Genomic DNA, 72,089 nt, shown 5'->3' on the forward strand with positions numbered 1-72,089 from the left:
GCAACTTATCAGACCTACATGTTCACAGCTCCATCATTCTTGTGAATAAAGTATTGGTTTGTGCTTTTGATTTTTGGACACTAGTTTATTAGAACACTGCCTGGCACCTGTAAGTGATCAATAAGGGAATAAATGAATGGGTCGCAAGAGAGAAGATGTAAATAGTCTGCAAGGGGAGGCTGTGTGACACCAGCTGGCCTCAGGCAACCTGAGCCCGAATCTGGCTGGCAGATCATCTGGTCCCTTGCCAGAGGGTGTGGGCCATGGCAAGTGTGTAGAAGTGGCCCACCACGGCGGGGTGTGGGAAGTTAAAGCTGGTCTTGTCTTTTGCCTGGAGGTGAGGCTGGAGCTGCTGCGAAGCAGCTGCTTGGTGGGAAGAGGGGAGCCTGAGTGCAAAGCTGGAGCCGGCCAGCAAGGGTGAGACTACTGAGGTGAAACTGGACCATCCACACACCAATCCACTGGCCCCTGCGCTCAATGAAAAGGAAAGCGAGCCAGAAAATGAAAATGAGGTGCCTCCTGGCCTCTAACACCTCGCAGCATCCTTGAGCACTCTCTATTGGCAAAGACTCGCATTGCCGCAGCGGGCAAAGATGTTTACAGGGTCCGGACCACAGAACAGAGCAAAGAAGGGTGATTTGGAGATGAAGCATTAAATGATGAATATAAAGATAAAACATTAAACAGTCCACCCCTTTTTCTACTCAGCTTCCATATTTATCCTTCTACATACATTTGAATTCAAGCAACTAAAAACAACTCTACGTTTCCATCTAATAAGATGCTGCTCTCCTATATACAAAGATATCATCCTCTCCCCAAAGTGAGACACATATTCCCAAGAGTCATTGTATCCACAGTCATTGATTACCACATACCACACATTATTTTTAATAGCTGTCTTAGATTAACAGAAAAATTGGGAAGATAATACAAAATTTCCATATGCCCTACACCCTGGTTTCCACCTGATTAACTTTACATTAATTGGTATGGGCCACTTGTTATAATTAATACACTAATAATTATACATTATTGTCTCCTGGTTTATTCAGATTTCCTTAGTTTTCCTATTATTCTGTTCCTGTTCCAGGATCCCATACAGAAAACCACATTAACTGTCATGTCTCCTAAGGCTCCTCACAGATGTGACAGATTTTCCTTGTTTTTGATACTTTTGACAGTTTTGAAAATTATTAGTCAGGTATTTGCAGGACATCCCTCTATTGAAAATTGTCTGATGTTTCTCTCATGAATGGACTGAGGTCATGAGTTTGGAGGAGGAAGACCACAGAGATAAAGAAAGCCACAAATGGTAAAGGTAAGTCATTTTTCATCGTTCATATCAAAGGTACATATTTTCAACGTGATTTATCCTTATATTCTTCTGCACAGATTTGTCTATTGTCCCCAGGTATTTACTTATTCAATCATTAATTTAAATCAGCATGGACTCATGGATGTTTACTTTTACACTTAAGTTACAGTCCAACACAACTTGTTGCTTAAATTGTGCCAGCTTTATCCATTGAAAGCTCTTTCACTTGGCCCCTGTGCACTATTGACATACACCCATTAATATTTTGAACATGAGATATATTTCCATTTCATTAGATCTTTAGTTTCTTTCAACAATGTATTGTTTTCACGTACCACTCTTGCATTTCCTTATATTCCTATTTTATTATTTTGAGGTGCTATTGTGAATGGAATTGTGTCCTTAATTTCACGTTCAGATTCTTCATTTCTAGTGTTTAGAAATGCAGTTGATTTTTTTGTATATTGGTTTTGTATGCTGAAACCTTGAACTCATTTATTACTTCCAACAGTTGTTATGACTGGATTCATTATAATTTTCTAGATATAAGATTATGTCATTTGTGGAAACGATAGCTTGATTTCTTCCTTTACAGTCTGGATGCCTTTTAATTCTTTTTCTTGCCTAATTGCCCTTACTAAAGCCTCCTATACAATTTGAGGCAAAGTGGTGAAAACAGACAGCCTGTCTTGTTCCTGATCTTTAGGGGAAAGTATTCAGTTGCATGCCATCGAGTATGTTAGCTGCATGTTTTCCTAGATGCCTTGATCAGATTTAAGAGATACCTGTCTGCATACATTAGAAACCCCACAAAACAATGTTGACTTGTTTGTGTTTTAAACATGTTTATTATAAAGAACTTAAGTTGAAAAAGTCCAAAATATTTATTTTTACCAATTACTTACCATCTGGAGGGCTCTCCTTCCTTTCGGAGCATCCACGTTCCTATTTAGGAGCACTTTTCTTCTGCCTGAAGAACTTCCTTTTGCATCTCTGGTAGTGCATATGTGTCGACCACAAATTTTCTTAAATACCTTTTATCTAAAAACGTCTTCATTTTTGCCCCCATTCTTGAAGGACATTTTTTCCACAGATAGAATTCCATTGACTTTTTTCCCTTTCAGCACTTTAAAGATATTATCCTCCCTCTCCGGTCTCCATAAAGGCAGATGTTAACCAACTCATTGTTCCTATGTATGGAGTACTTCTTTTCTCTTTCTCCTTTTAAGATTTAGTGTTTTTGTGTGTTTTGTTTTGTTGGTTTTTCACTTTCAAGAGTTTGACTATGGTTTGCATAAGCATAACTGTCTTCCATATTTTCCTGCTTGAGTTATTTTCCCGAATCATCAGTCAATAAAGTTAAGCTTTTTGGCAAATTTGTGGCTTTTCCAGTCATTATTTCCTTAGACTCTTCTTTCTTCTAATACCAAAAGATGCTATCTATCATTTTACAGGTCCACAATACTCTGTTCAGTTCTTTTACAAAATTTTCCCTTTCTTCTCTTCAGACATTAGGTAATTTCCACCAATCTATTTTCAAGATAACTGTTGTCACCTTCATTCTGATGTTCTCTCCAGTGAATTTTTCCAAATACTTTATTTCTCCAAATTTTTTAAAATGTTTTCAGCTCTCCAGTTTCTATATGCTCCTTTTGTAATGTTTCTATCTTTATGCATCTTTTTATTTATAGCAAGCCTATTTTCTCTTATATCATCGAGAATAGTTATAATAAATGCTTTAAAATCCTTACCTCCTGAATCTAATCATCTAAGATATCTCAAAGGTTGGTCTCCCCTGACTGTTCTTTCTTTAGAGTGGGGTTGACAAATTGTAGCTTCCTAGCCAAATCCAGACCCCTGCCTGTTTTTGTGTGGCCCACAAGCTAAGAATGGTTCCTCGCATTTTTGAAGGGTCAAAAAAAATATTCTACTACAGACCCTATGTGACCCACAATGCTTAAAATATTTCCTATCAGCCCTTTTATAATAAAAGTTAGCCAACCCATGCTTTAGAGAAAGAATCAGAGTTTCTTGGTTCTCCGTCAGATAGACTAGGACTGTGATCTGAATATCATAACATATTGTTATTAAAATACTAGATTCTCTTATTTTTTTTTGCAATGAATGTTGCTTCTTTTGTTTTAGCAGGCTGTGAGCTGGGCTAGACTGCGAACTCTGATTCTCCTGTTACAGGTGCAGTCTCAGGCCAGTGTGTTTGCTCACTCTAACTGCTTTGTGTCTGCTGCATGCATGTGAACACGCTCAGGGCTCAACCAGAGCTGTTGAGAAATTGGGCAAACAGGAACTGGGATCCCCTCTCTAGGGTTTTCCTTTCCAGGTTCACCTTCCTTCCCCCAGTCCCTGACAGTTACAGTTGGCCCAGCCATCAGCCCTGTGGTTTCCTATGCCTGAAACATGGCAGTTCCCCTGCCACCCAGCGCCACACACACAGCTGAGCCTTCACAGTGAAAACCAGGAACTCCAAACTACTTCCCTCTGGTGAATACTGACTCCTCACCAGAACCTTCCTACTTTGGTTCATTTGCTGGAGCCTTTAGGCAGCTGCTTTTTGAAGGTTACCCTAGTAACCTTCTGGAGGAGAATTGGCTTGGCAGGATCTTACTCAGCTAGTACTGATGGTGGAAGGCACATATTTGGAATGTTTGAGTTCAGAAAATTCTTATCCCAAGAGTTTGATTACCACATACCAGTGTCTGATTGGGAACCAAAAATTTTGTTTTGGTCCTTATAGAAAACCCACAGTACAATACAATTTCCTTTACATGTGAGTAAGATATCATATGAAGAAGGCATTTTTAGAGATATGCTCTAGGAGCTTTCCCTCCCCTAAACCAAAGGTATATGCCCAGGCAAAATATAAAATTACATTAACTTCTTGACAACAAAACAAGAAATTAAGCTGATACCAAGTTTAGGGTGGGCACAACCACCAGATCTTTCCACCCAAAGGTATAAACCAAGAGCAGTAATAAGACAAATACTTGTTTTACTGAGGTGAAATTCATATAACATGAAACAACCATTTTTAAGTGGCCAGTTCAGGGGCATTTCTTATATTCACAATGTTGTACAACTATCACCTCTACCTCCAAAATATTTTCCTCACCGCAAGATAAAATCTTATACCCACTACTGCCCATTCCTTCCTCTCCCATTCCTAACCGCTGGCAACCACTACTCTGCTCTGTGGATTTATTTATTCTGGATATTTCATATAAATGGAATATGTGACCTTTTATGTTTGGCTTTTTATACTTAGCATAATTTTTTGAAAGTTCATACACATTATACCATGTATCAGTACTTCATTCCTTTATATGGCTGAATAATATTCCACTGTATGTATGTACCACAATCTGTTTATCCATTCATCTGTTAATGCACATGTTGGCTATTACCATCATTTGGCTATTGTAAATGGTGCTGCAATGAGTATCAAAATTTTTTTTTTTTTACTGTGGCAAAATACACGTAACACAAAATTTACCATTTTAACACTTTAAAGTATACAATTCAGTGCATTAAGTACATTCAGTGTTGTGCAAGTATCACTGTTATCCCTCTCCAGAAGTATTTCATTATCCCAAATAGAAGTACTGTGCCCATTAAAACATAACTTCCCATTCCTCCCAACCCCCAGTACCTGGTAATCACCATTTTACTTTCTACCTCCATGAATTTAACAAGTCGAATACTTCAAATAAGTAAAAACCAGACAACAGATGTCCTTTTGTGTCTGGCTATTTCAGTTAGCATAATGTTTCCAAGGTGGACATCAAATTTTTTATAAAATTAAAAATACACATTTTACATGTAAAAACTATGAAAGTTTAATCAAACAGCAACCATATCATCAACAACATGCACAAAGCACATTTTGCTGACATCACTTTGTTCATTCCTCACAACTGCCCCACAAGATGGACTTTACCAGTGAAGGAGTAAGGCTCACAGAAGGTAACTGGCTTGCCCAAGGACATGCAGCTTATAAATCCAACATGCATAGTCAGGTCTTCCAACTCCATTCCCTGCACTCTGACATACACCACCACATTTATGAGGATGGGCAGGGTGGGGAGAGAGCAGAAGGGAGAGTCAAATAAGGCTCCAAGGACAAGAACCTAACAAACTAGCTTTTGGCAGGAACAGAGGCACAGAAAGGGCATTCTAGGCAGACAACCATAAGTCACCTGGATGCACAGATGAACTTGGTGGATACTAGGCAAGGAGAAAAGAAGCAAGATATGGGTAGGGACAGCATGTATCCTAACCAGTTTTACAAAGAACTTAGAACACTTTCTTTCATTTCCATTTATAATGAACTATCTTAAACAAGGACCTTTGTTCTTTTTCTTTTTGCCCTGTTTAACCAGAGTACACAGATAAAAAGAATTCAACCAAAAGCTACATGTGCCCCTAGACCCTCCCAGCTGGCATCTGCTGCATCTGTCTTTCGCCACTGCATCCTGGATGGGAGCAGGATGTGGAAGGGACAACTATCACTTAAAACACATTACAGCCAAAAATCCTGATAAAAATCAAGTAAGCACTAAAGTGAATTTGGTTCATTTATCTGATAATCTATGCCATAGGCTACCTGTGAATTTAAGATTAATCTCCATAGACCAGAAAATAATAAAAACAAAAATAGCTTCAGTTATTAATGCTACTTGAATTATAATTTTCTAGAATTTGTTCCATTTTTTCCAAAAAACATGTTTATTTTTATTTTATAGAGGAACCCATCTGCAAGAAGAAAACTTATGATCTTTGCTCACTATTTAGGGCAACAATGCTGAAGACATAAAGGCATTTAGTTAACTATTACTTCTAGCAAAAGAAACAAACAACAAAAAAAAACCCAGATTGTTTATTTAAAAAACAAGAAGAAAAATTGACAGGAGTGAAGAATATGCATTTTCAATCTGTGGATATCAACCACTCTTAAGCAGAAGAATCATAATTTGATATTAATGAAAAGTTTTGGTCTGCTAAGATTTGACAAAGACAAATGACAAAGACTTTTTAGACAACTCTGCATATCAGCTGATAATATATCAAAACTGTACTAACAGATGAATTCTGGAAAAAGAAAAAGTTAAAATATCTTAGCCTAAGCACTGGAAATCCAGAAAGTTCATGTATTTGAAAACCAATCACACCAAGGCTCATCTCCTTAAAATAATCTTTCTTTGTCAAATATCAAATTTATTTTTAATCAAATATCAAATTTCTTAATTTATTAAGAGAAATTTACTAATCTTTAACCCCCTATAATTGAAAACTGGAGAAAAATATTTTAGTACACATTTAATTTTCTTTTTTAAATAAATACATTCAGAAAGAAAATTTAGAATATAAGTAGCCTGGCACTTTTAGAACTTGAACACAGAAAGTTCACATCTCAATCCTAAGCTACTTATTATAAATACCTACATAAGGAGAAGAAACAAAACTTTCATATCATTTTGCCCAGTAAGATTAAATACACAGCCAAGGCTATTATTTACACCAGACAGAAATTAGGCCCTTGATCCAGCAGAAACTATAACAATCAGAAAGTACACCTAAAAAAATAAAATAGGCCTCCCTAAAATTTTTATTTTAAGAATGTCCTGTTTTGCTTTTTCCTTGCTTAAGATAGTTGTATTCATTTGTTACAGGGTCAAAGGTATGTTACAAAGAATCATGGCTACAAAACATACAGAAATGAAACCAGAAAATAACATTAGTCCCTAATTTCAGTTTCTAACCGATAACCCTGACATCCAGCTCCCATCGAAAAAAAAAAGGCAGGAATTTTTCAAAAAAAGATTAAGAGTTGGTGGATCTTAAAGAAAATGTCACCCTTGATACTATCTTAAGTACTAAAAATGAAATCACAGCACAAGGGAACAAGAACAAAGCAGTACTTTGATATTGTGGTGCCACCCATTGGCTAGAAGTCCTCATAGCAAATGGGAGACCCAACAGGAAAACAGAATTTACTGGAATAGGTAGGAAAATAACACTGATTATTCCAATTCATTACAGCATCAGGAACTTCTAACAAAAGAGAACCACCATAGTATTTATTACTACAAAGAAAGAGAATAACTTAAATATATTCATAAGGGTGAATTTTATTAATTTTGAAATGCAGGCCTGTAATTTCCAAAGGCTAGGACTTAAATCTTACAGTCAAAACAATTAACATATAAAATGCCATTGCAGCTCTGTAGCTGAATATATAAAGTCTTAAGCAGACATTGCACACTTGCATTTCATTGTTAAAAAATTATAATATTCATAATATATTTAAATGTTAATGAAATGGAGTTGGCCTCACTTTCACCCTTACCTGAGAAGTAACAAAATATACAGAATACTCAAAAATGTAGCTTCTCAAAAGTCCTAAGAAAGACCATTAGATAAAAAAAAGTAGTAAAAAATTTAAAAAGTAATTTTTTCTTTGAAGTACCATAGCACCTTTTACATTCCAAAATACATTTACTTAATACAATCTCCATTTTGTCCTATTGACATCTTTGCTGTTTTTCCAAATAGTTCGTCATGAAATGCTAACATTCTTAAAATCTCAGTGTAAAAAATATTTGAGAGTCATTTCTCCACAAGTACAACCTTCCCTTGATACATAAGAGCTTGACATTAGTTCATAGTCTATAGGACCCTGTTGAATGTTGATCTCCAAAGAACCAGACTTCAAAATCCATCTATAGACATGGTCTGGTCATCCAAATTAGAATTCATGAATATACTCCAGGCAGTCAGTACAGGCTTTAAGTTGCTTTGGCTTGATGATAATTATCACCTATTTGCAAAGCCAAGGTCTTTGCTTGCTCATAGATGGTTGATTGCAGATAAGAATATAATGAGAAAAGTCACATTCCCACAGACATAAACTGCTAACACCACCTTTTTAAAAGCATGACCCTGAAAGAAGAAATTGAGATATGAAAGAAACTACTATCATTAAATTTATGTCAATAAATAAGAAAAGGAGGACTTACTTGTGTTTCAGCTACAGTAAATGACTGAAGGATCTGAACTCTATCATCATCCAGTATCTCAACTGTCAAGAACAATAATGTAAGTTTGTAAGTCCAGTGAGTATACAGGTAACTGACTCAAAAAAAAAGCCCTGATTTGTAGCATTCTGATTTTCACTGGTACGTATTCTCCCATTTCAAGCAACCAAATGTTGTAAACTTCCTTAATATTTAAGACTCTCACAAATTTGGACAAGATAGCATGGCACACAATCATCAAGGGACTTAAAATATGTCTCTTCTCCTAGTCAATAGATACCATATCAAAGTCCTAACAAACCAAATTTTAAGTACATATGTTCTTCAAACAGCAAGCCATAAACCAGTGGTTCCCCAAAAGCCCCATCTATGTGACCCTAACAAGAACAAAAAAATAAAAGGGTATTTATCACTCTATTAAAAGCTGCCCAAGCTCCTAGATTCACAGCATGTACACTAGACAACAAAGTGGTTTTGTTTTTAGAAGGCCACCTTTACTTATCATTTGGGGCATTGAAAACCAGATAAGGCACAAAGAACATGGCCCAGAATCCAAGCTAGTTTAAAATGTCACCCATTCTCTAGTAATCTCTCCCCCCTAATGGCTATAGGTCTCTTGACCCTGTCTAAGGCTCATTTGGCACTAAGATCAAAACAGACTTGGCCTCTGGAGAGCTCGAGCAAAGAAGTCCTTCCTATCTGGGCCAAGTTAGCTAGCTAGATATGATCTATACAGCCACCTAAGTAATAGCACACAGAGAGTTTGTCCAATAGGTAAAATCGGTCTGCAGTTGTGCCCTGTGTTAGCTTGGAGCGTCTCCTCTTCTTCCACCTCAGAGTTCTCAGCTCCCTGCTTTCGGGTTTCTCAGCTAGCAGTGGCTCCAGGACAGACTAGCATGCAAAGTCAAAACGAAGACTTCTTCCCGCAAACCTAAAATCTTCCCCTTATATTTTCGCACAAATTCTAATACTAATGAATATAAAAAACAAAGGCAAAAAAATTTCTACAAGTTCTACGGCTGACTGAGTCACCACGAAAATTTTTAGTGAGCTACCATGTAATAGTCAACCATAGTACTATTAGGAAACTAATTATATTCTTATAGTTTGTATAAAAGTAATTCTATGTAACATGGCATTTTGAGGAAATCACCTTTCCGAGAGAGTCGGTAAGTATGTATCTCCAGAAGAATCTCAGTCCCAACATGCCAAGCTACAAATCCAATCATTGCATAGGTTTTCCATGGGCCAGGAAGACACAGTCCTGGTAAATCCATTCCCAGGAACATTGCTGCCACTATATTTATAAGACAGAAATATATATTCAAATGTAGTTACTACCAAGAGAGGTAACTGTGAGTGTGTGTAGGTGTGCATCACATCGAACATCCTAAAAGAGTTTATAAGATGAATTAGATTAATATTTAAGACCAAATAGTTAGGTTAGCTTTTTTTAATTATAAGACTTGAAAAATTCAGATGAAAAAATAATTATGATCTACCAATTGTTAAAAAAGAGGCATCCAAACTTTCCAAAAAGTTTTAAGTGTACAACATAGGCAACCATTGCTAACTATACCTACCCTCCCATGAAGAACCCCCACAGACTACAACACTGTGAGAGTAAGAGGTGTTAGCATAGGTATTTACTATGTAGAGCCTTGAAATATATTGGACAGCCATACTTAACTTTTTAAAACCACCCTTCTCTGGAAGGTACCATCCCCATGGAAAGGACCCAGAGACAGAGAGCTGGGACACCCACCTCCACCCACTCCTCCACCCCAGACCACCTCAGCCCAACTCGTGAATGACCCTCAACTTGAACTGCTTACATATTTGTCCATTAGCATAACTTATTCTGCTGGCACAAGTGAATACTTGAAAAAAAAGTCTTAACAGGGAGTTTTTAAAAGTCATTTTTAAAACCTTAAGCTTCAAACTAAAATAATGACTTAAATGGTTACCTCTAGAAATTACTTCCTGGATTTCAATGTTTAAGGCTGATTTCTCCTCAACAAGCAATTACTCCAATTACTAATGCATCTAAAAATCATTTAAGCCAAATTACAACTTGCAGTATAAACAGCCAGCAATTATATATGAATAAGTGGCATCACAATTACTTACCTGCTATTATTCTAGCAGCTGTTCCCATACTCCAGTGAGTCCAGTTAAACATTTGCCTTCTACCAAATAAAGAACCAGTCAGTGTTTTTAAAAGTGATGGAACTGCAATTAATTCCCCAAAGAATAAAGAGCATGCAATTTCCCTTATTGCCTAGGAATTGGATATCTGAAACACATTTTAAAACCTCTTAAAGTAAATATAATCTATCACTGTATTTTATGAAATGCAAAATGTTTCAACTTGAAAAGAACTTAGTTTACCAACTAACAATATCCCACATTACGAGCATTCTTATATAAAAGCTGTAAGTACCTTGGGTCATATACAGGTGGCCGGAAGGCTGCCAAAAGAGGCTGAAGAACTGCTAAAATCATCACAACACAACCAAGATACGGGTGATAACCTGCATACTGAACAAAGTTGTATCATTTTAATGGTCTCGATCTCATCTATCAATTTAAATCCTCAAGTTATAAATAATACACACAGATAAAGTGTTTTTCTGTAGCTTTAAACATTTAATAATGATAACAATAGGCACCATTCACTGAGTATCTACTCTACACCAGGTGTATACTTTACATACATCATCACTGATGCTCACCATGAGGCTTGACACTTATCAATATCCCACTTTTAAAAGGAGGGGACTAAGCTCAAAGATACGAAGTAATATGTCCAAGGCCACACAGGGTGTAAGTGCTTGTGGCGGAATCCATGCACAGAACACCGCCTCTCTTCCCCGTCGGGATGTTAGATGATCTCCAACACCAGTATAGCCATTTGCAGCTCACCTAGGACTAGTTAGTATCCATGTGTTAAGAGCAATCATCCCAATGTATTGTAACTATTTGTTCAGACATCTCTGTTCCCTGCGATGAAGGTTCTGTTTGATTCTTTGTAACTCCAGCGCTTAAGCACCTTAGTCACTCAGCAAGTGTTTGCTGATTAAATGAATAACCTGTATAGTCACTATATTAAAAACTTATCTCCTCTGTTCAGAATGAAGTTCTAACCCAAGAAAAAACATCAAGTATCTCAACACTTTAACCACATGCCTCTCAGTGACGTTGCATGCCTGCTCAGAACAACAAACAGTTGGGTTAGACTACTTTGCACAGTCATTTCACCTAAAACCTAAAGATGAGAACTAAGATAACGCTCTAACTTTGACCTGTTTGGATGGAGGGATATGACCATCTGTTGTCACTGACTTCCATGCTCAGGCAGGATCTAAAATCTGTGATCTAGAACAAGGATATAGTGGTTTCTAAGCCATGCTAGGAAGCTTTTGTAAATAGGGACTAAAGATGACAAAAGAACACTTCCAAACCATGGACTTGGTCACATACAGATAAAATTATAGCCAGTACCATGGAGATGGAAAGCGACTCTGTCCAATAAAGAACAGTAACAGCAGCAAGAAAATCCTTGTATGTGCTTCGAGTGTGCTGGGGACTGTCCAGTGTGTTTGCAGGCCACTGACTCTCAGCTCCCAGGAAGCCTATGCAGTAGATACTATCCTATCCCCATTTTATAGATGAGTAAACGGGAAGACAGAGAAGTTAAGTAACTTGCCCAAGGGGTCCCAGGTAATTGAGGACATCTGGATTTGAATCTCAGTAGTCTGGCTGTAAAACTGTGCTCTTAACCTCTAAACTATCCTATCCATAAACTGCAAAGACTACAAATTACAGCTCACAAAATAGGTGTTTTGAACACTTGTCCCAAATGCCTGGATAAAACAAGGTTCTGATGTCTTGATTCTTATGAGAAAATCTTCATAATTGCCTTTAAAAACAATAGGTGACCAATTTATAAACTATCTAAAAAGCAGGAGAAACATTTCCTAGTAATATCTGTGACCCAAGATCCATCAATATAACTCCTTGTGGCAATAACCCTAATTAAAATATTAAATTTTGACTGGCTATAAAACTGGAAAAGTAAAATGGCTCTGACCTTAGGTACATCACTTATTCTCAGTAAGCCTTATTCACTCATTCAATAAATATTTCCTGAGTTGCTGTTATGTGCCAGAATCCATTCTAGGTGCGTAAGATACACCAGTGAACAGAGCAGTAAATATCCTGACCTTCATAGAGCTTACATGCTAGTGTGGAAGGCAAAAGAAAAAATGTAATAAGTAAGTAAACTATATGCAATACCATACGGTAAAGAGTGCAACGGGAAACAACAGAGCAGGGCAGGGCACTCTGGGAAGCTACTAACTGAGCAGGACTTAAAGAAGTGAGGGACTAGAGGAAGCAGGACCAAGGCAGAAGGAAGTATCTTTGCAAAGACTACAATGCAGGAGCGTGTCGGGTGGCAGGCCAGTGTGAATGCAGTGAGTTATGGGATAAGGAGAGGTTGCAATCAGTTCGAAGTACCTGGAAGCCTAATCATAGAGGTCTTTGGAAAGATTTTGGCCTTAACTTTGAACAAAATTGAGAGGCAGGGAAACTGATCTGGAGCATAGGAATGATATGATCTGACTTACATTTTTTTTTAAATCACTCTGCCTTCTTGGTTGAAAACATACTGTGCATTGACCAGGGCTGAAGTGGAGAGACCAGTCAGGTGCCTACTCAAACAGTCCAGGCAAAAGATGATGCTGGCTCAAACAAAAATAGTAGTATCAGTGATGGTGAGAAGTGTTGTATTTTATTGTAGAGTTAGTGGGATTTCCTGATGAATTTATATGGGGTGTATAAGAAAGTAGAGTTAAGGATAATTCCAAGGTTTTGGCCTAAGAAAGGAACCACCAACAGCTAACATGGGGATGCAGCAGGTGGACCAAGACTGTTAAGAAATATCAGGCATTCCATTTTGGATGTGGTAAGCTGAAGATGTCTTAGACATGTAAGTTGAAGACCTAAGTAGACGGTTGTACATGTGAGTCTCAAGAAGAGAATGGTCTAAGCTAAAGAGGTGTAAGCTTGATAAGCATTTGAGAAAAAGCCTCAGTTTCTTCATTCGTGATATGAGATTATTATCAATAACTACTTCATTTGAGGTTTCAATTTGATAACACACTTAAAGCACTCTGCACAACTGGTCCCATAGGTGGAATGCAAGTCCTGTTAGCTTAGTGGTAATCAGAGCATTAGAGAAAACCACTCGCAGTGCTCACATTCCTTCAGTTCCACACTTTGACTTTTCACCACTCTACAGTGCAAAAACTCTGAAAGCTATATATTGTGTACATAACATTTGATGCAGCCTAAAAATATATTTCATTACCAAGTAATCTGCACTGACATCCTCACTCTATGCCTGCCCTCCAACTGTGTGAAATAGTCATCAGATGATTTAAAAAGGAATGAAAGAGATACATACATGCAGAAACATCTTCTCATCCACCATTTGGGAATAACATAGCAATCTCCTTCGAGATTAAAATGAATTTCTTTAAAAGCATCCTACTTAAGATATACTTACCCAACTCCAGCCACCCCTGTAAATAAATGGCAGAGCAAAAGCAATGCAGGTGAGGGCAGTAGTAGTGAACATGAGCATCCGATGGATCTGCAAGGATGAAACGTCAAAGTGAGATGAGCATTAACTACATAGGAAAAAGGAGCTGGTGTTACTGTGGTGAAAAGGTCATGGAGGGAGATTCACTGAAGGCACATGCATTCCTCTGAGATCCATCACAGTTTGTGGTCAGTTAAAAAAATATTTTAATGTACGACTGAATTTTAAAGAAAACCCTAAGCTGCCATCCTCATCAATCAAAAGCATTTGTAACGACTTCACCTGCAGAGACAGCAGGCATGGACATTCTACACACAGAGCACACTTTTAAGTTCCCCCACCAAGCGCAGTGCTACCCCAGATACAATGAGATAGCAAGAAAACAGAAAGTACTATCTCCCAAGAAGCTTGGGATATAATTGAGTAGCTGAGAGAAACATATATACAATGTGCAATTCATCGTCCAAATGAGAAGAATATTGAGTGAAAATGGGCAGTTAATTGATTATGCCAGGATACTGATGCAAACCAAAACTATCCCAGGGAAAGTAGGGTACATCACCACCTTGTATATGTATGTCACACTATATATATAGAGAGAGATACAGTTTTAAAGGCAGTAGAGGATTTGGACTGGTGAAGAGGAGACATAGAGTTCTCCAATTGGCAATATCCACATGATGAGATGAGAGACAGAGAGAGCAATCAAAGGCAAAGACAGACAGGAGCTAGGCATGTAGCAGTAGTGAGAACAGATAAAACAGATTGCCCCTGCCAGCCAATAGTGAGAGATGATGTTAGATAAGGTAAATCTTAAAGGTTACAAATTTATATGAATATGAAGCTTAAGAACCCCCTTATGAAGTCAAAAACGTTCCAACAAGCAGTATTTTTTCTACAGACATGTACATTGTATCTCAACACATACTCATTGATCTTCGCTATATGTGCAAATATCTATACTGCATAACACATGAAAGATAAGGTTTGTTTTGCTTTGTTTTGAGGGGTACTTATTGACTCTTGCTCATTTATTATGAAACTGCTTCCTCAGCTCAGCATGAAAAGAAACACTTCTAGTTTCTCTTCCCAAACATATAGGAGACAGGTGATCCTGACTGGTGAGCTAAGGATAGTCTAACATGCAGTGGCCCATCACCCAGGGGACAGACCTCTGCTTGGAAATGCAGTGAGCACCCACTGTTTCTTCTGCTCTCCTGCCCACCTTGACCCATCTGTACTCAGTACAGTAGGTGAATGATATTCCAGCCTCTCCCCAGGCAACTATACACATAAGTCAGGATCATCTGGGTCCCAAAGTCTTTGTTACAAAGGGATGCAGATGGCCTTGATATATTTTCCAACCCAGTCTGACCCTTCACAAAGCTGTCTCTATTTTGACCTCCATCAAGTATTTTCTAGGAAACCAAAGGGCAAAAAGAAATTATTAGGATTCCAGAACTACAATTATAACCACAAAAAAAGAAAGAAACCCACTTACTTCATGTTTTCATGTTGAAATGTTCAAATAATACAGAAATTGCATTAAACTTTTTCTCCCACCTACCTGAAACCAAGCTGCTTCACCAAAGAAAGCCTCTGACAAAACAGGTTTGAAGAACCGAGCAATGAGTACTCCTATGCTAACAGTAGTCATCCATGCCACAAACATTAAGGCACCTACAGGTAAGAAAGTACAATGGTTGACATCACAAACAAAGTTGTTTCTTAAATGACCAAGCCAAATGCTCAGAAAACATAGAATAGCCAGCAAAATACATCCAAATGAGCACAACCTAAAAACACCCTATGTATCATAGCTTTTACTGCCACCATTTCTACTCTTAATACCTAAGGCTTCCACAGTTCCTATTACATGCCAGGCATTGTCTCTAAGTGCTTTACAAGCATTAGTCTAACTGACCTTTATGATAATCCTATGAGGTAGTTATTATTATTCCAGTTTTTTGCTAGATGGGGAAACTGAAAATTGAGAAGTTAAGTAACTCACCCAAATTTACAAAGTTGGGATTCAAACCCAGTCTCCTGTCTGGCTTCAGCAACTGGCTTCAGTTCTTTATATAGCCTGTCTATATAAAATATACATAATATATAACTGTCCTCAGTTATCTCAGAATCTTCTCACATCTCACTCCAATAAAATAATGCGAAACAAATAGGCACATTATATCTGAATCCAGTTAACATCAAACTGGAGTTACTACTAGAAGCAAATTAACAACAGTAAAGTTATTTTCAAGCATAACTGTGATAACATTTATTGAAACTACTGGAATGGATAAAGGGAATATACCAAATAAGGAAAGTTCCCCAAAATACGAATAATTTTCAAAGTATAGTTAGCATGCACTACACAATTCCCCTCCTTTAAAGTCTCATCTTTTCAGCAATATGCCAGGCTACTTTTTAAGTGGAACCAACCATTCGCCTGCAGAACCAGAACACCTTAGAGCCTTGTTTTCAGGCTACTACTCTTACAACTGGGTTCCTTTCAGCATTTTAAATATAGGATACCGAAGTATACCACTGAGCACTTTGTATTCCCTCAAATACTTGTACATTGATCAGTACAAGTATAGATTTCCAGAACAAAACTGTATCTTTGAAACCAAACTACTGTCGAACAATAAAAATCACAAATCATTTTTTTATTAATGTTTATTTTCATAAATGGAATATTTAAGGCTACATAAAGGTCACATTAATTAATCCAGTGATGCTCAATCCTGGCTACAGTTAAAAACAACTAAGATAGTATTTTAAAATTACAGATGTCTGAAAAGTTCCATTGATTTTAATGTGCAGTGAAGGTTAAAAACCACTTTATTATCCCTACTCTTCATTTCTAATCAAAATTAGCAAACATTAAGCTAGATACTGCTACCTATAGATGTTAACATTTAACAAAGAAGATTTATAAACATTTCTTAAATTATGCCCATCACCATTCCAAATCCAGCTAGCACTGAGTCCCCAGGTAAGTTTATTCCCCAAAGTAGTAATATACTACTACACATGTGACTTACCATGAGCCTTCAGAACGAGTAAAGAACGGGATCCTCCTATGTTCTCTGGATAGGCTGTCACATCATGTTTTCCATAAGTAATCAAAGGCTGCTGAAAATGCTTATAAATACGACCTGAAATTAAGAAAAAAAGAATGAAGAATTGGTTCCTCATAAAAATTACAGCTTTTAGGCAGCTTTACATAAGCCATTTATTTAAAATAAATGGTAATAAAAGAATGGTTTGTGATTTTCATTGTTGAACAGTAGTTTGGTTTCAAAGGTACAGATAAAAGAAAAGAATGGAAAGACAGTGGCATGGCATGGGAACAAAATGTCTTAAGGCAATAAATAAATAAATGTTAAGAGAGATGTCATTCATATGCAAAAGCAAAATAAACATATGTGCAAGTACACATGATCTTGAAAAAAATTAAGGAAATAAGTTAGCCAATCAAGAGATAAATCAAAATGAGGAGTACGAATGGAGACGTTACAGCAAAAGAAATGGTGGTATGCAAAAGACCAGTTAAACAATGTTAAGTCAAAATAATTACTATTAATATGAACACAGATCATTGAAAATGGCAAATATAATTCTTGAAAAAGAATATGTATAAAAGAAAATATAGAATCCTAGATAAACAGAAATTAGGCCTGGAAAAAGGACAGAAAAGAGCACTTTGATGCTATATTATTTGGCATAAAGTCAATCCAACCAGGGTTTGACTAACAGACTAAAATCCCAAATAATAGTGATGTAAACAAATTGAGGATATTATATTACATTATTATTTACTTTGTATAAAATTAAACCTGTGAGTGTACTAAATTATTCCAATTAGTTTAGGTATGTATGCATGTGAGTGTGTACATATTCTTATTCTGGGAACCTATCTTACAGAAATACTCACCAAAGATGTATGCACAAGAATGTTCACAGAAACATTTTTTATGCTGACCAAAGAAAATTTAAACAAGCTAAAATCATAAGGAGAATAAGTAATAAATTAAGGAACAAACAATATTTTTAGAACATAAGCAAGTGTCCAAAGGAATAAAAATAATTAAGAAATTTAACATAACAGATATATATGTCTTTGTCCCAAACAAGTAATAAGTATTAGACTATAGACTATATCCCAGTAATTTCCAGAAAGAAATTATTATATATAGGATATCAGTTACATTATCTATCCAAAATGCAACAAAACTAAAAATCAACAATAAAAAGCTAGGAAAAAATGGTCCACCCAGATATTTTATAAAGCTACTTTTCTAAATAAACCTTTGGGTTAAATAGGAAATCAAAACTAAAATCACAAGTTTTCTTAAAAATGAATAACAATGAGATACTTCATATCAAAACACATGTGATGCAATCAAGGTACTATTCAAAAGAAGTTTTTATCATCTTAAAAGCATTTCCTTTCAAAAACAACTTAAAGCATTGAAGTAATCATTTAATCCAAGATGCATTTAAAACAACAAAATATAACCTTGGAAACCTGAAAGTAAGATTGATTTAAAATAAAGGTGGAAATTAACAAACTAGTAAATCTAAAAATCAAAAAAATCAAGTCTGTAAAAGCCATTAAAGCCAGTTGAATTTTTGGCAAGTCTGACCACAATATAAAAAGAAATATCACAAACGATTATTAGCAATGGAAAGAGTGAAATAGTTGTTGATATAGAAGATATTCTTTAAAATTATATGAAAATGGTACATACAACTTTAAGTCTGCCAAAAACATTCCAAAATCTAAATGAAACGGATGAATTTCTGGGAAAATCTACAATTACAAAACTTAAAGGAGTAGTAGTAATTCTGGAAGGTAGTACCAACGGAAATATTTGGCTGACTAAAAAAAATACTTCTATCTCTAAAGACTTAACTTGTTATGTGGATGAGCTCTATCATACCATTAAAAAAATTTTTTAACTTTACAAATTCTTATTTATTTACTCCTAGAGTTCATTCTGAGATTAGTCTAACACTAAAACAAAAGCTAGGCAGGCATGCACACACACACACAAATACATACAACCCACAACCAAAAACCAAAATCATTTACAAATACTGGGCAAAAAGCTTAAATAAAATGTTAGTGAATCAAAACTGGGCATGAAGAGAAAATAAAATATGACCAAGCAAGGTTTAGCCAGGAGAGTGAGAACTGTTCACCCTTCAGAAATCTATACAAGTAATCATGCAATATTTTCTCATTCCTGCCTGAAAGACATCTGATGAAATTCAGCATACATTCATGGCATGAACTCTTCATAAAGTTAGGAATATAAGAACATTTCCTAAAACAAGAAAAGATACCCACCAGAAAAATACAACATACACAACACAACACTGAGTATCAGAAGCATTCCCAGCAAAATTGGGAACAAGACAAGAATGCTTGCCATGTCACCACTGCCACTCCACATTTTTCTAGAAGTAAACAATGCAATGAGACGAGAAGGAAAATGAGGTCTATTAACCCTGTCATGATTTGCATGAGATACAATGTTTATGTAGAAATCCAAGGAAATCCAGACGGCTAAGTCCAAGATAAACATTCAAAAAATCAGCAACTTTCCTATGCACCAACAAATTTACAAAATGTAAGAAAAATAATACCATTCACAACAGTTTGTATTAGAAATTTATAAAATAGCTAAGAACAAAGTAACAAAAATTTATAAGCTCTATATGAAAATATAAAGAGAACCACAGGAACTGAATAAATGGAGTATCTCAATATATATTCCTGGGTGGGAAGACTCACTATTGCAAAAATTATCAGTTATTCCCCATGTCAATCTAAAATTCCATTCCAATTCCAATCACAACCCCAATAGGATTTTTAATGGGGTTTGACAAATCACTTCTAAAGTTTATGTAGATACACAAGAAAGAGGCAAGAATTCCCAAAAAAGAAGCCAGGACAGGACTCTTGCTCTATCAAAATTCATAATGTATTATAAAGCCATAGTAATTTCAACTAGTGCAGTAATAGACAAATAGATCAATGGAAAAATAAACTAAAATATAAGCTTGATTTACTGACAGATCTTTAGTATATGATAAAGAGGCTGTGAAGCACTAGAGATAACTGGACTATTCAACAAATGGTGTTAGGACATCTGGTTATTCATTTGACAAATACTATTATACCACAAAAATCAGATAGGAAGATCAGAGACAAAGCAGAAAGCAAGAAGAGTTTCCCTAATGAATATTTCTAATGAAAAAAGAGTGTTCAAGAAGAAAGAGAAAACAACTATCAGGAATTACAAAAATGTCAAAAAGGAAAAGATAAAGAAAACTATTGAAAATGACAAGAAAGGCACTGACGAATCTAAAAAGACTGCTTTGGAAGAGTGATAGATGAAAAGCAGACAACATCCCCAACAGCCTGTGAGTCAAGTGGGAAAAAAAGTTTTTCCAAACTTTGATTCACTGCAGAGCCATGACCTAGGCAAGAACTTAACCTTCAGTAAAGCAAAAGTCCATTATAATTTCGGAGTTTCGTCACATGGCCCCACTATAATTTTGGAGTTCTGCCTCTGAGGCACGTTGAGTTCATGATTAGTACAAGACTCTATAGTATTATGTGACCTATCGTATTCCTGAATTATTGAAATAACAGGTCATTTAATAACAGGTCTCTGGTTCATTAATTATTTAAATTGGTAGATTTCCTAATTGTGAGTTACTTACTCACCCAAGTGAGTTCTATCTTTCAGTTCAAACACTCAGCATTTCATATAACTACTTATCTCATGATCAGACAATGTCAGCATTCTGGGGGGGAAAATAGCAGTTAGAAAAGGTTTTAAATGGGTTTTACTAAAATTGGGTACATTTTACATTTATATGGGCTACAGAGATTTTATGATTGCTTTGAAAAATTGTTTCAACCTTACAAAGTCTCAGTGCTTTTAAGTAAAGTGAAAACTTATAAATGGTTCACATACATAGAACTGGATAACAGAAGAGACAATGATTTATGTGGTAACCTCATAAATCATTGAAATATGAGGTACTTTGTTCCTCAATACAAAGGAACTGGAAATGAATTCCCTGGAGCAGTAATGTCTAGGTTGGTTTTTTTTTTTGAAGCTTTGTTTTGTTTTGCTTTTTTGCTTTGCACTCCACCATTTAAAAAGAAACAATGAGTCTGTACCCCAATATATGTATATTGTAACTAACAAACATATTCATGTATTATTGTTTCAATACATTATGAACACTGTAAATAAAACACATGAAAATAGAAATTTTTTTAATTAGATAAAATAAACCTAAATGGGAAATTCTAGTATTAGTCCCTGTGTCCCCTGGACTGCCTTCCAATATGTACCTCTTACTTGGGAAACCTTGTCCTAGAGCAATAAATTATCAGGTCACTGAACACAGATCAACCACCTGGGATGTTTGTTAGGAACACAATCCAAGCCTCAGTAACAGAGATTCAGTGGGTCTGGGATGGAGTTGAGGAATCTCCATTTTTAGCAGTAACTCCAAGTGGTCCTGAAGAAGGTTGTTTGAGCATCATACTTTGAGAAACACCACAAAAGACAAGGTAGACATTCCACCATGCCATCAGCACAGCAACACGAACAGGAGAGGAAGATAAAGCAATTCTCTGTTCTGCACATGTATTATCAATGAACTAGGCTTGTCTGGGGGGCTTTTAGAACTACTACTTAAAATGTTTCTATTAGATAATATGTTCCAATTTCCACAGTGTTGACCTAGTAGAAATCTGGGGCATTGCCATACACCCACACACACACACTTTAACATGCAACAGAATTCATCCATTAAATGAAATTGCTTTTCTTTTAAAGTATAAATTTTTTAAGTATAAAACTTTTAAAAGTATAAATGCAAACTGTTACATTCCCTAGCAATTTAAGACTTCCATTTGAGTCAATAATCATTTAGGAAGCCACTATAACATGCTGGGCACCAAAGGAAGTAATCTGGTATGACGGAAAGGGCATGACTTTTGTCATTGGAACAGACCTGGTTTTAATTTTTAACTCTGCTACTTGTTTGATTTTGAACATGTTAGTCAACCTTTCTAGGTTCCAGTTTCCTTATCTCTAAAATGGGCAATATAATATCTATTTAACCTCTGTGAGAAATAAATGAGATGTATATAATGTACAATAAGTGATTGCTACAGTAACAAACACAGTTACCTGTAATATAGTGATGTCTGCTTAAAAACACAAATATTTGACCTTTTCCTCATTAAAAATTCAGTTCTTACATTTTCCATGTTCAAAAGTGTTGCATACTTGGGCTTTGAGTACTCACAAGAGAGTTTGGGTTCAAATTCCAGTGATTTTTACTTGTCTGGGCAAATCACTTAATCTCTGTAAGCCTCAGTTTCCTCCCAGATAAAACAGGGATATTAATAGTTCATACATGGTATAGTTTTTATGATAAAAATGAAGTGCTTAGGCAGTGACCGGCACTCATTAAGCACTAAGTAATTTTATTTCACTATCATATAACCAATAAATGATTTTCAAGCCATATTTGCTGGTGCTGGTTCTAATAAGAATACACAATTTGACTAAGATAACTCCACAGATCAACTACAACTAAAAAATACTGAGTAGATATTTTATCCTGCCTCAAAAACTTTCTGTCTCCATTTAATCTATAGTACAAAATCTAAACCACATGAAGAATATGCAAAGCTTCTCACAATTGTGCCTTCACCACATTTCTGCTCTTCCTCTATCCCCTAACCCTCCGTTTGATATGCCCAGCTTCTCCACATTTCCAAAGGAGGCTATATTCTGAAAGTTTAGGGTCAGCATTATCTCCCAAGCAATGAGTCAATAAATACTACTACCCTTGGCATTTCCTGCCATTCTTCAAAACATTATTAGCCAAGACCTTCAACAAAATCTAGTTATTCCTATTAATACGTGTTGCTGTACTTACCAGGGCATCTTAAAGAAAAACTAAACATTCAAACCCATAAAGCTACTTTAGGCTGCATCTGGCATCAGATTCACTTAGAAAGATGCGGGACAGGAAGCACAACCCACCTGCAGGGCACTGTGAGGCCCTTCCGTGGGAGGTCTCATAGCAGTTTACACAACCACCCAGGAGCTATTCTCTTTACCCCCACCCCTCCACCTTCCTGGAGAAACTCAGGTTAGAAAGCTCCTATGAGATTCATGTCAGACAGGTGATCCCACAGAAGGCAATATCTCTTGCAACAACCGCAAAGTTACTTCTTACAGGATCCCTGCAAGAGATCTGCCAAAGACAACACTCAGGGAAGCCCGAGGTGTGGCTTCTTACAGGTGTTTATACTTGTTCCTGATCCAAATGCAGTTTACCAGCCAGAGTCATTTTTATTGCAAGCATGTTGCCTTATAACACAGTTGACAGTACTTTTATCTAGTTTCCAGGAAAACAAAGCTAGAAGGTCAACCAAAGACAAATTGTCAGGCAAAATGGGTATGGCTTTTGATAACTCTTTACCCACAAATATGTATCTTAAAAATGAGCAATAACAGTAATCTCCAGAAAAGAGGGAAAAAGGAAGAAGAGAGAGAAAAAAACTTGATTGTTTTTATCAATATACTTACCATCAACAGCTGCACCAGCTGCTAGGAAAATATAGTAGCTTGTATTTAGATTAAATCTATTCTTAACCCCAGGAAGGGTAATATTTCTTCTAAAGGAACACTGCATAACACCGTCCACCAGCCTCCAGGCCATATCCTTAAGAGCATCCTACAAAAACACGCAATAGGTCTTCTCAGCACTTTCCAAAGATTTCCTAAAAATATGATCATAGCCCTGTCCTGTTCAATTTCCTTTCTCTAAGATCCTTTGTGCATGTTTTGTCTACAGTGTTGCTGTTTTTCCATCTCCTCTTTGAAGAATCCAAGAAACATTTTCTCCCAGTTTATTTGTCTTTATCCCAGTTGGCAGAAATATTATTTTTACTTTGAGTCAGAACCCCCCAATTCCTCTACCTGGGTTAGAAACTTTGGCAGATGTACTAACTCTATCTGGCCACTAATACACAATCAAAACCCATGAAGAAATAATGAGCAAGAAGTACTTCCATGGCCCAAATGCAACATACCACTGGGGAGAAGTGCCAGCCCCACCAGAAAGCTCTGCCAAGAATGTGACATGTCATCAGACGTAACTACTGCTTGATCACAGCTCATTGGTTTATCTACTGCCCTGTGCAAAAGACACCTCCCTGCCAGAAATAGGCCACCCTTGCCCAGATGCCAATGAGGGGGCTTGTGAGACAACTAGCCACAGCTCTGAACCAGTCTTCACCACATATGCTCCTCTCACTGGACAAGAAATCCTTCGGGCCACTGACATAAGTGTCTTAAACATCTGCCTGTAAGCTTTTAAAAAGGGCCTGATGCTTTGACCACCTTAACAAACCATAAAATATTTTTTGTAAGATGCAAAACAAGGATTTATGTGACACAGGCAAGAATACATTTCTCATTTCCTTCCAGAGAAACTTGCCTAGGGCTTTCTAAAGTGTAGAAAAGGAGAGAATGTGGGTGAAAGGGCACAAATTTGCAGTTACGGGAGATGACTAAGTCTAGAAATCTGATGCACAGCATTATGACTATAGTTAATAATACCACACTGTATGCTGGATATTTGCAAAGACAGTTGATTTTAGGCACTCCCACTCCAAAAAAGAAAAAAAAAAGGTAACTATGAGAGGAGATGGATATAGTAATTAGCTTGATTATCATAATCATTTCTCTATGTATAGGAATATAAAATCACTATGTTGTACACCTTGTATACAATTTTATTAAATATGTATAGTAAAGAAATTTTTTAATTGCAAAACAATGACTCCCTGATTATTATAAGAGAGGAACCCAGCTGCCAGGCCCCTACTTGGGCTCTGCCATTAACTGCAGGTCTGTAGCTATCTTGCAGCACAGCCATGCTCAGTCAGCCACACAGCCAGACGAGGACAGGTCAGGTGGAGGTGCCCAGAATTTTCACACCTACCCCAGAGTCCATCACAGGGTGGCTTCGCCCCATCAGATGGGAAGGTTTTATGTGCACAGTCTCACCTTCACGAATACACACATAAGCATCATCATCACCCTGAAAAACAATTGCCAGTGAGAACTTAGAAGAATTTGAACATTCTGTTTTTTAAAAAGTCTCTAATGAAATCGATTAGTATTTGAGGCTTTCAAAACAGAATTTACTGACAATCTTGAAGGAAACTAGGAATTTTGGAGAAATGGCTGTCCAGTTTATTAATTTAAAATAATTTTGTTATAATACAAAAGCAAATACATGCCAATAAACCCATCCCTAATTGAACAGTACTGTGAATACTTCTGTGTATATTCATCCAAGCCTATCTGCATTTAAACCCATCTCTTCATCTCAAATGGGAATATATATACATTTTTCCTATGTTTTTTCACTTAAGTCATCGTGAACACTGTTCTGGATATTTCTTTGTAAGTAAATATCTATGTCCCTAAAATTTTCATGACTGTCAGTGCACTGCATTATGTTAGGTTTTGGGGGTAACTTCTGAGATGGAAGACACTATAATCAAAAATGCTAATATTGTACACACTCTATAGATTTTCTATTACATGTTGAGACCAATGCCTGAGCTCAAGGAGGCATTTTTTGTCAGCCTAATTCTTATCTATCCTTTAGTCTGTAATATCCCTTTGCTCCAAAAGTTGAATCTTATTCAAGTGACTATCAGAGGCTAGACAGCATCTTCAAAGTACATTCATTTAAGTGATAGTACAAATGAAAAATCTGGACTTTAAGTTATTTTGTATAGAGCTTGTTCTTTCACCTATGCTAACTTGTTCTCCATAAACTGTCAACGTATTTTATGTGGTTTAGTCACTAAATTCTTTAAACAAGATTCAAGAACTAAAAAGTTATCTATCATGAATTTTGCTATATTCTAACATGTTTTAAATTTGTTTTTTAAAGTCCCACGTCTGAGAACTCTGAAGCACATACCTTAGAAAGCAATTATTCACCATTAGCATCTGATATTCAAATCAGAACTAGCTAAATTCAAGATAAAAAATTTGGAGTTGTCATTATTTAAACCAGGAACTGACAAACTATGGCACACGGTCCAAATTCAGCCTGATGCCTGTTTTGTACAGCCCCTGGACTAAGAATGGTATTTACATACCTACATGGTATTTTTTTAATTAGAAAAAGAAGACTATTTCATGGCAAGTAAAAATATATGATATTCATATTTCAGTGTCTGTAAATGAAGTTTCATTGGGACACAGCCACACCTGTTAATTTACAGATTGTCTGAAAGTGCTTTAGCATCAGAGTTGAGTAGCTGCAACAGAGATGATATGCCCACAAATTCTAAATTAGTTACTACCTGGAGTTTACAGAAAAAGTTCACTGATCTCTGACTTAAACAGCAAAATGAGTTCTCTAGGATGTCTATTACCAATGAGGCATAAGAATTCTTTTGTTATTTACAAGAAATTCTAATGTAACAGAATGGTTGACTTTGAGGCAAACTGATGCTAAGTCAGCTAACATACTAAATCATTATAAGCACACCTTTCAAATATTGGAAAGCATGACAGGAATGGAGAAGAGATAACTCTCATTTCTCACTACTCTATAATGAAGGGTAAGAGAAGGCGCTATTCCAGCCTTAAGCTCCAGACAGTTCTATAAAGCCTGGGGTGAGAATATAGAAGCACACATGTAAGAAGTTCTACAAAATCCCTGAAGTGGACAGAACCTCTTTCCCTGATTTGTTCCTCTCGATTCAAGATTTAGAACACACTCTGTGAGAAAACATTGTGTGAATATACTTTGTATATATTCATCCAAACCTATTTGTATTTACACCTCTTAAACATTGTGTGGATACTGTGAGAGGAATACAGATGACTAGATGGTCCTTACAATCAAAAACTATGTTTTAATGGGGGAGAGATAACTGTAATAGTACGTGAAATATGATAAAACAGATTTAGACAAAGTACCATGGAAAGACAAATTATGTAGGACCAAAGGATTGAAAAGCTTATGGGAAAACATAGTAATTAACTAAGGCTTAGAGAATAAAAAACTTAAACCTGTGGGTAAGGAAGAGCTGGGATTAAGGGGAAATTTTCCAGACTGAGGAACTTCTGGGATCAAAGATATAGAAATATTTTTTTAAATGAAAATTTTTAAAAACTGATAGTTATGTTAGCTAAAACATATACAGAGTAAGGCTGGAAATTTAGAAATTCCAACAAGGACTTTGAAGAATTTTGAAAGCCATGCTTATGAAAAAGAACATTTTTATTTTAACTACTAAAGGTTCACAAAGGTTTGGGCTCTAGGATTGAGATGGTCTCAGCTGTAGCTTGAGAAGGAACACCAGTGGCTGTTGAAAGATGACACAGAAAGGAGAAATCAGTGTAGGCAGGAGTACTGGTAAGGGGTTACTGCAGCAGTCAAAAAGGTGAAAATACTTTTTATATTTTTCAAAATACTTTTATTACAGAAAGGTGTAAGCTAAGTCAGAGATAGTGCCAGTGCAATCAAGAAAATGAAAGAAGTATGTACAAGACAGAATCAAAATTATCTGGAAGATGATGGCAGTGAACATGTAACTACCCAAATCTTGACTTCTAAATACCACTCCTATTTAAAGGAAACAGAGCTCCCTTGAGAAATTATGAAATGCATGGAATAAGATGATTGGAGAACATGTTACACCAGAAAATAAGAACATACTCAAAAAATTAATAGAGACTTGGATCAAAAGGGGACAGAAACCAGCTTGAATGGGCTGCCATTGGCCACGTTTGGGTCCCTATGGGTATTTAAAAGAACGATGGTAATACACTGTAACACAACAGGGAAAAGATATTAGTCCATAGTGTTCTTTTCCAAAAGAGAAGAGGTGCAGAGAAAAGAAAGCTCTTCTTTTTGGAATAATGCTAGCTTATAAATAAACTATAAAATCCCCGTATCTGCAATTGCAAATTTAACAATTGATTCAGGAAGGAACATAAATAGATGCTAAAATCATTTGGTAAAACATTATTGGGGAACAGAACATTCAGACAGACTTAAAGTATCAGCCCACAGATTACTTATTAATTAAAAAGAGAAAATACACCCTCACAATGGAAAAATCTGACAGATACCAGTGATAAAATAGAGAATCCTCTATAATGGAATTTGACATTATGCACCTTTGATATGATGCACTGAGATGGAAACATATCCTTTAGGCAGTATTTATGCCAAAAATCTCAACGTGAATCAATTTTACAAATTGTGGGATATTCTACAAAACAAGTGATCTGGAAAAAAAAAAATCAAGAAACTGGTAGGGTTACTGCACTAAAGTAAGAGATTAAAGAGATATAGCAATTAAATGCATTGAGTGATAATTGATTGGGTCTTGAATCAGAATTAAAAAAAAAAAACAGCTATAAAAGACTTCATTGGGACAATTGAGGAAATTGGAATATAGACTGTATATTGTATAAAATCATTATTATACCATCATTAAGTTTTCTCAATGTGATTAAGATATTATGGCAATTGTAAGAAAATGTCCCTGTTCTTGGAAAACATGTGCTACAAATTTTAGAGGTAAAATGTTAATGATATGTTTACATTTTAACTGTCAGATGATAGTTCAGGAAAAAATGTGTGTTTATGCCTCATAGGTTGATGTATACACACATATACTCACACATGGAAAGAGAGAGTGGGAGAGAATGAGTAAGCAGCAAATGTTAGGTGAAGGACTTACTGGTGCTTGTTGTACTATTCTTTCAACTTTCATGCAGGTTTAAAACTTTTTAGAACAAAAAGTTGGGGATGAGTAGGAGAAAGAAGGACCTGAGAGGGGAATAAAAGGGAGAAATCTAAGTCACAACCAAAATTCTCTGGACACAATAGAAGACAATGGCATCAATGGATGAAATACTCTATAAATTGCCCAGTATTTGAAAAGAAATGAGAAAATCAATAATGGTAGCTGCTTTTTGATTATTGTTGCTGATCCCGAAGAATGGGGAACATAAGAGGATATTAGGAGGGAAGATAATAAGTTCAGTTTTATAGAAGATAGTTTGTGTTGTCCAGGAACGCTCATGTGGACAAGATCAGCCGGCAGCTAGAAATCCCAACCTGGAGTGTAAGAGAAGACGTCAGGACTGGGATCATTCTAGAGTTTCAGCATTGAGAAATTATGTATACAGCAAGATGATACTGGGCGGGGGAAGAAGAGAAAAGAAGTGAATATATAGTGTGTATACTTTATATATCATTTAACAAAACATCTGAGATGGGGAGGATGGGTATACTTTGAAATTCAGTTAAAATTCAGACATTAGCAAGTCGTTGTTAGCAAAAATATGCAAAAATTATACTTGCCACCAATTTTAGTGATGAGACCAAATACCAAAACAATTGCTATCATTAATTTACAAGCCAACTGAAAAAAAGGTGTGATTTAGATTATCTAATCAGTATTCATAACATCAGACACCTTCAGAATTTATATTACATACGGAAAAGAAATAGCAGATTGTAAAAATATCCTAAAAATGTTTTAATAACCAAAAATAGAAATAACCACTTTAAAAATATTTTTTAAGGATGATTTATTTTCCCCAGTTTAGGCAAACAGGTGTACCGATGATTTTAATCATTAAATAAGATTGCTCTGTAAATCAACTGCACCTGCATAATTAAGTTTTTTTTATAAACATTTTTGATGAGTGCTATACTAGAAACATAAGATTTCTAAGTAAGATAAATATATCTTGAATTAGAGATAAATGCTTTTTTATCTCTACAACTTAGAACAGAAATAGCTGCTTACTTACAGGCTCATCACCACACTGAGTGCAACAATAGCATCTTTTCCATTTGCTGGCAGATTTTATGAAGTATAGCTATAGAGTGACTGGAATGTTTTTTATTTAAGTAGCTAGAACACATATCTAAATGTGTGATGAGCCCTAATGAAACTACACACTTATTTCAAAAATTAACCTTTGTTAATCCTCCTTGGACTGATCTTCAGAATTCCCTTCCTAGCCAATTCCATCACATTCACACAACAGGTACTACCATCGTCTGACACTTACTAGAGTCACACTGGATTTCTAGCCCAGCCTCGTTGTCTAACCTATACACCAAACTTGATTCATATTTGCCAGAACTGACAATACACAAAAGGATTTGCTTATGGGTCTGGTGGGAATTACAAAAAGGGGGGAAAATATTTTAAACAATTGCAACATTATTCGAGCAAGGACAGAATTTCCCATAAAAGCATCTTTAGAAAGGAGTCATAATTTTTCATATGCTATTTTTAAAAGCAAAGGATATAGCCTATATTTCATAGGTTTAAGGTATACCCCTTGTTTGATGAAAAAGGATAACGAGTGCATTCTGGAACTATATAGTAGAATATATAGGTCATATACTTACGTTGCAGTTTCTTCCTCCTAAAAAAAGTTACACCTACCTTCTCCGAATACTTGCAACCAGTGTAAAGGACCAATATGATCAGAGTGATCTTTTAGGGAAAACATTAGCTCTTCTACCACAGAATCTCAGTATTCCTTTCTTTTTTTTTTGAAATATGATTCCATAAAGGAGTGATGTTAAGTTTAAAACCTAACAGGAAGAAAATTCTCAAGAAAAGACTCCTTGCCTTTGTTAATGTGTAAGAGGCTTTATCCATCTGTATTCATCACTGCCCATCACTGCTAACTCTGCCTGAACAGGACATACATGTGTCCCAGCCACAATACTCTTCTTCCTTCTCCCTGGGAAATCGGGATTCTTTCAGCACTCTGCTCTTCCACACCATAGCACAAGGCTGCCACCTACAGAATCATCTAATCCATTCAGCATTACCTAGGGAGAATCAGTTTAAATCGCAGCCTTCTGTAGATCTGACAAAGGGGCCTACTGGTAAAGAACATACTTTTGCCTGGATACCCCATGTTTAAGTCACTGTTGGGAAAATGCACCAGTGACTACCACAGTGGGGACACCCAGAGCATGCTGTAGTTGCTGGCCACTTGAGAATATAACTGGGGTTTGAAAAGCATCACAAACATGAGATTTTTATGCACAGCAACTTTCCTTACCTGAATTTTTTGCTTTATCAGAGAGATAAACAGAGATAGAAACATAAAGTGGCAAATCCACTGAAAATAAAATGATTTTCCTTTCTTTCCCTAGGACAGTCTGTTCTTAGAGGTATGTTAATTGCCCAACTGTTAAAAACATGAAATACCCAAAGAAGTTTAACTTAGAACCTATTCTAAGTTAGTAACTCCTGCCCTGCCCTGCCCATTCCTCCCTTAAGTAAAATCATTTGACTCTGGAATGAACAGCTAAACTGCCATTGTTTAGGCTCACTCCAGTGATTTTGCTTTCATTACCACTTAAGTAAATGAGAGGTACAAACCATCCATCTGTCGTGAGAAAATGCAAAGGATAAATAGCCATTACTGGGACCACTCATTTCAACCATCACTGATTGGTTATGTCGTGTGAAGGACAAGAAGGCACAGGCATGCTCCTTCTCTGGGTCACAATTCAAAGGACTCCTAATACAGAACTTCTTGTTCCCACAGTCTGAAGCACTGAACTAGAAAAATGACAAGGGAGAAAAAAATCTTAATTATCAAAATTTCCAATGACAGAAGAGTCACTCCCTTGAAGCACAGGTTTTAATGAGAATAACTTTTCATAATAAGGAGTCAAATAAGGAACAAGACTCATCCTAAATTAGAAATGATCAGAGCAATAGTTAGGTTGTGAACTTTTAAAGTTAATTAATTTTAATTAAAATTTGGAAGATACAACATTAGTTAGACTGTAATTGTGCATGAGTATTAAAGTACCTTTAAGACACAAAATATTTCACATTAATTAGGTTATGGAGAAAGTTTCTGGAGAAACTTAGGGAATATTAAAGTCCATGTTGACATTCTTAGCATAAAGGGTACCCTCTAATTTAGGAGATGGAATTTTAAAAAGCAAACAAACAAACCCTTAGCAAGTTTTTATATTTAGGCCCTGGACTCTGTTTCTAGAATTCAGGTTCAAATTTGACATTAAAATAATATAAGAAAAAATGGCTATTGCTACATATACTGCCACTTCAAATAATGCTAATAACAATTTAGCTGGGGAAAAACAAAAACAATCTATAATGATTTAATTCAGAGCTTCTTGGTATGGCAAATAAGAGAATTACCAAAAAAATGTCAGCTCTACATTCTGACAGAGCAAATGAACAGTTATCAGATGCTGTCATTAGAATGGGCTGTGACAGTACATTTCAGAAGAGAGCTAAACATCACTTCATGTAACTAGATTTAATGGGAACTGTGTAGAAAAAACTCTTATGTCTTCTACACTACTAATACTTCTGGTCAGCAAATGTCAGGGCTTGGGGAGGGGAGAGTTTGCCATACTAAGCCATCCTGTAATTCTCTGAGCACATCAATCTGGAGTCCCATAATTCAATTCCGTTCTGATACTATCTACCTGAAGTTATTGTCAGATCCCCTAAGACTGCACCCACTTCAGATGCCAATCACAAGTTCCAGGTTCCCACAGGAGGGCATTGGAGGTTCCCATGACCTCCTCCTTGGGTTTGATAATTCATTAGGATGGCTCACAGAACTCAGGAAAACAGAGTACTTACTGGATTGCCAGTTTATTATAATAGGACGCAACCCCGGAACAGTCAGAGGGAAGATATGCAGAGGGGAAGGTATATGGGAAGGGGGCACCACCCTCCCATGACCTCTATGTGTTCGGCAACCCAGGAATTCTCCAAACCCCATAATTTTCTATTTTTATGGAGGATTCATCACTTAGGCATATTTGGTTATTAACTCATTTTGCAGTCCCTCTCTGGAGAATGGGGAGTGGAGCTGAAAGTTCCCAGATTCTAACCATGGCTGTCCTTTTGGTGACTAGCCGCCATCCAGGAGCCACCCAGAGTCACTTCCTTAGAACAAAACACACTTGTATCACCTGGGAAATCCCAAGGGATTTAGGAGCTCTGTCTGATGCTCGTATTAAGCAGAAAATTACAAAGGTTTTAGGAGCTCTGTATCAGGAGCTAGGGTCAAAGATCAAATATTAGCAACCAGGGCAGAGTTCAGTATATATTTATTTCTTATTATTTCACTGGAACTTAAAGAGAAATCATTCTAGAGTAGAAAAAACAAGCCACTAGGAAGTAGAAACTTGGGCTTTGGTATTGACTCTCCCCTTTCCTCCATTACATTCACTAAAGGATTTATTCTCTCCAAGTTCCTTCACCTTCAACTAGACAACAGGGGCTGAATGAAATAGACCCTTAGATCTCTTCTAGTTCTACAAATGCTATAATCCCAACATTCTGAAAGAACTTCCCTCTAACTGAAGATTATTGGTGCAGAGACACATTAAAAACTCCAGCAAGAGCTAATGTCTTGCATGTGAATAACCGGAAAGATAATCTGTCAACAGATTCTAACTGGGAAGTTCAGGTCCAAACTGACTGGTTACTCCCCTAAAGCAGCTCAGCTTTTAAGTAAATAAACATGAAGACTAAATAAACTGAGAACTGGTGGAAATAATGGACCTAATTGTATGGTCAAACAAAAGTGAAACATTCATAATGTAATGAAATATAATCACCATATATTGTAAAACATAGAAGAGAAGGAAGACAAAAATGAGACATTACATAGCAGTGCAAGAGCTTTACTTAGTCTTCCCTATGAGAACAAAGAGTTATAAAAGGATAATGGGGAAAAAAATACAAAAGGAACTGATATTTACTGAATATCTAGTAAATACAGAGCAGTTTGAAACCTTGTATTTATTACATTGTTTAGTTCTGGTAGTGATACTTCTAAGAGATAGATATTATTTCTCATTTTATATGTGAACTGAGACTTAGAGAATTAAGTAATTTGCCCAAAGTCACACACAAATTAGATAAGTCAGGAGTCAGGCCCAAGTTTCTTCTTTCAACTGTAATAACCTGACATGACATTTTTCATTATATTCACTTCTGAATTAGTAAGCCTAATTTACCAAAATTAACTTCAGTAAAACCTTTCTAGTGTTTCTAATATGCATTACTCATTCCAAGATACATTTTCTTCAATCATAACTCATTTGAATCAGAGGCCTAAATGGAATTCCAGTTGATGTCCTTGCAGAAGAGTTTCTGTAGTTCATCACACAGAATTTCCCAGAGTTCACTGGCATTAAAGAATTAAGATCTAAGAATTATATCACCATTTCAAGATTCTCCTCCATACCTTGTCTACATTTAGCTTTACCCTTTTAAGCTCTTTCCGCATGTTTGATATTTAGCTGACTTAAAAAAAAAAAAAGAAAGCTGCTGCTTCATCAGATTTATTTTCAAATAAAAATGTAACCACTGCTAGTATAGGCTGTGTGTGAACATCAAAAGCACACATTCAGCATGCAGGGTCTTGCACTACCTTTATTCTAACCTATAAGTTGGAATGTTGCAATGAAGACTGCCTTCAGCTTCCTGCAGAGAACTCAAAAACTTGCAGCCACAACCCAGTACAGCTACTTCTCTACACACTTCACCAGGCAAAGAACCATAATTTCCAAAGAAGCTATTATTTTAGATGCCTTTTGGTGAAATCAGAAAAATGTTACTTACCGATTTGGTTAAATGGGAGACTGGAGGTAACGTTGACAAAGGGGCTATCGTAGCTTCAGGTGTTGTAAAAGGAAGTGAGTTTGGTTGTGAAATTGTAGGACCAGGAATCTTCACCCAGTAGATTTTATACTTCTGAACAACTGTGACTCTGAAATGCCATATCAATGAAATCAGACAGAACTCTGATTATGGCCCATCATCATGAAACCAAGGGAAAACAAAAAGGGAATGAAGTAGAGACGAACAACTGAACAATACCTAAAGCACTACTAATTTGTCTGAGGCAAATCTCTAATGCCTCTTCCACCCCATGACTATATGAACTTCTAGGGCACTTGCTCTCTCGCTCACTCACACTCTCTCTCTGATTCTCACTCCTTTGTCTGTTCTTTGGGCACACTCACAGCAGTCATGATGCTGGGGCTAGGGACTAAATGACACATATTTCTATTTTCTGACATACAAAGAACATACAATACTACTCATTTCATAGGGCACTGTTCAAATTATTGTCAGGTGTGTGTGGCCAGCAGCCACAGCAAGAAGCTATATAGAGACTGCATTAGTAACTGTCGGCTCTTTTTTTTTTTATTAAGTTATTATTGATATACACTCTTATGAAGGTTTCACATGAAAAAACAATGGACTGTTGGCTCTTACTGGATCATATTTCCCTTTTTCACATGCCAGACAACACACAGGAGCAAAGCTGTGTTACTGTGTGCTGGGGAAACCTGTGCACAAAGTGAAGCAGAAAATAGAGACATGTGAGGAGAGCAATTTTCCCCTTAAAATATGTCTGTAACAGCACTCGGGCATCATTAAGTGGCTTTATGACATCCCATTTCCCTTTGCATCTAAGATTAAGGAAGAAGTATTCTAATTTTACTGAATTTCATACTTCTGAGAGCATGCAGGGCCCTACTTGTCTGACAATCTAATCTGCAAGGTGTTAACACTGCCAAAAAAGTCTTCCAAATTTCAGGACACAAGAGCAAATAAAAAAAAGTATGAATCCATACACCATGTAGACTCAAGTATTAATTGATGGCTGTCACTAGTGTGAAGGCAGTGCAACACTTCATTCACTCAACAAATGTCTATTAAGTGTCTATTAGATGCCAGGTCCTATGCTGGGTGGAAAAAAATCAAACAAAAAAGCAAAACAACCATTTACATCACTAAGGTGGTATCATTACCATACTAATCCTCTGCTAAGAGCTGAAATGTCCAACAGGTATAAAAAATGATACAGATCATTATTGTTTTCTTTACATTAGTTACAAAGTTGTAAACTCTCCTACTCACAGAAACCGTATATGATTTGGGGCAGTGCTTGGAGCATTCCAGTAGACTTTAATTACTGTTTTTTTGGATGGATTTGTGTGACTCACAGCTGACCCCTGAAATAAAATGGAAAAGAACTATCATTCAGTCACTTAACAGCTCAGCATGGCTGGAACTACTATCATATTGCAAAGTTAATTTATCATTGCATTACTTTGGCATTCTGGGACGGACAATTTTATTTATAATAGGGACTCAGGTACTCGATAAATACATGTTGACTAGTTGACACCCAATAAACAGCTGGCTCTGTGAATAAATTAGAATTAGCAGAAATGTAAGAACTGAAGAGAGGTATGAATACTGAGTGTATGAATGCTACATAAAGCCAACTCATTACTTCATTTAGAACACAAATTTATATTCCTTCCATTAATAGATACAAATAGAATGCAGAAGATTCATCAAAAGAAAAAATACCTGCTCCAAATATGTAGCATTTATTTTAGTAATTCCTTTCTTCTGAACAATCTTATTTTCCACTTTCATTCACCTGGCAAATTCCTACTCATTCTTTGAGACCTAGAATGGAGATCATCTCCTCCAAGCTCTCTCTCAATTCCCTCTAGCCTGTGTGTGACACCCCCACCCACTTTGTGTATGCTTCTAATCTGTCATCACATTGCTCTACTTATGTATCTGTCCTTTATTTTATATTCTACCTATGTGTCATATATCATATGTACATATGTTTTAATTATGTGTAAGGCTATGAGATCTTCAAAGAATAAGAGTAAATCTTGTCCATCACCATATCCTTTGCACCAGGACAGTGCCTGGCATAGTAAATGTTTATTATATGAATGAATGAATGACAAAAATTAGACCTCTGTCCCAATCAAGAACTCTATCTTCAATATAAATATCCTTCAAAAACTCAGCACAATAAAAGTCAATATTTTATAGAATATCAAAAGCTACCTATTCCAGGATGTTGATGTATAGAAATACACTGCAAGTAGTGAGACTCAGGGGCAAGTTGGATCATTTTGAATCTACTTAGATACTTGCAATACATGGATAGCACAATTGTTTATCTTGCAACCACCACCATATAGTGAAAAGCCCCATGGAAACTGACAGAAATCAGTTTCAAACTAAACACAAACCTTTATATCTTCACAAGTCAGAAGCTGTGACACTTGACTGTCAATAAGTGTGAAGGAGCCAATAGGAGGGCCACTCAGATCCTCAGCATCACGTGCTTCTATGAGAAAGCCTTTAAATGGCAGCCCTGACAAAGTAACTTTGAGAAACAAAAAGATAGGTTAAGAGATAGGTTAACATCCCAAAAAGGAAACTAGAGGAGGTCCATCACAGTCAGAATCAGGTGAATGTATGCAAAACTACTCCAAGGGAGAAACAATAGAATTCATCCTACAGACAAAGAAGTTCCACACTGTGTTCCATGGAGCATTCACTTAGTAAGGTGTTAACAGCCACAGCCATTCCGTTATGGGGAAAGGTAGGTGACAGTCAGGGACTGGTTGATGGGATTATTAGTTTGAAAAATGTATGAAAGTAAATACTTGTTTCTTTACTGAAAACCCCTCAGACCTTTAACATCTGTGGGGTAAATGACAGAATTTCCAGAATCTTCTGCTTAACCTTAGTTCATTTACATATAAATAGGTGTTTTCAGCTGTAGAGCCTCCCATTCATCTTGGGCAAGGGGTGGAGAAAAAAATAGCCATTCTCTCCTCCCCTCAGTTCCTGGTAAGTAACTGGTCTGGCATATGCCGGTCACCAAGGACCCACCAATGGAGTTACTCCCAGAAGGGGCATGCAGGAAGTAGAGGGCGCACCATGGGGCAGTGCATGAGCCACGGCCAGAGGGGATGAGTAGTGTAGAGCCTGGCCAGCAAATTCAAGCAAGCTGTGAGCAATAAAAATGGTTTCTCCTAACCTACCCTTTCCCTTGACTTATTTCAGTTTTGCCAGTTTCATAGGAAATTTGCCCTGGGCCAGGAAAACCCTTCCCTCTGGAGTTACACATTCTACTGTGTAGTATGAAACTCTAAGATGTATATTATATATGATACACAGAGTGTTCCAAGCTTATTTTTCCATACACTCCTTTTTTTGAGAGAGTATCTGTTCATATTTTGCATTTCTAGAGTTACAGAAAATAGTCTATAAAAATACTGTTATACATGCACCTTTAACTATAAGCCTAAATTTTGGCAGAAGAATCAGGGAAACACAAGAGTTTACCCTATATCAAGAAGGATAAGGGTTTATTATAGCCTAAACCAGATAAAATAAACTTTATTTTCCTCTTCTGTTGAGTTGATATATTAAATAATGACAAAAAACATACTTTAAAACCTATATTATGTATCATGTAACTATATGTCGATTATTCTACCTAAATGAGTAGATATACTACTTAAGTAATACAGTTGTCTATACAGCAGTTAAACATAACATGAGAAGTAGAAAATTATATCTTACAAAAACAGGTGAACAGATTTAAGTGAAATTGTATAATCCAATAGTAATAAAGATTCAATATACAGTAGAAGAGTGAAACTCAAAATACAAATAATCCATCACAATACCTTTAATCTGATTTCCTGGTCTAAATGTCATCTGACTCACTGAAATGTTGTAAGCAGGATCAGAGAGCGAAGTATACCCGTGTTGAGGAACCATTCCATCACAGGACTCTGTTACTTTTCCATTGGGATAATTAGCCACAGAACTAATGTGCAACAGTAGTATGAAGGCATCAAAGGTAAATCCAGGAACTGCCATCTCAAAAAGAAGATTATAAGCACATTATTTTCACAAGTAATTAAAATATAAAAGCTTTCATACCATAAGAGAGGAATTCTAGATAACTACTTGCTTTCAATAATCAGCTAGCCATATTCTCAAAAATATGTAATGAAAAAAAAGTGAGATCTGTGAAGTTTGACCTGGATTTGAATCTCAGCTCTACCAATTACCAATTATGAGACTTTAAGCAGATCACTTACACCTCCAGTTCCTTACCTGAAAAACAAGGAAACTAAGGCCCACCTTTCAAGTTGTTTTAATAAAATGAAGACTGGGTAAAATTGTAACATTTCCAGAATATCTCACCTGGCTTTAATACATCTGCATATCAATAGGCGTTCAGAGGTGGAAAGAAGTATGGCTTTAGTGCATTTGCAACATTCCTCAGGGGTGGAGAGAAGTTCATCTCCCTATCAGTGGGCAATTACATGGGCAAGGAGGGCTTATCGGTACCTGAGAGGTGAGGGAAGTGCCAGTATTGCTTCTGCTGGAGCAGGAAAGAGAGACTGCCCAGGACTGCAGTTTGTGAGCAATAAAAGGATTTTTTATTTTATTTCTCCCTTTGAGTGATTTTGGTTTTTAGAGGTATTTTGCCCCAGGATTTCCTCTCCCCAGACTTACAAAGACACACTCAAAATCTGACAAGGAAGACAATAAATGTTTGTTTTCATTAGCATGATTAGGAAAAAATGAACTAGTCCAAAAAAAGCAAAAGGTTTTAACCCATCCTAGAAAGCTTAAAGAAAAAATAAATTTTCTTTTGGATTTAAATATATCCTAAATAAATCTCTGATATGACTTCTCCCAATTTCCCATTAAACTAATCATGATAACAGAGTTGATCATTTAATTTGTAACACTGAAAACTGAGGGTAACAATCAATTTTAAGAAACAATGTATCTATTACCGAAAGCCCAGATGCCTCTCAATTAAGAAACACAATTGTCAGCCCAAATAATTTTCTTCTTTCACCCAGTTAATCTACCTCCTACTATCTACCTACTAGAAAACCAGCTACTTTGTGTCAGTCCCACCTTCTTCTACCCCCATCAACCACTTCGCTTTGAGCATATATTTAGGACCTGTGAATCATAACATACAAGGTTAGAGGTAGATGGGCCAGGGATAGGCTACATTGCAGTAAATAAAATCAACACTGTGAACAAGACTGCTGATGGGAAGAGCCAATGAAACAGGTCATTCTCCATAGAAACAAAGTTTTATCATAGATAAAAATAAAGCACCCTTTGGGTAAAATTGCAATATTTCCAGAATCTCTTGCCTGGCTTTAGTGCATGTAGATATCAATTGGTGCTTTGCCACAGGATTCGCCCCACCCCCACCCCGGAGTTACACACCCTTAGAATCACTAGAACAAATTATCCTTTTATAGTCATGTAAATTACACACCCCACATTGGGCCAGAGCTGAATGACAGGAATTCCTCGTAGACATGAGAAGTTGTGCTGGGGACTATCCACTTTAGCCAGTCCTGCACCTTATAACCATAGCTACCAAGGAGATAGCATAGAATCCAACAGTACTGTACACCCTTATATTTTATCAAACATCAAAGTTAGAATTTTTCTCATTTAAGAATAAGCAAGAGAACAAATGAATCAGTCAAGAGCTTCTGAAAAAAAATCTATAGCATAAGAGAAGCACAAGATTTCTCCATAGACTTACAGGAAAAGTATAACTTGTTAGAGGCAGTGTGGGGAACAGGCTATGACCTTTCCCCCTCTTGCTGATGTGGCGGGAATGGAGAACAAAGAACATCCTGTTTATGCATTCCATGAGCAACTGAAGGAGCCCTGCTGTGCCTACCTTTGCCCGGCTACCGCTGACGTCAATACTGTGCTTGATTGTCTATTGGATAATGCTATTTCCTGGGATAGTGTGCTTCTTTGCTGTATAAATACTCTGGACTCTAATAAAGCTTTGCTGGCAACGCGCAGGAGCGTCAGCCCTCCCAGTTCTTTCTGTCTTTCTTTGTTTTCTTTGCCCCCTTTCCACACTTCAGGACCTGATCTACTCGGCACGGCCGGACTGCGTCAAGTGGCGCCCGAACAGGGACCTGAAGGACAGGGAGAAGGTGAGGGCCACCACGTCGAGAAGAGAAAGCCCTGGCCAGGGTAACTAGAGAAGAGGCGCGAAAGAAGAGGCGCGCAAGCAACGTGGACGTGGTAAGTGATTTTTCTGGGAATCCAATATGGGACAGGCAGGAAGCAAACAGCTTTATGTCTGTGGGTTGAAGAAATTATTGGCTATTAGGGGAATTATAGTAGGGAAGCCCCAATTAGAAAGATTTTTAGACTTTATTAAGGAAGTCTGCCCATAGTTTCCAGGAGAAGGGACAGTAGACATAGATTTATGGAATAAGGTAGGAGAGAGATTACAAACTTATTATTCTGCCCACGGACCAAAGAAGGTTCCAGTAGATACTTTTGGACTGTGGACCTTGATTAGAGATTCTTTAGATCTTAGGCATGAAGGATTTAAGATAGAAAATGTGAAAGAGCTTGCCCTTGGTACGGGTCAAGCCACTAAGGAAAACGAAAGCAATCTTGCTTCTCCAGCCATCTCCCTGTCTGCTCCACCATTAGAAGCGCCGGAAGGGCGGGAGCCATCTTATCACCAACCAGACAGCAGCTCAGATGAGGAGATGGAGGAGGAACAGCGCCCTCTAGTGGAGGAAGCTTTAGTTCAACTTTGTGATAAGGAGATACAAACAATAGAGATAGCCTCCATAGGCTCTAGAAAGAAAGTTTATTCATCCCTGCTCACAGCAACGTGGACAGTTGCTGCAGACCCATCCAGAATACCTTTCGAAGAGCGGTGGAATGAAATTCAGGGCACCCTGAAGCGGCTTACTTTAGCCTTAGAAGTGCAGCAAAAGATGGGACAGCCGCACCCCGAGAGAAGAGACTCCCCTGTGAGTAAGGCTGAAACAGCTCCCCTTGAAAGGGCAGGTTTTGATCCTGTTCAGCCTATATCCTCAGAACAAACTAAAGAGAAAACAGTGGAGTGAAAGACAGAGAAGTGTTTAGAACAGAAAGAAAAACAGCCCGTAGAGTCTAAGGAAGAAAAGCCTCATGTGCTCCCAGTTAATATGCAGAAGAGACAGCGAAGTTACTCCTCTTGAGGCAGTACTACAACAAGCTCAAGATCAGGGAGAGGACACACAAGAATTGTCTATCCAGTGTTAGAACAGCCAGGTGACAATGGAGAGGTATTCAGACAACATGTGCCATTTCCTTTCAGTTGAAAGAGCTGAAAGAGGCCTGCAATAAATATGGCCCCACTGCTCCGTTTACATTAACCATCTTAGAAGCTATGACTACAGAAGCTTTGCCCGCGGGAGATTGGAAGTCCTTAGCACATGCATGTCTTACAGGGGGAGATTATCTGCTATGGAAATCAGAATTTTATGAGAATTGTCAGAAAACAGCTAGGACTAACGCTGCTCAGCAAATACCCATTGTTTTTGACATGTTGGCGAGAGAGGGCCAATATGCTGAGGTAGATCAACAGTTGGTCTTTCAGTTAGCAGTATATGCTCAAACAAATGCGGCAGCTAGAAGAGCATGGAAGGCTCTCCCAGAAAGTACTAGTAGAACAGAGGAGGTCTCTAAGATCAGGCAAGGGCCTGATGAGCCATTTCAAGAATTTGTGGCTCACCTATTGAAGACAGCTGGGAGAACATTTGGAGAATCAGAGGCTAGTACCACCCTAGTCACACAGTTGGCCTATGAGAACGCCAACAGTGCCTGACAAATCACCTGTGGCAGATGGATGTCACGCACATCCCTGAATTTGGAAAATTAAAATATGTTCATGTTACCATTGACACCTATTCAGGTTTCTTGCATGCTACCGCTCTCTCTGGGGAATCCACTTCACAAGTTATTCACCATTGCCTCTCTTGCTTTGCTGTTATGGCCATTCCCAAGCTTATTAAAATGGACAATGGATCTGGCTATACCAGTAGCCGCTTTTGCACATTTTGTGTGCAGTGGGGTATTGCCCACAAGACAGGCATCCCCTATAATCCCCAGAGCCAAGGCATTGTTGAAAGAGCCCATGGCACTTTGAAAGCCCAGCTCAATAAAATTAAGAAGGGGGAGTTATACCCTGTTACACCTTTGAATTATTTATCCCATGCACTCTATATTTTAAATTTTTTAGCTCTAGACCTTGCAGGATGCAGTTCTGCAGAGCGCTTTTGGTGCTCTGGCGGTCTTCCGCCCCTTGCACAGGTGCAATGGAAAGATCCTCTGACCGGGGCGTGGCAAGGTCCAGATCCCGTCCTTCTTTGGGGGCGAGGACACGTTTGTGTCTTTCCACAGGATGCTGAGGACCCGAGGTGGTTGCCAGAAAGGCTGGTGCGTCATGCAGACCATATTTCTCCTGATCCTGCTCCAGCTTTGGAGGACCCCAGCTGAAGAGCAAGTAGCGGAGCAAGCAGTTCAGCGCATATATTGGGCGTATGTTCCTGACCCTCCTCTGCTCCATGCAGTCAGTTGGAAGTCTCCCGAGGTACAGATTTACTCCAATGATTCTGACATTTGGGGAGGCCCATCAGGTCACCTAACAATAGGAGCAACGGCACCTTGCCCTCTGACCACCCTGTGTGCAGTGTACTTACATCTTCATCTTCACTTAAAAATGACACATTGCCACTACCCTGGACAAAGTGCAAGGGCTCCCCTTCACTTGCAGGTGCAGGTGGTGAATGGCCACAGCAGATGAACATCACTAAAGAACTTTACCCTGTGGACTGGTCTTTAGGACCAAATTCAAAGACACCAGCCCCGCAATACAGAGGACTCTCTATGGGACTTTGGTACACTCCAGATGGGTACCCTCAGATCTCTTTGTGGAAAATAGGGGTGGCTATGGGAGGGTTAGATTGGGATAATAGTACAAGCTTTAATGTAAACAATGACACACATGTGGTGGCTTGCGTTGCCCCCCCCATGCACTGTTGGTAGAGTCTATTTCTATTAATATGACTTATCAGAAAAATATGTTTCACATTGCCTGTAAAAATTGCAGTCTCACTAGCTGCATCTCTTCTGTGTCCAACAATACCATGGTTCTTTTACTTAAGCAACCCCCTTTCCTTTTGATTCCCGTGAACCACACGGGACCTTGGTATGATGATAAGGGCCTGCAAGTGTTGGTAGAATTGAAGAAAGCTCTAGACCGTCCTAAGAGAGCTGTGGACCTCATTATTGTAGGGTTGTTATCTTTAATTTCCTTTATTGTATCTTCTACTGTAGCAGCTGTAGCATTAACTGAGAATGTACAAACTGCAATCTATGTCAATGGTTTGACCGAACTGTGGTTTGATCCTGTTAAAACCACTCAAGATATCTTAGACACCCTCAAGCGTGCAGCCTCTCCTTTCGGCAAGTTGGGAGACTTGCCCCATTTTCTGTTATCCATTGCGACTGCTCTGCTATGTCTTCTTATAATGATATTATTGATACCTTGTGTTATCAAGCTTGGGTTAAAATCCCTCTTAAAGCTGGGTTTGGAAATTCATATGTTTCACCTGAAACAACACCACCTGTATGGTACTATCGAAGAAAGACAGGACAGCCAATGACGGGTAAGCACCCTGGAGCCTCTGGCAACCTAAGACAGGGCTTCCACATTGGAGTGGGAGTACCAATGACAGGTAAGATCAGAGTTGCTGCCTTGGGGCACCTAAGACAGGCACTGTCTTCATATTATAAAATAAAAAAGGGAGAGATGTGGGGAGCGGGCTATGCCCTTTCCCCCACTTGCTGATGTGGTGGGAATGGAGAACAAAGAACATCCTGTTTACGCATTCCATGAGCAACTGAAGGAGCCCTGCTGTGCCTACCTTTGCCCAGCTACCGCTGACGTCAATACTGTGCTTGATTGTCTATTGGATAATGCTATTTCCTGGGATAGTGTGCTTCTTTGCTGTATAAATACTCTGGACTCTAATAAAGCTTTGCTGGCGACACACAGGAGCGTCAGTCCTCCCAGTTCTTTCTGTCTTTCTTTGTTTTCTTCGCCCCCCTTCCATACTTCAGGACCTGCTCTACTCGGCATGGCTGGACCGCGTCAAGGCAGACCTGCTTTTAGGATCAGGGAAGATTTACTAAAAAAGATCAAGGTCATAATTTTAACCATGTGACCTTGACCAAGTCATTACTATGATTAAAATGCAGCACAGTGCCACCCACCTTAAGAATAGTATAGGGAAAGAATTCAGTGTAACAAATATGTTTTTGGCATTGACTTTCTGTCAGGTAAAAGTGGAAACACAGTTTGATTTTTCTTCTCTGCTATGCAATAAGTAGAAAAATGACATCAATCCAGTCATATAATCTCTGTCTGGGTTTCTTCATTTGCAAAATACAGCAGATGAACTAAATAAACTCAGGGTCCCCTTCTCCTTAATATCATGGTTTTAGGAAAGCAAAGTGGAGAAGCATATTGGTAATTATTAGATCAAGAAGTGTAAAAAGGGAAAGAGAAGGGACTAAGGCACCACCACTTGGCATTCATTAGGAAAAATTTAACAAACAAGGTCAGAGAGAGAAGTAGACAATAGCAATTTCTTTGTCTTTGGTTTGATGTTGACATTTCAAGGTGACATTTACTTTCATTAAAATGGCTAAATATGGTTTTCCAGTTAATGATTTAAGGAATAGCCTTTTTACAAACTGATACATTAATTCATTAACCACAATCTATGCCAACAGATTGCATAGTTATAAAAGGGAATAAGGAAGGGGGGACCCTAGTAAAAATAATGTTCTTCATGTAATTGTAGATTAATGATAACAAAATTTAAAAAATTTTTAAAAAGGGAATAAGGAGTTATCCATGGAGACATTTAAGTTAAAATTATGTAATATCGATAATGAGCTGTTACATTATTAAGTCATCCTTCAAGCACTGGAAAAACACCCACCAATTTTGTATGACTTTAAAGCTTTTAATATTCCCTTTCTACAACAGGTACAATATAGAGAATGAAACAAAAGATAGCTGTCTCGCCTAAGAGTTTCTGTCCTGGGCAAGTTCACTCTGGATTCACTGAGACCAATAATGACAATGGAATGTTGGGAGTAAAAAGGGGCTTATACAAGCTTTATTCTCACTGCAGTAGGTGGAGTGCTAGAATCCTGTCCACCCCCGGCTCAGCCTCTGCCCCAGGCACTGCCTCCACTCCAGGCTCTCTCTCCACTCCTGGCCTCTGCTCTCCTCTCTCCTGCTCTCTTGCTCACTTCTCTAGGATCGGCTCTTAGCACCATGGTAACTCCTTTTATAGCAACACAGGCAAAAATGGCTTACCACCAATGGGTATACAAGTATGCACCTGTGCAGTAAGCTAAGTATCACTTCATTGCACGTGTGCATTGAGTAGATTAGATTAAGACCAAGTGAGGATCCTGGCCATGGAATTCCCATTTTCCCTACAATATCATAACTTGCATTTTGTCACCCCAGAACAAAAATAGACCTATTAGTTTGAAAGATTAAAAGGGATTCTCTAAATGAAATATTCCTAATCCTGATAAAATTTGTTTAGTTTTTTCTTGAATTTCCTTCCTTCCTTCCTTCCTTCCTTCCTTCCTTCCTTCCTTCCTCCCTCCCTTCCTTCCTCCCTCCCTTCTTCCCTCCCTCCCTCCCTTCCTTCCTTCCTAAGGCACTTGGTAAAAAGGTATTATGATCATTTATGCCATGTTTTATACACAACTCACACAAAAATAAAACTTCAAAACAAATGTATTTTTTATTATTTAACTACAAATTTTTGTGCTTGGATGAATATGTCATTACTACTGTGGACCACAGAGGCAAGTGATATTAATCAGGATAATATATTTATTACAACAAAGTAAAATTTTGGAAAAATGAAAAGAATCCTATTGAAAAATATTCAGATGTAAGAAAGTATTTAGAAGGAGTATGCATTGAGAATGTTTTAATAAATTGGTAATTAAATGTGTTTGTATTGCATGACTCCAAGAACATGTGAGAAAAAGAAAAAATGGAGGAAAGTACATCTTTTATAACCATATCAGATTATTAAGCTAGCAAATAATAAAGTCTGGTTATATTGCATTCAAGTTCTAGCTCTTGCTAGTAGTCATTTATTTTAAGGCATCAAAGGTCAAAAATGTAAGTGTAAGCACACACTAAGAGTCTTAACTGATGCAGAGGCATGAGAAAACAAGGTTTTCTTAATTGTGAAGAATGAGCCTCAAGAAAAGTAAAAGTTTAACTGAAAGTTTGTTTTAAAATACACAAGTAATTTGGAAAAGGATTTTTTTTTTTTTGCTGTATGTAGAGGGTTTTTTTATAACACCCAAAGTAACAAATATTTTCACATTATGAGCCAACAGACATGTCATTATTATTTCATTATTATTATGTAAGTGAAACATTATTTACCTTAACTACAAGTAGTAAACATATTCTCTATTCTTTATTTTATGCTGATTATATCTTACTGAATTGTTGTACCAACAGATCTTAACTTGTAGTGTGAAAAACATTACTTTGTGGCATATATAGACAATTCAGTTTCAGTCTTGAATCAAGTTCCAAATTAGCAGCATCAAGGATTTCATTAATAAGGGAGAGTTCTCAGCTACAGAAGAAACAAAGAAGCCAAGCAATAAGGAAGATTTGGGAACTAGGGAATGTCTTACTCTCTCTTACTCCATTTTTAAACCTAAAGAAAAACTACAAATATGGCTAACAAGTTATAATTTTCAGTGACCTTTTGTATGAGAAAAAAAAGTTTTAATTAGCCATAATATAAAACCATTGCAATACCTAGAGCCCTTGAATGCTCCTTTCAAAATTTCCATCAACTACATTCTACACTGTTCAAGGTAAATACTTCTTACTCAATATTGTTTTCATTTTATTTTATTACTAGAAATACAATGGCATTATTTTCTCTTACTCTTTTACAGGTATAAGGTATTTCAATTAATTTATTTGGTAAACATGCTTTTGCTTCTAGGTTTTTTGCCGAGAAACAGAACCACCATTTATAACATTGTTTCTATTAGAAAGTGGATTGAAATTCCAAAGAGAATTAGAAATTAGTTGTGGTACATATCACATTTGTAATGTCACCATTTCATCCAGAATCTGGGGCAAACCTGGTAGGCCTGTGACGGAAAACCTAGAGGGACTGGAGTTAGAGGTGGAAATAGGTGTTCACCTGTACAGTGGCAGAGTTAAGCAGAAATAGGTAAAATCATAAAAGGATAAGGAGATTGATAAAGTCACAGAATTTAAGACTAATGTAGACATGCAGAAAACAAAGTTCTATGACCAAAAGAAAGAAAAGAATCACAGTTCTACTATAGAGGAGGGAAGAAAGGGAAGTGTGGAGAAAAACAGAAAGCAGCAGTCATTTGGCGAGAACTTGGTAGATTCTACATCTAATATAATCCTTACAACAAACAGGTATTATCTTCATTTTAGAGATGAAGAAACTGAGACCAGGAATGCACAGTAAATCAAGTATACTTTAAGGAGTAGAACCTAAACCTAACTTCAGTTCCCATGTTCTGTCTTCACTCTACATCATTGCTCCTCCTTGAAGAAATAATCTCCAACAAGGATACAAATTTCACAATGAACAATGTAACTGGGGGCATACTGGGACAAAGTTGAAATCTAATTTAGCCTACTTAATTTAGACTGTTCAGTCTTATTCTGAAAGACTGAGAAGCAATGTAGAGATTTCTTTCATAGAACTACTACAGCTCTTAAAAGAATGAATGCAAAAATAACTAGTTCAATGCCTAAAACACTAAGTTGTCAATAAATGTAATTGCCATTATTTATTATCACTATTAACTTTCCATAGCACCAGTATGTGCTAATTTCTTCTGAATACTTTTATAGTTAGACAGCTAAGATTTTCATATATTTCTTTCATCTTCTTTTAATTTTTTTCAAGCCTTCTGGAAAGTCAGAAAATTTGCTTCCCTTCTTTCCAAGAATTTAACTATACCTCCATAGGAAACTTTCATATCAAGAATTAAATTGACTTTGATAGCTGAATCTCAAATTACAGGGAAATTGAAAAATAGGTCAAGTATTTCCACTTCTTTAGATAAAAATGTTTCAGATTCCATTTCACAGCATGAAGCAAAGAGAAAAAATTATTTTTTTAAATTAACAATTAGTAATGACATTTTCAGAGGGGTTCAAAAAAAAACAAAGAGCATTTAAAAATGACACACTGAATATCAATCTGAGACTTGTCTGGTCTGATAGATGGTTGAAAAGAATTCTGAAAAAGAGGTTTAGAGTTTAAGTGAAAGCAAGAAAAGTGGACTAATAGGGGGAAACTACTAAAGAAAAAGTAATTGGGAACCCTATAATCTAATTCTGATTCCCCTAATCAAACCATCATCAGCAATTAATTTTTCCATCTTCTGGAAAAATGTTTAGAAGCAAACATCCTATTGTAAGATAAATTCTAACCGAAATAAGCAGGTGACAAGAGGCAACAAAGAGCCAGGCAGTTTATCTGTGAGTGCAATTCCTGGGCAATGTTCCCCAGTCTATGGAAATGGAGGATGGGGAAGTCACACTCACCAGGGCAGGCAGTGAGTTTTTAAAGAAGGTAGGGGGAGGCAGAGCTTAGATTTACAGCAGCGCGAGGATTGGCTAGCCCAAGGCACATTTTTCAGGTTGGGAGGGGGCAGCAGCCAGGGACTTTGGCACGTCATCAGTGTCCGATGTGCTCACTCCTCCCTCTGGTGCTTCCAACCTTACACCTATTACATGTCATGGAGCTTTCATGTGGATCATTCCACATGGCCCTCACAAAAATCCTGTCCCCAGTCCTGTGCTAAGTGAAATTGCCTTTTCTCTAAAGAAACAAAACTAATAGATGAAACAAAAGCAAGTACTATTAATCTATCATTTAAATGATATATGCTTACCTAATTTTACTGCACTTCGCTTTATCATGCTTTGCATATATGGAGTAATTTACAAATTGAAGGTTCGGGACCCTGAAGCATCAAGCAATTTTGCTGTTGCTGTTTTTTTCAATGACATTTGCTCACTTCCTGTCCCTAAGTCACATTTTGGTAAATTCTCACAATATTTCAAACGTTTTCATCATTACTGCATTTGTTATGGTGATCTGTAATCAGTGCTTTTGAATCACTAAAAGCTCAGATGATGGTTAGCATTTTTCTAGCAATAAGGTCTTTTTTAACTAAGATACACACATTTTTTATTTGGACATAATGCTATTTCATACTTAACAGACTATAGTATAAACAAAACTTTTAATGTACTGGAAAACCAAAAAATTACTTTGACTCCTTTATTGTGACATTACTTAGGGTGGTGTCTGGAACCAAGCCTGCTATATCCCCAAGGTTTGCCTGTACTATTAATTGAATGCCTGCTCTATTCCAGACATCACAATAAGTGCTCTACTTGTATGAACTCTGATCCTTGGAGGAAACATACCAAGGTTTTTTATTGTATGGAAACTGAAGCTCACAAAGGTTGTAAAAAACTACTGCCTAAGATCATACAAAGACCAAATAGGAAAAATTTGCACTTCATTATAGAAATCTAGAGGTACAGGAGAAAATAATAATACAAAAGTAATAATTACTAAGGGCTTACAACATATCAGGCATTATAGCAAGGACTTTCCATACATTTCTCAAAACAACCCAGAAGGTGTGGGGGTTGTGAGTAAAATTGCAGTATTTCCAGAATCCCTCACTTGGCCTTAGTGCATCTCCATATTAATAGGTGTTTCTAAGAGGCAGAGAGAAGTAGTCAATATCCATATCAATAGGTGATTACAAGGGGGTGGGGGGGAGTAAGGTTATATCTGGACCAGAGATGTATGATAGAGTCCTTTTTACAGCTGGGTCATGAGAGACATGGGTGAGCAGAAGTGGACGACCGCTTATAGGCAATAAACAGGTTTCTCCCACTTTATTTCTCCCCTTGACTGGTTTTGGTTTCAAAGGTAATTTGCCCTGGGCTGGGAACTTACTGTTACCCTGAAGTTACACCTGGTGGTATCTGGCAAAACCTGTGAAATCAAAATGTCCTCGTGGGTGCAATGCTTGGGCAGGCTGCCCCTAGGGCTGGTGGGGAGATACCTGGAACCCTCAGTGGATGGTGAGGAGGCCCCAGTGGCTTCAGCAGTAGAGGATGCGGCTTCACCCAGGAGCCCCCTATCCACTGAGCTTTCACTTTGGGAGACCCTAGTAGAAATTGGTAAAGGGTAAAGCACCTCCTAGATGGGTGGGCCCTTCCCCAAAATTAGGGAAGGGTGGAGACACCAGAAACTGTGGAATTAGTCCTCCATGAGACAGAAGGCAGCTTAGAAACTCTGAGAAGCCATATGGCAGCTGGGATTGTGGGGTGTTTGTTTCTTGAAATAGTAGAAAGGGTTACCGAGGAGAGAGACACAGTTTCTCTAGGAGAGAGACACACTTCAGCACCGCCTGAAAGAGTTGGGTGATGACCTATGGGATGCCCTTAACAAAGAGAAACAATTCATGATCCTGGAAGATACTTTAGCAGTGAGGGAGGAGACAACTGGAAAATCTGCTTTTCAGGAGGCTGTGGGGTGAAGTGGAGGAAAGAGCAGTGCCTTCAGCCCTGGAGATGGTAGAGGAGATGTCGGGAGAGGGTAAGGAGAAGGGGCCGAGGGCTGATCTGTTGCTGAGACCACCACCTGAGACACCAGCCTCTCCTTTATTAAAGACTCACCCAACTGTAATTAAGAAAATAAAAACGCAATAACCTCAGGGGGAGGAGCACCCCTCCCCAGGTTGTGGAGCACTCCATGCTCCACCCCTACACCCAGGATGAGCTGATGGACATGAGCATCTGCTTTTGACAGAAGCCGTCAGAACCTCTGCCTACATGGCTTTTGCATCTCTGGGGTGTGGGGGTGGAAAACATTGTTATGTCGGTTCTCAAATGAGTAGACTGGCTTCCCTGACAACTCACCCTTCCCTCCGGAAGCAGTTGCAAAGTGCCCATCACACCTCAGGCAAAGGAGCACTTGTAGATTGGCTGACAGCAGCCATCAGGGCAGTCTGACCTAATCAGGGTGATTTACCGTACTTACCCACTAGCTGGAAAATGTATTCAGCACTCCAGCAGGTGTTACAGGAGCCTGGGCATGAAAAATATCATCTATAATATGGACACCAGGGCCCTGATGAGGCGTTGTGCCCCATAGGAATGAGAAATCTGATGCTTCATACAGCTCACCCACCTCTCTTTGGGTCCCTAGTGACTATTCTTGGCCCCCACATAGGCAACCAGTAAGTGAGGCTACTCCTACTTTAGCAGATCTCAGGGAGGTTGAAACAATAAGACCAAAGAAGACAGTACAGGCTGCAACTGAAAGGAGAGGTGCAAAGAGCCCCAAGAAGGTCTTGAGGACCCAGATGTGGGTTGATTTGATAAAGGCCAGGGTAGTGAAAGAAAAACTTTATGGGCAGCCCAATAGGATCTTGTTAGAGCTGTGGCACCAATTAAAGCCAGGGCAGTACTTCCAGCTGCTGAGGTCCAGGACATGGAAGCCAGAGTCAAAGCCCTATGTCTGGCCTGTGTCCTTAAAGACTTCCTGGGGACAGTACTCAGGATCCATCTGGGCCCTCACCCTCTCAGAATGAAGATTGGGCATTTTGGATTGACTGAGGTGGGGATCAAGGCCCCACCTTTGGGGACATGGTGGGGACCAGAGGCCATATGTAGAATTAGCAATTCATTGGTCCCCCATGGATGTACAACATGTCCTGGCACTGGTAAACACAGGAGCTGAATGTTCTCTGATTTATGGCAGCCCTGAGCATTTTCCTGGGCCCCCTGCTGTGATAGATGGCTATGGGGGTAAGGCAATTAGAGTGAAGAAAGCCCAAAACCCACTGGGGATAGGGTGTTTACCCCCAAGGGAGTATACTGTGTACATTTCTCTCATCCCAGAATATATTTTGGGGGTGGATATCCTTCAGGGCCAGTGATTACAGACCACTGCAGGTGAGTTCAGACTGAGGGTACTGTGGTAAAGACAGTTCTGAGTTGGAGAAGGTGGGCATCATAAAGCCCACTCAAAGTCCTTTTAATTCCCTGGTGTGGCCAGTGAAAAAAGCCACATGGCTCCTGGCCTATGACCATGTATTACAGGGAATTGAGTAAAGTCACAACCCCTTTGCATGCTGTTCCCTCTATAGCAGCACTATGGACACCCTCAGTCATGAACTAGGAATGTATCATTATGTTGTGCACCTTGCTAATGCTTTTTTCTCTATTGAAATAGTACAGGAAAGTCAGGAACAATTTGCCATCAGGTGGGAAGGCTGTTAGTGGACATTCACTTTCCTTCCACAGGGTACCTCCACAGTCCCACCAATTGTCATGGACTTGTAGCCCAGGACTTGGCCACATGGAAGAAAATGGCTTGAACACACATGCCAACCTATTAGATTTGGTCACAACTATGGAAGGTTGCAGAGGTCCAGTACATCTTCCTAGAGAAGCAACTGGCTGTTGTGTTTCATGCCTTGCTGGCTATGGAGCCTATCACCAGAACAGCTAAGACCAAGGTAATAACCACCTATCCCATTGCAGAGTGGGCACGAGACTGGGCCCAAAGGCCACAGAGTGGCCTGGCACAGACATCTACACTGGCCAAATGGGGTGCATACTTACAGCAGTGTAGCACCCTGTCTACTAGCCCCTTAAGTGGAGAACTCCAACACTTACTGGGGCCAGTGACATACACCAGTGGAAAGCAGGAAGATCTTGCTTTTCAGCCATTGGTAGCCAAGAGTTCTTATCAGGAGGGAAAAGCCCCTATACCTGAAGATGCTTGGTATACTGACAGCTCCAGTCACGGGCATCCCCCAAAGTGGAGGGCTGTGGCTTTCCATCCTAAAACTGAAACAATATGGATGAAGGATGGGGAGGAAAAGAGGGGTCAATGGGCTGAGTTGCAGGCAGTATGGCTCATGATCACCCAGGAACTGTCCCCTATAGTTGTCTGCACTAACGGCTTGCCATCTATCAGGGCTTGACCCTGTGCCTACTGACATGGTACCATGCCAACTGGATGGTTTGTCAGTAGCATCTTTGGAGGAAAGTGCTGTGGAAAGACCTAGTAAAGGGTTTGATACCCCTTGTCAGGTGGCAGATAGACTATATTGGGCCTCACCCATATCAGAAGGATATCAGTATGCCATGGCTTGTGTGGACACAGCTACTGGACTGTTGGTTGCCTTTTCTGAACATCATTCAGATCAGCAAACAACTGAAAGGGGCCTAGAGTGTCTCTCCGCAGCCTATGGCTGGCCGCAGGTGATTGAGAGTAATCAAACCCACTTTACTAGACATGTGTTACAAGAATGGGTGCAGCAATTAGGAATAGAGTGGAAGTTTCATGTACCATATAACCCTCCGGGGCAAGCATGACAGAGAGGTACAATAGTTTGTTGAAATCTGGCCTGAAATCAGACATCAATAGTCTACAGGGCTGGTCATTTCATTTATACACAGTGCTACAGCGCTTGAATGAGAAGCCCTGAAAAGGAGCCCTGAGCCCTGTGGACATGCTCACACACATTGCTGCCTCTCCTATTCAACTGTAAGTGCAAACCAAAGGGGAGTTATTGAAGCCAGGATATGGCCAGCAGAGCAACATCCTGCTGCCAGCCCCAACTGCATTAAACCCTGGAGATTTTGTTGAATGGATGTGATTCGGGACATTTCAACACATGCAGCGATGGCTGGCCCTTCTGGCACCTTAGGGAAAAGACCTGGAAGCTGGCTTTTTGTGTGTTCCTGGAGTAATAGCAGAGTGAAACCCAAAGATCATGGCATGGTAGTGTATTCAAAACATTTTAGAGGTGAGAGCATCTTACAGGGAAGTTTTGTTTTATCTTTATGACCAGTGCATGTACCTCCCATAGCCCTATATATTGACCCATCTGTAACTCCCACAGGGAGTGGGGTGAAAGTCTGGTATACTAGACCAGGACGAGATCCCATTCCTGCCACTGTTTTATCACAGGACCACTCTCTTGCCTGCATCCTACGTGAAGGACAAGATTTCCCTATGCTGGTGTCATTAAAACATGTATCTTATCGTCCTTAAGGTTATTTCCTCCTACAGCCACTATGGCCTGGGAGCGCCCCCTGGCTGCAGCTGCTGCAGGATGATTGCTCTGAACTCCCTACCTGTTCAGCTACTGACCACCTGTGGAATGGGGGACTTTGAATTTAGCTGAATCCTCCAGCTTGAGGATTATCATGATTTTACTGCTGTTGTTATTATATGTTATTGGACTGGTTATAGTGCTCCAATTTTCTCACACAGAAGCCACTGGAGAAGATGGTGAGCCAGTAGATTGTGAGGTGAGATTTCTGGAGGGGTGGGCTGTGGGTAAAATTGCAGTATTTCCAGAATCTCTCGCCTGGCCTTAGTGCATCTCCATATCAATAGGTGTTTCCAAAGGGTGGAGAGAAGTAGTAGTCCATCTCCATAAAAATAGGTGATTACAAGAGGGGGGGGAGCCAGGGTATATCTTGACCAGAGAGGTTGGGCGGGGTCCCTTTTTACAGCCATGTCTCTAGAGACACGGGTGAGCAGAAGCAGATGACTGCTTGTAAGCAATAAACGGATCTCTCCCACTTTATTTTTCCCTTTGACTGATTTTGGCTTCTAAGGTAATATGCCCCAGACTAGGAACTTATTCCCCCCTGCCCCCAGAATTACAGGGTATTAGTTCCCCCAGATGTAAAGTAAGGCACTGATTAAGACATGTGCCAGTGTCACAGCAAATGAGTGGTAAAAAGTATGGGCTATGGTCTAGTTTCTAAGGGTTTAACCACTAAGCATAGCCTCAGATCAGCCCCTGGAGGTTAAATTGTCAACTAAGGCATTATGGAGGAAAAAGGATTCAGAATGAGCACAAGTTAAATGAAATCAATAAGTGAACCACAGTCAGAAAGAAAAAAGTGAGTATGTACTTTTAGGGGCAATGAAGGGTTGTCTAATTAGTTCCAAGGTCAAATGTTAGAAATTTTGGGGGCTGAGTATGTTCCCCTCGGTTCCTGTCCCCACTGCAACAAAGAATTGAAGGGCAGAGACACAGTAGTGAAGCAGAATGAAAGTTTTATTTGAATATACTCTAAGGGAGGAATGGGCTAGAGTCAGGGTAAATAAAGGCAGGCTTATCTGAGTATCTGGAGTAGGACAGACAGAGTGAAGACTTATGCTTAAAGTCTGGAATACAGAATGAATTAGCAAAGTGACAAAGACACTACTGAAATAAGTTGAGCAGTAAGAAGTCTTTTAAAGATACACACTCCAAGAAAGGGTAGTTTGGGCAACCTTAGAGAAGAGGAGGCATGCCCAAAAGCTGAGGTTCTGTCTTTTTAAGGAGTTTGAAGAATACAATAAAAGTAAAGGGAGTGGGGAGGCATAGGCTTGTCAGGCAGTCTCATGATGTCTGTCTTTGGGGAAAGGCAATATGTCATTGTCTGTAGCTAGTCCTCTAGGTAATTCCGTAGGACAAACCTTTTGTTCCTCTCTAAGATAGTGGCCACTCCCAACTATTGGGAACACACCAGTTAAGACTGCTTGCCTTACCTTAAGGTAAGTTGTTGGATGAATCTAATTTCCCAATTCTCTTTCAAAAGTAGAATTTTAGCCTTAAGATAAGTCTCTCCTGTGCTTATTATGCTAACCTCAGCATTTTTAGGAAAATTAATCATGATGCTGGTCCCTTGTCTCTGCACTATTTCACCTGCGTTAGCTGGAGCAAGTCTCAAGGTCAGCCTGCATTCAGAGCATGTGAAATGAACTCACATTGCAAAGGGTGTGAGCCCTTTCTAGCTCTCTGTCTTAATCTGATTAACTTCCTGAGTTCTTGGTGGGCCTCACCCTCTTTCCATCCTGTTCATATCTATCTTTCTAACAGAAATAGTCAGTGTAAAAAAATTGTAATTTAGTCTGGTTCCTCTTCATGACCCTTACATGAAGATATCCAAACCCAAGACTTCCCTTGGCCTTCATGTTTCTCTGCATACTTACCATTTCCACGGCCTCACTTATCACCCTTAGATATTTCCCAAATCTTTCAATTGCCCCCACCCCACATCTCCACAATGCTTTGATAAAAATTATAATTAAGCTCAATTTTTCTGAAATGTAATTCATCATCTTTTCAACCAGACTAGTTTTTGCACCTAGCTTTTCTATTCTGATGACCTGTCCACACATTTCTAGTCAGTGAAACTTGAAGCCCCAAAATTCTCAAGATCTGACTGCAAACACTTGTTAGGAGCCTGATTTCCAAACAGGTTCTGCAGATTTTGCCTCCCCACTTCTGCACCCCTATCTATTCCTCCGCTTCTCTTTTTTTACCTTCCATTCCCTCTACTACGTCTTCCTGCTATTTTCCATTCCACCATCAAGTCCATTAAAAACAAAAATACAGGCTCAACATTGGGAAACTTCTGCTAGGCCAAGTCACCAAACTGAGACTTAATACCTAAACTAACGGCAATTCCAACCTCCCCAGAAATGTAGTAGGTCAGAAATTTATCAATAAGATAATGTCTTGTGTGCCCTCTAAATCCCCCAAAGGAAGGTAATCCACCTAAAAAGACCTTTTTGTCTCCAAATAAAGGTGACCTCACCCAAAATAATCCTTCCTCCTGTTTATGACTGCCTTCTCCTGCCTTTGAACACCTCTCCCTATCTGTATCTGGCTTTTTGCTAGAGGGGATGCTGCCCATCCATGAATCACCTAAGAAATCCAATTTGATCTTCAAATTTATTTGGTTGAATTTTGTTTTTTTAACACTTCCAAGCACAAAGCTTTCATCACCTGTCACCTAGATTAAAGAAACACTCTCAGCTGGTCTTCCTGTGTCTGTTATCTCCATTCTCATCTGTCCTACAAGGCACCACAAGATCATTTTTCTAAAGCACAATTCTTATCCTATCACTCCTCTCCCCAAAAACCTTCAACAGCTTCCTAGGGCTTATTAAGGACAACAGCATTAGACATTTAATATTTTTACTATTCAACCCAACCCAATTTTGAGGACTTTTGCCCCATGCCCCAGGGACAATGTACCATTTCCTGGAATACACACCACTGTTTTTTTCCACCGGTGTTCTGCCCTCTAACCAAGACCTCCATTATTTCATTCATCAAATTCCTACCCATGTTAAAATGAGTATATACTAAGGAAAAAAAATAAGATACAAAAATCTCTGTACACTATGCCGAAACTATGTAAAAACATGTGCCCTGCCTATCATTTCATATAAAATGAAAAAGAATAATAATAATACCTAATATAGGTAAAGATGTAGAGAAATGAGCACACTTACACAGTCAACAGTCAAGAGTGTAAATTGCCACATTTTTGGAGGTAATTTGACACTACCTCACTAAACTAAAGAATGCTTACCCTCTGGCCTAGGAGTTTCACTCTTAGGAATTTATCCTACAGAAAAACTCACTTACACGAGGATTATTTGTAATAGCAAAATTTTAAGACAATTTAGGTGGTTACAAAAATGAACTATGCTATATCCAAACTAAAGAATAGTGTCTCCATATAAAATAATAGAATAAAGTGGACAATGACAAATATAACAGCAAAGAATTAATGAATGCTTTGTAGAAGCTAGGCATTATTTTAAGTGCTTTGCAAGTATTCGATTATTTGACAAAAATCCTCAGACATGAATTTGCATGTACCTAAAACTTGCTCATGCCACACTGAGAAATGAAAACAGTAGACTGCAAAATGATACACAGTGTACCAAAATATATACTACTGAAAAGGAAAAGAGGAAAAAAAACCCACCGTACTACACGTTTTAACCTTTAACCGTTCTTAATGGTGGTTAACCCCTAGGAGAGTATTTTCAATAGGCAAAGAGTGGACTTCCTCTTTTTTATATTCTTTGTATTGTGCATAATTTCTTAAAAGCATATAGTGCTTTATAATATAAAAATAATATAAGTAATTTTAAAAGCATGTGATGCTTTATAATATAACATAATTTTTTTAAATCTATAATTTAAAAAATATACATATGTGAAGACTAAAGAAATACATAAAGTTAATTGTAAGGTGTCTAATTCTTTTTTTCTATTTTCAAACATTTTATGTTACTTTTACTGTGTTTGTTTTAATAAGTAAAACCTCTACCCCTCTTTCAGGGTCCATTTTAAAATGCCATCAATTACTGCATCTATGAGACCATAAGCAATACGGAATTTGAAATAACATGGTTTGTATCAAGCTGCTGGTTTGAATTCAGCAGGCACCACCACCTAATGACCTTAGACAAATTATTTAACTTCTTCAGGCCTTATGTCTCTCATGTTGCTAGGAACAATGCTACCAATACCAAGGCCCTTACTGAAGATTAAATAACATTTATAAACATCTAACACAGGGCCCACCATAAACCAAGTCTTCCATTAAAATTGCCTTTCTTGTTAGCATCTGCCTAATTCCATCAACTTTAAGTAACTGCTCTCTTCTCAGAACCTCCATAAAGTTTGCTTTTTGCTAATAAGATCTGTTATCACACTTTTCTGTCACAACTACTCTGTCTTCTGTGTGTCCTATGCAAACTCCTGGAGGCAGCCAAGGCAAACCCACTTACTGATCTGCTATCAATGACCAGCAGAGACACCCTTGAAAGCAGCACTTGTACCATGTGATTTCCAGAGACTCTGGCTACCCAAATGGGCAGATGAGAAACAGAAGACACAGAAGGCACAATCGGCCCAAAAAAATCAACAGATCAGCTTACTAAACAACTTAGTAGAACCCGTCCCTTTAAACAAAGTCATCTATTAAAAACTCTAGCTCATTGTTTTCAATAAATTAATAGAACAAATTTTAGTCTCCCACCTCAGCACTGTCCAAGTACAATATTCAAATCCTTGCACTTTTTCTTTAATTCAGAGGAAAAAAGAAAATATATGAACTGAAAGGATTAGCTTTGTGAAAAAATATTCCTAGTAACACATTTACAAATTGAAAAATCCCCTTTCCCCTAGACAAGCACAGACAAGATGCAAAAAAATTAAAGGCAAAGGTAACAACAGCTTGTAAGTCAGAGCCTTTCTGAAATTCTAAACACTAGGGGTAGGTGTGCGCAGAGCTGAAGTTTCTAGATTAAAACGCACTTTAAAAAGCAAGTAAGGCTCTAAGTAAACTTAAAATAGTTATGCCATTATATGTCAATTTAAAAGGGGTTTCCACAGTTTCAAATTTTAAAAAAAGAGAAAGGAAGAAAGAGAGAGTGTCCTGGACGAATACAGTCCATGCTTTTCATGATCCCAAATAGGACTCTACAATCACGCTTTTCTTGGGATTAAAGCTTGGTAGTCATAGTCACAGGACATATTATTAACCTAACTCGTTAGTGAACACTCATTAGCTCAATACAAGCTCCAGAACAATTTGTGAGTAAAGCAGCTGTCCTGGGTCGCTGACTGCCCCGATCAGCACAGCAGCCTGCTTGTCAGGACTGCAAGCCTAGCTGGGTTCAGTTTTTAAGCACTTTGCAAAGAGCTCTGGAATCAAACAGGAGCCACTTACCTTGAGAAGGGAAGGCAGCTTAGCCAACTTCCGGTTTTGTTACAATTTGTATCACATTTCAGCAGCTGGGTGGAGCCAGTTTACCCAGCACCAGCAGGGAACATTCCCAAGCTAAGCTGCAAAACTTGATTTGCAAGGCACAAGTAGTAGTTTTAGGACTCCAATTCTGACAATTAAGGGTTCTGTTTTACACATAAGAACACTTTCTGCCAACTAATAATTGTTTCACTGAGAAAATTATGTTTTTGTCTTTAACTACAAAACCATTTGAAAATACATACCAATATAATGCTAAGTAATACACACATGAAAAAAAACCTGCCTATGCTGAGTTTAGGTAGGGTTGCAAAATTAGCAAAATAAAACATGGGCTGACCAGTTAAATTCAACGGAGACAAACAACTAATCATTCTTTAGTGTAAGTATTATTCTGTGCAATATTTGAAACATACTTATACTAAAAAAATGATTGTTTTTCTGAAATTCAAATTCACTCTATTTTTTCTGGCAATAATGAATACCTGTAATTAGCAAACTATTTCACTTAACTCAAAGAGGTGTAAAAGAATCAAATGCATAGAACTGAAACCTTGGGAAGTGGGAATGACATAATGCAAAAGGCTTTTTTATTTTGCAAAATTTATGCTGAAATTCAAGTTTTGTTTGTTTCTCTTTCTTTTTGAGCCCTTAATCTTTTTAAAACCTTAATCACAAGATTCTTTTGCAAAAGAAAATTTTCAAGGCAAGGAAAACACAATGTATCTGAAAATACTAAACACTGTACTCCAGACCATGACTAATGTGTGCAGACTGGAAAATGAATTGTGTCACACAAGCCTTGACCTGTGATCACTGTATTAAACTCAATCAACACTACTAAATTCTAAAACCATTTTAAAAGGAGAGAAGAGAGGGGAAAGAACACCATCACTTTAATCTTTGCCCTTAAAATTACCTAAGCACAATTAACAAAAGCCCCTATCTACAGGATTTTAGAAAGAAACATTAAATAAAGATGCCCAGAGCTGGTTTTCTCTCCTGAAGTTGCTTGGAATACACATAGATTTAAATTAAGTCAGGTGATCTTCCAACTTGCCATATAAAACCTCAGGTGGTAACAACATAGCTTTCTGCAGTTGCAATTAGACCCTTTCCAGAAAGAGTCCCCAGTGAACACTGCATGCCAGAAGCATGATAAAAAGCCAATAAAACAAATAATCCTTAGAATATATTGTTGTAATCTTTCATCCTAAAACACTCTTAGGCAGCAGTATGGCATAGTAGAAAGAACTGAATGGAGAGGCTCAGCTCTATCTGAAACCACCCTTTCCAAGCCTATTGTTTCCCTTGAAGTCCCCAGCTATAATTCTTCTTATCACTACCTCCCAGAAGTTCACCTCCACCAAACTCTTTTTTTCATCAGCTACTTGTCAGCTTTACTGTTCAATGGACTTGGACTCTGAAGTTGATACTACCCTACCAGATCCCACTGTGCCATTACATTATTGCAGACCCTGAAGATATGTTTATGTGGATGATGTCTATTGACATCTATTATATTCAAAATTAAGTGATAAATATTTAAATACTTATTCACAAATGCATTTTTAAATGACAATAATGAACTCATTATATGTTAACATAATATTTTTAATGTGGCTTTTAAGATTGTTTTCCAAAAATAAGAATTCAGTGAGAAGAGTAGTATTGTTTAAATTTTTGCAAATCTGTTTAGTATCTGGCTTAATAGAAGACAGCTGGATTCTCATTATCTGCTACTGTATTCAATCTATTGTGATATCATATAACATATCACATAGCCACTGGAAAATTCCACTGTATACTCATGAGAGAATGAGTATCAATAAGGCTAATAAAAGATAGCAAAAATAATAATTACCATCTTTTGAGCACCCATTTTGACCAAGGCAATGTTATCCTAATCTCACAAGGACTCTAGATGAAAGGTAATATATTATTATGGATATTCTACAGCTGGGAATGCTGGAGATGTGCACAACTAAGTAAATTGCCCAAGGTCAGGCAGAAGAAGTGGCAGAGTTTTAAGCCAGAGCTACCAATCCTCTACACTGAACCCCACTGCCAAATCTGAATGAGATCTTGTGGACCAGCCTGTAAGTTCCCCTTTCCTAGTACACTCAGCATTTCGTAAAGCATTACATTCAAGTACAACATCTCCAATTGATTAGATCCTGTCTCAACTCAATAAATCCAAAGCTCACCATCTAAAATGGACTCATTCTCACTTGGCCTTTAATTATGTCTATCTCATCCAAATTCATTCTCTTTATCTCCACTACCATTATTCCAGTTTATGTCCTCATGTCTTCTTAACTGGACTATAGTCATTACCTATTAAGTACCTCTAGTTTCTCATCATGTTAATCTTTCTCAAGTATAACACACATCGTGTAATTCTCCTGCTCAAAAATCCCACTTACTACTGATTACTGAATGAATGATTGTTCAGATTCCACAGACAGATGGTTAAATGAAATGATATCTGTAAAGCAAATACCTGGCTCAAAAATAAGTGACAAATAGTACTAAAGCAAAATAAAAAATTGTTTGATGGTGGCTTTGTAAATGAAATGCCCCATCTTTCCAATGAAATAAATAATAAGAAATTGTTCCAAAATCATCCATGAATTTCTGAAAAAACCCTTCTCATTAAATCCAGGTCCTACATCTCTGATAACAAAGCAATTCTCAGCATTAGATTAATGGGAGCAACATCCTTTTTCATATTTTTCTTATCTACAGTTTGAGGTCACTTCATATTACGCTCCTCTAAAGAAAGTCTATTCCTTAAGTTACTCAACATAATGTGACTTCCCTATGATGAATGATCCTGAAGAATATCTACCACGACACCCACACCCCTGGCTAGAGCTATCAGTGTCTGAAAAAAAATAACTAACATCATTACTAATACCCAGCTTTGACACACCTAGATAAAATTAGTATCTTCAAAAATATTTTTATTTTTTACCATAATTTTATTTTCACTGTAAGCTCACTTGGAGATGAGATGAAGTCAAAAAAGTCTATTCCAGTGTAAACACATAGAGGACAGCTCTTTGTGGGACAGGACATTGCATTCTATTAATTCTTTTCAAGTAATGTATTTCTTTGTTATGATACACCGTCCTGCTCATTACAGAATTTACAAGCACTCCATTTTCCCAGCTATTAAAGACCAGAAGCCCTCCTCTCCCCATTCATAGTAATAATTTTTAAAAATGGTTCCATACATTTCCAAAGTTGTGACAGGAACTTTTGATGAACAATTCTGGGTATCAGTGGAATGAAGGATTTGCTTTTGATTAAAATGAATACCAAGAGGGGAAATACTTAGAGTACTACCCCTTCCTGGTACTGCTTCTTCAAGTTGATTGATAAACCCTAGAGAGCCTTGGCTTAAAATGAATGCAGAAGAATGTAGTGAAAAGAGCACTAAATCATCCTAGACAAATCACTGATCCTCTCTTTGTTTCTGTTACCTCAAGAGTAAAAATGAGGAGTGTAAGGGAAATGGAAGTTCCATAGCCATGATCTCCACCTGATCCTAATCTAATCTACCCATTGTATATGTGCAATGATGTAATACTTAGCCTACTGCAAAGGCACATGTTTGCACACCCATTGGCAATAAGCCATTATTGCCACTGTTGCTATAAAAAGAGTTCCCTCCTTGCTAAAAGCAGAGCCTACAGAAGAGAGCAAGAGAGCAGGAGAGAGGAAAGCAGAGACAGAGTCTGGGGCAGAGGCTTAGCCAGAGGCAGAGATAGAGGCAGACAGAATTCTAGCACTCAGCCTACCTCCATGAGAATAAAGTTTGGTATAAGCCCCCTTTTATCTGCAATATGCCATCATCATTATTCAGTCTTGGTGAATCCAAAATAAACCTGCCTCATGCTGAAAACCGCAAGCTAGACAAGGGGTTACAACTGCAACTATATATTCTCTAAGGTCTCATGCAAGTTTCTGATAGCCAAGAAGAGACACATAATGGGACAGAAAAAGGCTAGATTTTTAGAGGAAGAACTCACTTTTTTAAAAAAAGAATTATCACATTCAACAAATATTTTGATCAAGCACCTACTATATGGCAGATACTGTGCTACACTAACCTGTGTTTGTACAAAGCAGCTCTATATCAATCTGCTCTAAGATATGGTGATTTCTTAAGGGGAAAAGAAAGGAAGAATGAGAAAAAGGAATGGAGGGAGGTAGGGAGGGAAGAAGAGGGAAAGAGAAAGAGAGAGACAGAAAGAGAGAGAAAGAAAAAGAGAGAAAGGAAGGGTAATTCCAGGGGGAAAATCCCTGAGGCAAAATACCTTTGAAACCAAAATAAGTCAAAGGGAGAAATAAAGTGGGAGAAACCTGTTTATCTCTTACAAGCAGACATCCTGCATCTCTCTTGACCCCACTGCAGAAGAAGAGAGAGCTCCACCCAACCTCTCTGGTCCAGATATGCCCTCCCTGGCCCTTGTAATTACCTACTGATATGGAGATGGACTACTTCTCTCCACCCCTTCGAAACACCTACAGATAAGAAGATGCACTAAAGCTGAGCAGAGATCCTGGAAATACTGCACTTTTACCCACAGCCCACCCCTCCAGAAATCTCACCTCACAGTCTACTCATTCCCCATCTTATGCAGTGGCCCCTGGGCAAGAAAACTGGAGCACTGTAACCAGACTACTAAGATACAATAACAACAGCAATAAAATTATAATAATCCTCAAACTGGAGGATTCAACTAGGTTCAAAATCCCATGCAGATTAAGTCCATAGTTCACCCATTTCACAGGCCGTCAATAGCTAAACAGGTAGGGAGTTCAGAGCAATCACCACGTGGCAGCTACAGCCAGGGGGCACATCTAGGCCATAGAGACTGTAGAAGAAAATAACCTTAAGGGCAATAAGATACATGTTTTAATGACACCAGCATAGGCAAATTTTGTCCATCAGGTAGGGTACATGCAAGAGAGTGGTCCTGTGATAGGACAGTGGCAGGAATGGGATCTTATCCTGGTCTAGTATACCAGACTTTCACCCCACTCCCTGTGGGAGTTACAGATGGGTCAATATATAGGGCTATGGGAGGTACATGCACTGGCCATAAAGATAAAACAAAACTTTCCTGTAAGATGCTCTCACCTCCTGGATGTTTTGGGTACACTACTGTGATCTTCGGGGGCCACTCTGCTGTTTCTCCAGGAATACACATGAGGCCAGCTTCCAGACCTTTTCCCCAAGGTGCCAGAAGAGCCAGCCATCACTGGTCCATGTGTCAAAATGTCCAGGGCCACATCTACTCAACAATGTCGCAAGGGTTAAATGCAGCTGGGGCTGGCAGCAGGATGTCGCTCTGTTGGACATATCCTGGCTTCCCTAACACCTCTTTGGTTTATACATACAGTTAGTTGTATAGGAGAGACAGCAAGGTGTGTTAGCATATCCACAGAGCTCAAGGATTCTTTTCAGGGCTTCTCATTCAAACGCTGTAGCACTGTTCATAAATGAATTGACCAGCCCCATAGACTATTGTTGTCTGATTCCAGGCCAGATTTCAAAAAAACCACTGTACCTCTCTATCATTCCTGCTCCAGTAGGATACATGAAACTTCCACTCTATTCCTAATGGCTGCGCCCATTCTTGTAATGCATGTCCAGTACAGTGCATGTCTTGATCACTTTCAAACACCTGTGGCCAGCCTTAAGCTTAAAAGAGATGCTCTAGGCCACATTCGGTGATTTGCTGATCTGCACAATGTGTAGAAAAAGCAACAAACAGGCCAGTAGCTGTGTCCACACAAGTCATGGCATACTGATATCCTTCTGATATGGGCAGAGGTCCAATATAGTCTATCTGTCAAATGACAAGGGGTATGGGCCCCTTTGTTATTGTCCCATGTTGCTGCAGGACTCAGTGCAAGTCCCTCTTAGAGCACACAGGGCACTCCTTCTGGGCTCTGTTGACTTCTTCAACAGTCAACAGCAAGCCCCACCGATGGGCTACAGCCCACATTGTCTTTTGCCCCCATGCAAAAAATGCCAATGTAACCATTGCACATATGAGAGACAGGCTTTCCTTCTCGCTGATGCACCTGATCCAATGTGTCTGCTTCATCATTTCCTGGGGATGCCAAAGGCACATGGCCAGTCTCATGATATATGGTGACTGTCTTAGTCTGACCAGGAGCCCATAGGTCTTGCCATAAGTTTTGCCCCCAAAGTGGCCGGTGACCAACCATCCAGTTGGCATGGTACCATATCAGTAGCCACAGGGTCAAGCCCCAAGAGACAGCCCAGCTTTCAGTGCAGACGACTATAGAGGAGGACTCCTGGGTGATCACAAACCATACTACCTGCAACTTGGCCCATTGGCTGCTCTTCCCCTCCCCATCCTCCATCCATGTAGTTTCAGTTTTAGGATGGAAAGCCACAGCCCTCCACTTTGGGGGCTGCCCACAACTAGAGCCATCTGTATACCAAGCATCTTCAGGTATAGGGGCTTTTCCCTCCTGATAAGGACTCTCAACTACCAATGGCTCAAAAATAAGTTCTTCCTGCTCTCCACTGGTATACATCACTGGCCCCAATAAGCATTGGAGTTTTTCACTTAAGGGGCTAGTAGAAAGAGCACTACATTGCTGTAAATATGCACCTCATTTAGCCAGAGTAGGCATCTGTGCCACACCACTCTGTGGTCTTTGGGTCCAGACTCGCACCCACCCCACTACGGGATAGGTGGTTATTACCTTTGTTGGAGCTGTTGCAGGGATGCACTCCATAGCCAGCAAAGAGTGGTACACAGCAGCCAGTTGCTTCTCTATTAAGGTGTACCAGACCTCTGCTCCTTTCCACAGTTGTGACCAGAATCCAGTGGGTTGGCGTGTCCATTCAAGCTCCTGCTATAGAACCCATCCATGACCATCTTCAGTTACATGAACATCCAGCTCACAGGGCCTCGATGAGTCCATTACACTCAAGGCCTGTACAGCCTTGACTGCTCGCTTAGCAGCAGTAAAAGCAGCTGCACGTCTCATTCCAGCCCCACCTGATGCCCTTTCATACTAACCCATATAAGGGCTTCAGAATTTGTGCCAAGTGTGGGATAAACACTCTCTAGCAGCCCAAAAGACCCAAACTCTTGTAATACTGCCACAGTGGTAGAGGTGGGGAAAGCCTGGACCTTGTCTATGACTGCTTCAGGAACAACTATAGTTTTACCCTAGCAGACAACCCCAAGAATTTCACAAACAAACCAGGTCCCTGAACCTTGGTGCTGTTCACAGCCCATCTTTTCTCCTGTAGATGTTGCAGCAGTCTAGGAACTGCCCCTTCTAAATCTGCAACTGAATCAGACATGAGCATGACATCATCAATGTAGTGATACAGATGCACCATTTGAGGTTTCTTCCATGTGGCTAAGTCCTTGACTACAAGTCCATGATAAATGGTGGGACTGTGGAGGTATCTCTGTGGCAGGACAGTGAATGTCCACTGCTGGCTTTCCCATGTGAAGGCAAACTCTTCCTGACTTTCCTGTGCTATGTCAGTAGAGAAGAAAGCAATACCAAGGACCACAACATAATGATACATCCCTAGTTCATGACTGAGTGTGACCCTAAGGGATGCTGTAGAGGAGACAGCAGCAAGAAAAGTGGGTGTAACTTTATTCAATTCTCTGTAGTCCATGGTCATACTCCAGGAGCCATCTGACTGTTACACTGGCCATAATGGGGAATCAAAAGGACTAAGTGGGCTTTATGATACACAACTGTCCAACTCCTGTAGAGTTTCTCCAATTTCCCCAGGCAATTTATACCACTTAGTGTTTGTTACTCACTGAGGTACAGGCAGAAGTACAGGTGGGTGCTTAGCATGTGCCCTCAGAACTGCCTTTACCACATGTGCCCTCAGTCTGAACTCACCTGCAGTGGTCTGTAACCACTGGCCCTGCAGGATATCCACCCCAAAAATATATTCCAGAATGGGCGAAATGTGCACAGTATACTCCTTTGGGGGTAAATGCCCTGTCCTGATGGGATTTGGGCTTTCTTCACTCTAATTGCCTTACCCCCATAGCCATCTATCACAGCAGGGGTCCCAGGAAAATTCTCAGTTGCCATTAATCAGAGAACATTCAGCTCCTGTGTCTACCAATGCCAGGACACGTTGTACATCCACGGGGGACCAATGAATTGCTAATTCTACATGTGGCCTCTGGTCCCCACCACGTCCCCCAAGATGGGGGCCTTGACCCTCCCTCAGTCAAACCATGATGCCCAATCATTGTCCTGTGGGGGTGAGGGTTCAGGCAGAGCCTGAGTACTGTCTCCCAGGAAGTCTTGCAAGGACACAGGCCAGACATGGGGCTTTGCCTCCAGCTTCCAGGTCCTGGACCTCAACAGCTAGAAGTTCTCTGGCTTTAATTGGTGCCACAGTTCTAATAAGATCCTATTGGACTGCCCATCAAGTTTTTCTTCCACTACCTGGTCTTTATCAAATCAACCCACATCTGGGTCTTCAAGACCTTCCTGGGGCCCTTTGAACCTTGGTCATAGCCCATACTTCCTTCCGTGCTCTTATTTTTTCAACTTCCCCCAGATCTGCTAAAGTATGAGTAGCCTCACTTGTGGGTTGCCCTATGTGAGGGGCAAGAATAGTCACTAGGGAACCAAAGAGAGATGGGGGAGCTGTATGGAGCACCAGATTTCTCATTCCTACAGTGAACAACTCCTCATGGGGGCCCTGTAGGTCCATATTATAGATGATATTTTTCATGCTCAGCTCCTGTAACACCTGCTGGAGCTCTACATACGTTTTCCAGCTAGTGGGTAAGTATCGTTAATTACCTTGATTAGGCCAAACTGCCCTGATGGCTGCTGGCAGCCAATCCAGAAGTGCCTGATTCCCTGAGATGTGATGGGCACATTGCAACCACTTCTGGAAGGAAGGGTGAGTTGTCAGGGAAGCCAGTCTATCCATTTCAGATCCCGACGCAACAGTGTTTTCCACCCCCACATTCCAGAGATGCAGAAGCCATGTAGGCAGACGTTCCGTCGGGTACTGCTAATACTGGACACTCATGTCCATCAGCTCATCCTAGGTATAGGGGCAGAGCATGGAGTGCTCCACAACCTAATGTGGGGGAGGGGGGTGGCGGCTCCTCCACCTGAGGAGCCAGCAGTTGTTGCATTTTTACTTTATTACAACCTGGCAGGACTTTAATACAGGAGAGGCTGGTGCCTCGGCAGTGGCCTCAGCAACTAATTGGCCCTCAGCCCCACCCCCTCATCCTCTCCCAACATCTCCCCTACCACCTCCCGGATGAAGGCCCTGCTCTTTCCTCCCCCACAGTCTCCTGTAACGCCGATTCTCCAGCTGCCTCCTCCCTCGCTGCGGTCTTCCAGGAGCGTGACCTGTCTTCTCAATAACTGTTTCTCTTTCTTAAGGGCATCCCATAGGTCATCACCCAGCTCCTCCAAGTGATGACAAAGCATGTCTCTCTCCTGCCAAAGTTTCTCTCTCTCCTCAATAACCCTCTCTCTCTCCTTGATAACCTTCTCTCTCTCCTCGGTAACACTTTCCACTATCTCAAGGAAAAGAAATCCTACAATGCCATCTGCTACACGGCCACTTGGGGCCTCTAAGCAGTCTTCTATCTCACAGAGGGCTAATTCCACAGCTTCCGGTGTTTCCACCCTTCCCCAATTCTAGGGAAAGCCCTACCCCTGTAAGAGGTGCTTTACCCTAGACCCACTAGAGGTTCCTGGGTGAAGCTGCACCCTCTACCACTGCAGTCACTGGGGCCTCCCCATTATCCACAGGGGGGTTCCGGGCATCTCCCCACCATCTCTAGGGGCAGTCTGCCCCAGGGTCATACCCATGTAGGCAGATTTCGGGTTCAGAGATCCTGCTGACTATCCCAGGTATACCTCTGGGGGGAAAATCCCAGGGCAAAATACCTGTGAAACCAAAGTCAGTTAGAGGGAGAAATAAAGTGGGAGAAACCCATTTATTTCTTACAAGCAGTTGTCCCGAGTCTCTCTTGACCCAGCTGCAGAAGAAGAGAGCCCACCCAGCCTCTCTGGTCCAGATATGCCCTCACTCATAATTACCTATTGATATGGAGATAGACTACTTCTCTCCACCCCTTGGAAACACCTATTGACATGGAGGTGCACTAAAGCTAGGCAAGAGATTCTGGAAGTATTTTAATTTTACCCACAGGAAGAAAGGAAGGGAGGGAGGAAGGGGCATAATCATCTGGTAAACCCATGTGCCTGTAGACTCATACTTTTCACTGCTTTCTGACATCTGAATTAAGCATGTCCAATACCCAACATTGTATGTTTTATGAAGATCAATTTGGTTTCTACTTGCATAAGCATATCCACTCTCATATCATAGCTTCAACTTTCTCCTTGATGTTAATAAACAAACACCTAATATATAATTACAACCCTCATCTATTACATATTTAAAAATTCAATTCCTGTTTTCCTAACTGTTTTCAAGCTAACTGAACATCTTTCCCTTCAAAAGCTAAACTTACTATATTTTCCTCTGCCCACGATTGTAGGCTGAATAAGAGTCCCCCAACAATATCTGCACCCAATTCCCTAGAACCTAGGAATGCTACTGTACATGTCAAAAAAGGTGTCTTTGCAGATGTTACTGAGTTAAGAATCTTGAGGTAGAGAGATGATTCTGGATTATCCCGGTGTGCCCTTACTGCAATCACAAGTGTCCTTAGAGGCAGAGGGAGATTACACACACAAGAAGTGGAGAAGGCAGTGTGACCGGGAAGGTAAAGATTGGAGTGATGCAGGCACAACCCAAAGAACAGGAGGCACCAAAAGCTGGAAGAGACAAACTACGAATTCTCACCTAGAGTCTCTGGAAGGAGAGTAGTTCTGCCAACACCTTAACTTTGGCCCACTGATACTGATTTTGGACTTCTGGCCTCCAGAACTGTGAGAGAGTAAATTTCTGTAGTTTTAGCCACCAAGTGTTGAGTTATTCATTATAGTAGCCACAGGAAACTTAATCAACTCTCCTTTCCAATAATATCTCCTTTACTTTTATCAATTAGTGGTATCCATTTTCTTCATTCAAGCTAAACCTCAAAATGATGCAGTTTTTTTCTTTTTCATATCTTAAAGCTCATTTTTTTCCACTCAGAGCCATAATCCACTTATCAATAAAGGGTCACAATGAGTAAAATCTTAATGAAATAAAATAGAAAATATCAGAGTGCATTATATATCATGAGGGTTAATAAATGCTGTTTCATGAGTTTGTTCTGATTATATCTGTGACTAGATATGACCTGGTTTGTAATGTAAAATATATTTCTTACTGTAGGCAAGAACCCAAAATGTTGAAACCAACTGCTTTTACTATCTCGCCAAGTCAATTATCAGTTCCTCTTTTCCTCATTACTATGTAGGCCTTCTTTCCACTTCTTTATTCAAAACAGGGAGCACAGTGCTTTGCAAAAAGATTACCC

At 38.8% G+C, this 72,089-nt stretch overlaps 1 protein-coding gene across 1 annotated transcript; it reads right to left on the reverse strand.

Annotated features, from left to right (window-relative positions):
* Nucleotides 1–5,144: 5,144 nt before the first annotated feature.
* On the reverse strand, nt 5,145–60,565 carry FRRS1 (ferric chelate reductase 1). The gene is made up of 16 exons (XM_036883875.2): nt 60,538–60,565; nt 38,654–38,849; nt 37,202–37,338; nt 36,054–36,148; nt 34,746–34,893; nt 31,503–31,685; nt 25,040–25,138; nt 23,620–23,767; nt 17,023–17,136; nt 15,543–15,655; nt 13,940–14,026; nt 10,811–10,908; nt 10,498–10,556; nt 9,521–9,664; nt 8,350–8,411; nt 5,145–8,272 (listed from the first exon to the last, which is right to left on the reverse strand). The coding sequence occupies exons 2-16, from the start codon at nt 38,847–38,849 to the stop codon at nt 8,180–8,182; spliced, it is 1,776 nt and encodes a 591-aa protein (XP_036739770.1). The 5' UTR covers nt 60,538–60,565; the 3' UTR covers nt 5,145–8,179.
* Nucleotides 60,566–72,089: the final 11,524 nt, after the last annotated feature.

The sequence above is a fragment of the Manis pentadactyla genome, chromosome 4 (assembly GCF_030020395.1).
Source record: "Manis pentadactyla isolate mManPen7 chromosome 4, mManPen7.hap1, whole genome shotgun sequence".
Classification (NCBI taxonomy): Eukaryota; Metazoa; Chordata; class Mammalia; order Pholidota; family Manidae; genus Manis; species Manis pentadactyla.

Coding starts and splice junctions, on each gene's coding strand:
- FRRS1 (XM_036883875.2), bottom strand. CDS start 38,849: ATGGCAGTTCCTGGATTTACCTTTGATGCCTTCATACTACTGTTGCAC. Junction 25,139..31,502: donor TTTCTCACGACAGATGGATG/GTTTGTACCTCT, acceptor ATTGTTTTTCAG/GGTGATGATGATGCTTATGT. Junction 8,273..8,349: donor TTACTGTAGCTGAAACACAA/GTAAGTCCTCCT, acceptor TTCTTCTTTCAG/GGTCATGCTTTTAAAAAGGT.